Below are 68,788 nucleotides of genomic sequence, written 5' to 3'. Positions count from 1 at the left end.
TTTCTTTTCTTCTTTGTACAGTAATTTGAAGAAAACGAGAAGCACGGCTCAGGATTAGCGACAATAATGAGCTTGTTCAACCTCCTGGACACAAAACTGGCAGACAGGCAGGCACTGGGTTTACTGGGAGGTTATGGGCGTCTTTCCTGTGAAAATAATGTCAGAATTATCGGTCTCGCTCCAGTTATCTCTTGGAAAAGCAAACCCCCCTTTACGGTAAGAGTTGGCTATATCAATTATGTGGGTTTTTTTCCTCTCCTTTTTCTGACCCATATGTTGGAAAACAGTATTCCTCCTGCCATTAGGAAGCTGCAGATTCTTCTTAAGCGATGACGCACATCCTCATGTTCGGCTGAAGATGACTAAAAGATATATTTTGAGAATTTAATAGGTAGGTCTAGCCAGAAAATAAATCAAAAATAAGCCCACATTTAATTTTAGAAAAGCAGAGAAAGGGCAAGCACATCACCCTTTCCTGTGACTTTGTGATACATTTCTTCTCTTTCTGGCAATAATAATCTTACTTCTGAAAAGGCCAAACATTACCACAGTATCTGTTATTAAACATGTCAGTATTATAAGATTTAAAGATGCTTTAAAAGACTGCATTGGTATTTTTTTGCATGTTTTAGTACAAATCACACTCATGCAATTATCGCTGTTTCGTAATGTGGCTAAAAACCTTTTTCGTCAGTATTAGTTTGAGTTTATAATCTTAACTCAAAGTCCACTTATTAGGCTTCTGCTGAGCTTTCAGACACATCTCTTCTTCATATATGAGTCTACAGATTACAGTGAAGATGGATGGGCTATACTGGGCAAATATTGACTTCCCAAAAACACTTCTTCATGGCCCCAGCCAGTGACGGACTGTTCCCCCCCCACTTCCCCATGAACCCCTATGGGCCACTACTGATAATTGGTCTTTGGTTAATTTTGATAAGTTTTGCATGCATGCAGCCACAAATATTCAAGATTGTACTGTAAAGATACACTCAGAAGGCAAAGTTACTAATTTCCAAGCTAGGATGTTGACAAAAATAGGGCCGGTGTGTTGCAAATGCCAGGGCCTTTTTTTTGTCACTGGCCCCAGCTAAAGCTGTTTGACATGCTGTACTTAAGCCTCTTCCGAATCAACAAAAGGTAAATGAAAACACAAAAACAAAAAGGTATTACAGCTGAATGTTAGACAGGCCAGCAGACAGAAAAACTGCGCCTCTGACGGGCAGAGCAGCAGGGGAAAAAAGCCAGCCGGGCTGGCAAGCAGACAGCTGAGCAGATCTCAGAAAGGCCGGCAGGCAGGATGTGTGAGGTGGCCGGCTGCAACGAGAGCAGACAGCTGGAATGTTAAACTATCACACCAGCGTACATGACATGTCAACCTCACTTACAACAGCTCAGAGGCCCGAGTCTGTGCAGAGTCGAGTTAGACTGCGGCCCCCAGTGTTATCTGTCTGGTTCCACCAATGTTCTACTCAGATGGAGATAACAATCTGCCGCGTGTGGTGGTGATATTTTTATTTTATTTCATATGTGATCAGGCAGTCCTCCGACAGCAGACAATACCTGCGGAAATCAGTCTGGGAAACTGTTTTCATTGTTGTTTTTTTGCTCATTTGCATCACGAGATAAGGATCATTTTGAATTCTTCTTATTAACAGAGCCTTCTCTAAGCCTTTGCTCCTCTTCGTAACTGTTGCTGCACCTTTTTCTTCTCACAAAGCAAACACAGAAGGTTAGATAGATGATTGCATCAATGAGCAGAACTGTTTTACATCCAATGACATCTTTAAGTGTCAGTAGTCTATATCCACGATGTTCCACTTCCGGGATTGTTCAGGTGCCGCCGGAAGTTCCGCCGGATGTCTTTCATTTCGGCCAGATGTCCGTCACCTTCATCTTTCTTTGATTTGGCGTTCTAAACTCCGGTGGATTTATGAGGACTGCAGGGTAAATCCAGACAGCTAGCTAGACTATCTGTCCAATCTAAGTTTTCTGTTGCACGACTAAAACTTTTGAACGTACACACGTTCCACCAAAACAAGTTCCTTCCTGAGGCTATCTTGCAGAGGCGCTGTTGCGCCATGCGGCGCTTAAGCCACCTACACATGATAGGCGGCAAAACCGCTTCGCGCCGGCGGTTCCATTGAATTCCTATGGGAAGCGCAGTGGAGCCCAACTAGTCAATGCGCTACCCCTGGCGTCACGCACCGCTCGATTTTCCGCTTTGCGCTGCGCTCGAAAGTGCAATCAATGAGATAACAGCTTGACGTTACCTAGCAACGGGAAATGAATTCCTTGCCACCCTTGTTGACGAATACCTGTGCTGCGTTTTGCTCTCTGCGTCCTACCTAGCGGCGTGCAGAGAGCAAATCACTTATTGTGTGTAGGCGGCTTTACCGTAGCCACTGACGATTGTGATTAGTTTAAAGAAATGCCAATTAACCAGAGCATGTTTTTCCCCCCCATCCCAGAATGCTAAATGCCAGCCCTGAATAATTTCTCAAAAGCCACAAATCTTTTAGGCCTACTTTACTGTCTTTCAGACAGCTGTAGCGAACTTTGTTTAAAAGCTAAAAAGAAGATATTGGTTTCATATGAAACTAAACGATCTAACGAATTCATTAATACCAACCATGCTAGTCATGCTAGCTTTTTGGGAAGGGTGGGAAATTTTGCTAAAAGTTTAGCCAAAAGTTAGCCACAGTTTGCTAAATTTTGGGGAACAAATGGAAAAACTTGCATGCCATATTTAAAGGCCTATCTATGATCAAGTAGCTTTAAAAATAGGGCTAAATAGCTGTAAATGGGAAAAAAAAATCTCCCTGGAATATTCTGGTCTGGGCTGAGCCCTGAATGTTTCCGACATTTGGCTCCGCCCCTGCCCTACGCGGACTTTGATCAGAAACGTATTCTTTCATACGTCAAAAACAAATGTAATCCCCTTGAAACAAAATTGAGAATGCAGTTTAGTTGGATGGGAACGTCATTTTTAGGAGACAGGCTTGCTGTCTCAGACAGACTCCCCAACAACCAATCCTGACTTAAAAAAAAAAAATCAAAACATCTTTTCCCAACATTAACCAAGATGTTTCAGTTGCCTAACCCTTCCCACATATTGAGAGGACATCCTTTGAAAATGTTTAAAACGGCTTTAAAGGTTTCAACAACATCATCGCTGCACATAATTTGGGCTTTTTGCAGAATTAGTCTAGATACAATTGACTTGTCTGAGCATTGACAGCAAAACATTTCTTCAATCCAAAACTTTATCAAAACTCAAATGTAACTACTGAAAAATACTTGTGATGCTTCCCTAAAACATCATTAAGATTAACATTAAGATAACTTATGTCAAATCTTATTCATCTTTTATAGTAAATGAAAAAAAAAAACATTTTAGGCGTGTCTTATTATTGCGTTATTGTACCAGTTTCGCTTTGGGAGAAATGTAGAACTGCCAGTTTTGTGCACGTCAGAGAGACTGTAATAAACTCTCGGTCCAACGTGAAACAAGGAAATGTTCATTGAGTGTTTTAAAATTATTTCTGTGCATTAGTAGATACAGTATATGAGGTATTTTTTTTCACAGTTATAAGTAACACATACGGACGGAGAGGCCACACAATCAGGAATTAGTTGAGCTTTTACAGCATCAATGTTGGTCGAGGAAAAGTGAAGGAAAACAGATTTTTACCATAAACACAGACACACACACACACACACACACAGACACTGTAGATGCTTCCAGTTGTTAGGATACAAAGTTTACATTTAATAAACATCTGTATACTGCTTGAATATAGCAAAACTGAGTGTCACACAGAATGTCCTGCAGGTTCACTGATTATTATTTTTTAAGGCTAAAGTATTAGAGGTTGCTATCGGAGGCTGCTTTGTTCTGTTGTAAAACGTATTGTATGTAGAGGAACTTAAACACACTAACACAAAGGTAAAGATTTACATTTTATTCTAAATATACTTTATCGGGTGATGCTGTGTGCTTAACCACACATTTGAGATTTCCTTTCTTTTTTTCTTGTCAGTATTTTATTAAAATTGCTATCTACCTTGTTTATTATTCCCCAGGTGACAGACTGCTATATGTTGTATGAATTGTGAACAGAATTATGAAGTTAGAAATCTGTTTTTATTTTGAAGAAATCCAGCATTTTGATTGTTGATTGTCGTCGTCGTTATGTCTTTCCTGCTGAACTTGGATCACAGTTTTGCTGAAATGCTTTCACACAAACCTGGAGTTACGTATTGATGGCTTTCGCATTTTAAACGTCACCCAGGAAGCCGTCCGAGAGTCCCTTAGTGATTCTTTTTTTATTCAACCTTCTCAAAATCAGTGAACATAAATGATACATTTCTGTGCTGGTTTTGACTGGAAACGCTCCATTCCTGTCACTGATACTTAAGATTTGCATAATGTCATGTTATAGTGATTTATTCAGCTAAACAACACTGTCTTATTGTAAACACAAACATTTTCACACCGTCTTACATTAGGGAAATGTAGAGCTTGCATGCTGTTAATCTCCCATGCAAAATAAGATCTCACGATGACGCACAGACTGTAGAAAAACATGAATGGAGCATCTGGGACTACACTTGCTTACATTTGCAGGATGAAGTCCTAGAAATTCTATTCAGCTAATTGGTAAAAACAGAAACAAATGCCATAGATGTGACCCATACATGAGCTTGCAATACCCTAAAGGACAGATTTATCTACAGTTTGCAAGCAACATTTGTGAAATATGATGCTGTCAACATTTGCGGTTCATGCTCGCAACTCGCTTTTCATCAAAAGTGACGCCAATAGTCCTGACCCAGCGCGTTCAGATAAAGTGCGTTTAGATCTGACCCAAAAGGAGACTTTTAGCGGCGATAACAACGCCAAAGGCACCCGACCAAGCGTCGGTATTTAACGGGATGGGAGTGAGCATCTGTTGCACATTTCCATCCACAACTGTTGCGCGAATATTAGGAGAAAAGGGAACATGTGATGCAAATATGGCATTTATATTTGTTTTGTGTATTCATTTGAGGAAGGTTACAGTCTCCTTTAGTGGATGAAAACCTTCAGAGACTACAAAGTGTATCATGAATTTAGTTTTTATCAATACAAAAAGTTTTCCACTTGAGCGAATAGTAAAGACTTTTTTTCCAAAGGTTTTTAATTATGCACAAATGTGAAAATGTGCATAGAACCAGGTGGATGGAACAACCTGATATCACAGAACTCCGATAAATGAACACGGCCCCTTAATTCCGCAGTTTCACGGAATCGGAAAAAAATCTGTAGTGGGCCCACGGAAGAATGCCATGAAATGAACACGGCCCCTTAAGTTAAGGAACAGGTCGTGGGTGGGCTTACGTTTCCATGTAACGCAGGACAACAACGGGATGGTTGGGTTTAGGAAAAGAAGAACGGGACGGTTGCGGTTGGGTTTAGAAAACGTGACACGTGGGACACGATCTCTCCTGGGTGAAAGTCCTGTGTTGTTTGACCCATCCACCCCCCCAACCAACTTCCTTACGCGAATTTTCGGGCTTTCATACTAATCGCTACCGTAGTCACTCCTAATGCTACGTCATCTTCTCATTGACTTTACATTGGCATTGTTTTCCGTGGTGGCCACACGGAATTTTCACACATTCCGTGTCACCACCACGCAATGCGTTGTTAACAGTTCGTGATCATTTCACGGAATTCTGTGAGACCAGGCTGGGATGGAAACACTTTCTGATTGCATTTAGACTGAAGCCTTCTCACAGTCTCCATTTTGCACTGCAGCTCAAAACATGACATCCTGTTGGAGGGACTAAATCACTTGGTCCTGGAGAAAAATAGTGAGCACACTTTACATTTCGGACCTGTGGTTTGTTTTTGGACGTGCATGCTCTTTAACACACTGACTAAAACACAGTATTTGAAAAAGTTGATTTCTTTTTTTATTTGCTAATATGATTAAACTATTTATTTTTGGTATGTGTAATTACTTTTTAACTACAGTAGATCTCCCGTAGACCGCCATGATAGTGCCAATTGTGGAGGCAAATCATGCCCGTTTGGCAGATTGTAGAGGACATTGCCATCATTCATAGAAATGGGACACGTGCAGGGACTCATCCACCTAGGATACACTAAATGGCCATAAAAAGGGAAAAAGTTGACCTCCATGTCCAGTTTCAGTGATGTAAATGTCCTCTTTTGGTTTTTCAAATCAACAGATGTGTAAAACTGGCACCAATGACAACACACGCACTGTGTAGATCAGTTTAAATGTTCACGTTTTGTTCCAAAGTGAGGTGATAAAAAAAAAAACATAATTTCTGAATGGAAAAATTAAGTGAGAATTGTGAGTCTTTTTTTCACAATAATGCATCATTATGGAATCAAACTCTCTGTCACAAGCTTTGTTAACCCTCTGAGGACGAAAGACGCACCGCCACGTCCAAACAATGTTTGACAAAAAGCGATATTACAAAATCTCATTTCTCATTTGATTTACTATTTTTATTATCATATATATAACACTACTTTGTGAACCTAAAGACTAAACTCATTTCAAGCACCGTAACAATTCGTATAGCACATAAGTTAAGGTCAGTTTTCAAAAGAGATTTTCAAAAAAGCAAACATCAAAGTTTCAGCTTTAGTGCCAAATTATCGCTTTACACTTGCTTTGGTTCCCACTACACGGAAGCTGAGTTCGTTCTGAGCATTTTGATGTGAAACACATGGGGAGACATTTTATGCAAATACCCTAAAAAGGTGAAATTCAGAAGATGTGTGAAAATGCCCTTAGACCTCAGAGGGTTTAATGTACTGTCTTTATAAATATGTATTTTCTTGGACTAACAAGATTCATCTCTCACTGACTTTGACTCATGTTTGGTTTAGCCACCTCTTCCATTACAAACCCAATGTGTTGCTTCTTATCATCAAGTATATGTGCTTTTGAGGATTTGGACACTGAATGACGTTTTTTTTTTTTTTTAAATGCTTGAAATATTTATTTCATTTTCATAACACTGTTTTTTGATTGTATAGTTAACAGTATAGGCGCTGTAGGGGAGACCAAAACTCAATTGTGAAGTTATTATGGAAAGCCGCTATATTATAGGAGCAAAAAAAAACTGCTCAGTTAGCAGGTGTTAAATGTGTATCATGTCATCAAAGACAATTTGCTGAAATGCATCATGTAAAACGAGCAAAAATAAATATGGACACACGTAGATTTTCTTATATTTCTCTGATTGTGTCTGAAGCCTTGTCTCAACACTGTCTTTTCACACCAGAAACGTGTCTGACATGGCACTGCTGCTGCTAGCCTCGTCTGTACACATGGATGTTTCCCACTGATAAAATGAAATAAGCAGTAGTATACTTCATGTTAAACATAAATATATACTGATTTGATTACAGCAAAGACAACATCTGCAGTATTGACGGCAAAATAGGCTACAGAATATTTTGTTCTGTATTGACAGGAGCAATATTTAAAAATTGATAATTTTATTTTTTTTTACATTTATATCTGCACTTATGTCAAAACCTAGAGACTTTCAGACATCAACATGTAATTTATTAATATGTATTTGTGTCAAAATGACATATAAACGTCTTTTCCTATTCTATTTTGCCTGGAAACGCTTCCAACACGCTTGCGTGTCGCGTGGAGAATAGGCGTCGGCTCTATTTCTAGCATGCGACGTGCGTGTCACGCAGGCGGTGTGCAAGCTCCAAATAAAAACGGACACGCCACGCAGCTGATACGCTCACGCCATGCAGCCAGTGTGCAGCCGGCCTAACAATCTGGAGTGCAGCTGCAGTGACTCAGTAATCAAGACTCTGACCGGTTTCCTGAGACCCTGTTTACACGTCCATGGTTATTTTTACAAACGGAGACATTTCCCTTCGTTTGTGCCCTTCGTTTACACGCAAACGGAGAAATCGCCTCTGAAAGCGAGTCTTTCTAAAAACTCTGGCCAGAGTGGAGATTTTTGAAATCTTGTTTGTATGCAAAGTTTGCATGTAAACTGAGACAAACGGAGGTTTAGGCAGCCGAGAGAGAGAAAGAGGACGTGATTGGTTGCTGTTGTTGCTATTTCCAGGATTCTGATTAGCTAACGTGGGCTTGAGCTTCTCGTTACACTGCCACCTACAGGTCTGGCGTGCTCTTGACTGCATTGACGGCATATATACACGGGTACATATAAACAAACACTTTTCTGTCCGTTTATGAAAATGGCCGGCCACGTGTAAACGTAGCATGAGTGAGGCAGAGTCAAAGACAACCTGAAAAGGAACACACGGTTGCTTAAACGGCCTCCTCGACTCCTCCACTTGCCTCCCTTCCTGGCGTCTTGGCCCCCCCCCCCCCCCCAGCCCCCCAAAAAAAAAAAAAAAAAAAAAAAAAAAAAGGAAATGGGTTGGGGGGGGGGGGGGGCCCCCCCCCCCCCCCCCCCCCTACTCTCTGAGCGTACATGAATTTGTCAGCTGTTTGGGCGGAGTTAGCAACTCCTTCAGCTGCACAGCTTCCAGGAAGGCTGCTCTTGTGTATCCTCGCCTATAGGTCCTTGGTGATCCCTCCTCGATGATCCCTCCTCGGTGATCCCTCCTCGGTCCTCGGGGCAGAAATAAGAGCTTTGAGACGGCCTTCACCGGAGAGGGACAGATCAACTTCCGGTTCAGCCGAGGACCGAGGAGAAAAATTGGTTCTAGAGAGAGTTTCCCAGCAAGGAAGACTTGATCGTGTGGTTGCTGTGTTTGTTTGTTTACCTAGTTCTATTTCTTTGCTTTGCCTTTAATTGTAGAAGAGCAAAATCTACAATCATTAATAAAAACAACATTATTTAATGGCAGATGGTTAAGAGGGTGCACAAAAACATTTGGCTTTAAATATTCAGACTCTGCTTCAGGCTTGTTGCTTTTAATTATTTTAGGGACATCACTCAAAAACATCAACAGTAATTGCTTGTGAATGCGTTCAACACGAACATTTCATCTTTACGTTGGTAAAAATGTATTCCAGGCAGCAATTGCGCATCCTCAAAACATATTCGGTAAATAAGTGTGTGTTCGTATCTCGCTGGAGACAGGGGTTGTATGTGTATATCCTCATACATCAAACAGATTTTAAATGTCCTTCTGTGTCCCCATAACAGCACTGCTCTAATTGTTCTATCTTGTAAAAGAAAAATATATACAAAGAAAGACACTAATGGCCTCACACATTTCTGCAAAGATTTATTGACTCACAAAAAAATGCATTTTGGTGATTGTATTCTACCACAGCAGACATCCTCAGTTGAGTCTCTTAAGTGCCTGAAATGCCACTGAAACATTTACTCCGAAAACGTTTTCAAACTGTGATTGAGTCAGGCTGCTCGCTCCTCCTGTGATTACATCATACACCTCTGCTTTGTCAGACATGCAACAGGCCGTTGGTACATTGTTAAAATGATTGCCCACAGTCTGATATTTAACAACAGAAAAAAAAATCCTCTCCAATTGAAACAAATTACTGAGCAATCTCTTCAGCCTATGATCTCCAGAGTGCAACACATAAAATAAAACTATTATCTACAGTCTTTGTACAGCACCTGACTGACTGTTGTGTATTTTACACTGGAGTGATGCTTGTATGTACTACAACTCAAACATGTGTCGCTGTACTTCCTGTCAATTACACCGTCATGCATGTCACATTAGAAAACATTAACAAAACACGTGATCCTTCTAAAAGATCCAAACAACCTCAAACCATATTTGTTCAGTGTTTAAAATGAATACAACTCCCACATTTAGCAGATGATCTGCTCCTATTGCAACACAATTATTATTATTATTTTTTCCACTGACTTTAAATTTTGAAACTAGATGTCATTCGAAAAACATTCAGAAACACCTCTGAAAAGAAATCTTTTAAACTTTTTTTTATATATATATATATATATTTTTTTTTTTTTACTTTTACAAAGTCAAGATTCAAAAGTAGTTTTATAACATTTACTCTGGAACTGCAGCTACTGCCGCATGTTCCGTGTTTTCCTTCAGGGTTTACACGTAACCGAAACCTGGTTTTAAATCCCCTGAATCCTCCTTAGAAATCCTTTGGTAACACTTTACTTGAAGGTATCTACATAAGAGTGACATGACACTGTCATGAACACATGACACTGTCATGAACACATGACACTGTCATGAACACATGACACTGTCATGGACACAGTCATGACACATGAACCCTAACTCTAACCAGTGCTTAATTTGTAAAGAATTACACTGCCTACGTAGCTTCTCTGACTGAAAAAAACTAAACAAAGCTGTGTGTACATCAGGGCAATGTTTATTTTACAAGCAGCGATTTCCCATGTGGGTCATCATCATCATCATCATCATCCCTGTTAACGACAGGTGCATTAGCGTTAATGCTAGGCGTACTACTGCTGTGTCCACTGTGGTCTCCACATTCTTGATCGGCGGAAACGATTTTTGCTTCTTTGGGATCCGACTGGTCAGCGTATTGGAAAAAGTTAAGCACCCTTTGTTGTCTTTTTGACATTTTTCCCGAGGCTAACAGCAATCTTAACCAGCACAAGCGCATGTGACACAATTCACCTCAAAACGCATCGAAAATGCAAACACATGATTTTTGTGGAACTTCAATGGGGAATGAAGACTAACAAGAAAGATAACAACATTGAACACTACACAAACAGTAAGTTTTTTTTTTTCATTTAGGTGCCGGATCTAATAAAAAAAGGTTCCGGAACACACTGGAACATGTCCGGGCTCAAATTAAGCCCTGACCCTAACCCTAACTTGTCATGACAAAACCCAAATGACACTTACTAAAAGAAGCGTTATGTCATAAACGTTCATGACTTGTTTATAATGTTCATGACACATTCATGACAGTGTCATGTCACTCTTATGTAGATACTTTCAAGTAAAGTGTAACCAATCCTTTAAACAAGAGCCATAAACGGTTTGATACGAGGCACACAAGCTGGTTTCTCTCTTTTTACAGCGGCTCAGTTAAGGGAAGAACAGAGTTGATATGAGTTGTTTCCCTCTATAAAGCACGCTGGTTTCACATCAACTACATTGTGTTCCACTGCAAACCCCTACTGCTCAAATCCAGCTATTTATTAGATCATATTTTATTGTTGCACTTTATTTAACACTGTGAACACTGTGTCATGTTTCTAAATTGACCCTCACGCTCAGAAGAGCAAATAGCAAAAAAGAAGACCGCCCTCCCCTGAAAAACGACCGCATAGGTTGTTTGTTCAACTCATATTAACGTTTCAAGCGACTGCGCCCTCCAGTGGCCGTAGTATTTATGGCGGGAGCAAAGCAGGAAGTAAGGTGACAAAGTGTAAGAGTGCCAAAACTCAACCAACGTAGGGATTTGAACCGAAACCACAATCATTTTCGAAACTGAACAAAGTAGTTTTGGCGCCTTAACGTAACCAAACTGTCACCGTTACACAGCGTTAAAACCGCGCCGGTTAAGTTTAGATATGAGGACGGAAAACGCTCCTGTGGGTCGTATTAGAGGGGAGGAATAAACGACAATATCGTCGTATGGTTTGGAGGACTTGTTGCCAAAAAGTCACGTCTGTACTTTGTATGCTAATGTTGCATGAAACTAAATATAGACTGGTTTTGTTTGTATGTAAACGACTTTTTGTAGTTGTCAATGTACAATATGAACATTTAAATGTTTTAAAAACTGCATTGTTTACATCAGCTTGCAGTGTTCTCCGCTTTTATTGCTGCATTTTCACACCTAACCGCCACCAACAGTTGATAATGGGAATTATGTTAAATTAAGAGACATTGCAGCATTTCAATTTTTTTTTTTTTTCAGTGATGTGACAGGTAAGCCTAGCTAGCTCCTGAAGAGTTCTGTTTTGCATGTCCGAAAAAGTTAACTTTACAGCTAGAAAAAGGATTTAAAGTGTATTTGTGTTGTATGTCCTGCTCCTGGAAACATTCCTCTACAGCACCACTAGTGGTAAAAAAAAAAAAACAGGAATCCTTTAACGGCCGGATAGTCAGGTTGGTTGAATGGAAAGCAGTCTGTGTTGACTTAAAGAGCATTAGACTGGGTTGTAATTGTAATAAAATATGTCTTATTATAAACACAGAGAAGGTACAGATCGACAAATATAACATGGTCTCTGTTTAACCGGTAAGCGGAACTTAAACTACTGAAAAACTGCAGAGAAACATACTGATAAGTACATTTTTTTGTTGCTTCAAGTGTAGACACTGTTTCCTTTAGAAACTGCCAGGCAGGGGAATAAATGACTTGTTTCACTGCCTCACACAGACATATGTGCCTATATTAAGAACATGTAATCAAACATGGATATTATGAGTCCTACAAAATGTATTGTATACCGTCTCGTCAGATTAGATTAGATCTAAAAACATATTCGCAGCACACAGTTGCAGCTGTTTGGTGTAATTAGTGTCTGTTCATATCGTCTACAGCTGACGTCTCAGCAGGGACGTGCACAGACATTTTGGGGGGCAGGGGCTCAAGTGAAAAAGGGCACTTCTTATAATTATTTATTTAAAAAAACTTTTTCCTTCTTTTTTTTTTTTTTAAACAAAACGTTAAATGTACACAACTCTGACTTCCTTTCCAATTTATTTCAACAAAGTCTAAACTCCCGACCGGATATTAAGATTTTTTTAATTCAATAAATACATTTGTTTGATAGGAAAGCTGTGTGCAAACAGGAATATATATATTAATAATAAAAAAAAAAAAAAGCCTCCCCTTTGATGTCTGTGTGTGCACATGCCTGCGTCTCAGGGCCTCCAGACAGCAGAGCAGACACCTACTGCTGCATCGCCCCACTGGAATAGGATTCTTTTTTTTTTTTAAGTCCTGAAAAACACCCGAACGCCAGGTGAATTTAAAATGCCGCTCCAACAACCACATCCACTCGGCAGGTTGCTTCTGGAAATGGTTATCGGATCTCATTTTGGCCCCTGAAACATGAGGCCTCTTCCCACTTCCATTTTTTTCCGGCCTGTTGACCTAAACCCTGCAGGGCGACAGAGAGCGGCCCAGGGATAGCTTGACCTCATTTCACACTTGGACTCATTAACCCCGAGTTTACTCCGAGCCTCAGGTTAAACATATTCACGCTCAAAAATCAGTATGCTAACAGCAAACAGCTAGCTGAGACTGCTTTGGCTCTGGCTCGGATTCACACCAGTGATTTTAAAGGTGCTTTCGGAGTGAACTCAAAGCGATATCTTCTCGCTTTACTGTGCAATTAGTTGCCACAAATATCCGTTTGACAAACTCCACAGAGGCTAGCTGTTGCTGCTAGCTTGGTAGCAACATAACCATAACAGGAACTCCAGTTCTCTGTTAAGGTTAGTTCCCAGTTTACATTGTTTTCGTCTTGTGTCTGCAGTGGAGTCATACAGCTGCAGGATGGATGCAATTTATTTTGCTTGAATGGAAGCATTTTTAGATGTTTGCACGACCTAGTTTTTAATCTGCAACTGCTTGTATCAACTCACATCTTTCCTTTGACTTTGGATGCATTTGCATGGCCTCTGAAATTAGCTTTGGGTTCAGTCTGAACACACCTTAAGACTTTTTGGGGGATAACCCAGAAAAAGTTGAGGATACACATGCAATACAATGAGGATTAGTAAGTCGTGGGATAAACATTATTGCCACACCTCTAACATCAGTGTACAGTTCAAGAACTGCTCTGAGTCAGTCCACAAGGTGTTCAACTGCAGGTAACCACTGTGAGTGCCTTACACTGCACAACATTGAGGAATTCAAATGACAGCTTAGGAACTGTAAATTTGAATAAACTGGTAGCCTTGGGCCAACACTACAGCAGGCTAAAGTGGGTCTTATCCCAGGATTAAAATGTTTTTGGTTCTCTGTAGTCAAGGTTTTCATTCAGTAAGACAACAGCAAATTGCCGATAATGCTCAGCGACAGTTTTGCAGCGACAACAAGTCAGCCTTGTCGGTATAAGGTACAAAACCAGAGCGAGTGAGGTAACTGAAAATATGACAATGTGCATCAGGCTTTTTGTTAAATCAGCTGATGATTAACATGGCATGTATCCACTGTAGCAGACATCACATCGTCTCATTAGTTGGTCACATCAGAGTTGTCCTGTGCAGACTCCCCGTCTCTAAACAAAGCTAAAATAACTGGTATGTTCTGTGTCGAACTGCGACAGCTCAACTTTAAACCGTTTGGGATCCTATGTGATCACCTCATTTATAAGAACAAAGATTACTTTCGAGGTTTGGGAGATTTACATGGGAAACAGAGAGGCCAATTATTTACAAAAGAGAAATAACAGGGTTCAAGTATTAAACTATTGTTAGTATTTGATGAGGGGTCCAAATACTGTAAATTTTTACTTTATGCCCTTATTTTCACGACCAAGACTACTCCAACGTATGAGCACGTCAGTGTGTGGGGAATGAAAAACATCCAACAATTGCATTTAAGATGTCAAAGTATCTCTTTAAACTTAAAGCGTTGTGTCTTTCATTAAAATGCAGTTATACACATTGTAACATGTCCAAAAGTTACACGGGCTGAGATGAGCTCACCTTCCTCTTAACTCCTGCCTGATATCAGGTCATCTAAGAAGAAAATGCCTCATCATTGTTCATCACTCATCGACATTTAACATGTCGACGAGACTCCGGATCAGAGACAGGGAGTCTGCTTGGATCAAACATGGGAGCTCCCGGGATTTAACCTTTCAAACATTAGCACACTAATCTGTTGCAGATGCAGCAAAGCAGCGAAACACACCCGTTCTTGTTACGGTAGGCAGGATACAGGTGATTTAAAATTACTATTAAAAATAAAAGGGGACACAAACTGTTGATTATAGCTCTCGTATTGAAACAAAGCTTGACTCAAGTAATATTTAATCCCATTCAAATTCAATAAAAAAAAAGCTATTTAGTTTTACTCATTTCTTAATGATATTCTGATATATATTCCTATTTAATAGTTGACGCAAAATACTGTACCAGTTTCTACTTATTATTTGGTTTGTTTGTGCATTATCAGTTTTTTATTTAGTATTAAGTACCTTTTGAAACTAAAAAAAAACAGTGTTTCTCACTGTGCATAACTGTTTTGTCAGCACAAGTGCCTTAAAGTTTAAATGTGGGGTACCATAAAAAGTTTAAATTAAAATGGACTGCTAGAGTAAACTGCAAAAACAACATGCCAAAGGTGTGCACATTTATTTCAGCCTAAATTACAAAAATAAGCATTATTTACACATACTGAGTTAAGAATATTCACATAAAAGCTTCCGTGTTTGGATATTGGGTATCATTACGTTAAAGCTAAGGCACAAGCGAGGCACGGCAGCGTCGACTGGTGAAGCATCAGCTAAGCGAAAAAAGTATGAAATATCAACAGGAACCCCAGGAGCTCGACCACATCGAGACAAAAATAAATACATGAATAAATTAAAGACAAAATAGTTCTGTCCACTCTTATCTGTCTGTCTGTGGTATTTCCTCAGGATTTAAGGATCCCACAGATTCAGAGCGTCTCCCCTTGCTGGACTGGGAGATGCAGTGCTGTCAGAAGAAAGAGGTGAGGGATCAGGTTGTCCTATTGGCCCGACGCCCTCGCTGCTCTCTGCTGCAGCTCCAACATGGATTTGATAGCGGGAGACATCATGGCGGGGGACATGGCTGGTCGCAAGGGGTACTGTGCATTTTTACCAGGGATGTAAATGCACTGGAAGTATCTCTGGCCTGTGAACACAGCAATATGGCATGGGTAGATGAGTGGTTTAGTTTGGTTTAATCTAAAGCGATGCATCATATTTAAAATAAAACAGGGGTCTTCAACAGTTTTAAAGCCAAGGACCCCTTAGTCTATATCTATGACCTTCCACTTCCAGGATTGCTCCGTTGCCGCCAGAAATTACGCTGGATGTTCTTTTTTTCGACCGGATTTTTGTTACCTAACGCTTCCTTTGTGTTGGAATTTTAAACACCGGCGAATTTCTGAGGACTGCTCCTCAGATAATTGCACATACTGTAAATATTGAAATTGCATGTCTGTTGAGGTGATCCTTGTGTAGGTGCTGTATTTGTATTTTATCTGTATTTTATATTGTGAATGAACTTATTAGTAGGAATGCTCATCATCCACTGTATATACCTGCTGTCACTTTGCCTCTGCCCAGGGACTACAGATGAAAATTAGCTTGTAGCTATGTCTGGTCTGTGCAACACATTTGTTGTGCAATGTCCCTGTCAAATAAATAAATAAAGATCTCTGCAGGGTAAATCCAGACAGCTAGCTAGACTATCTGTCCAATCTGAGTTTTCTGTTGCACAACTAAAACAACTTTTGAACGTGCACATGTTCCACCAAAACTAGTTCATTCCCGAGGCTATTTTCCAGCGGCAACGGGACTCTGTGCAGCGTTTAGCGCCGCCCATGGCGATTGTGATTGGTTTAAAGAAATGCCAATAAACCAGAGCACGTTTTTCTCCCATCCCGGAAGGTTGTGTGGACTAGCCAGACCTTCCTCCGCAACGTTGTGGAGGAAGGTCTGGCAAAGCGAGACCAAGAACCCCTTAACTGAAGAGGCGGAGCAGGGACCCCGCTATGTTCAGAAGATTGTGGCGTCTGGCGACCCTTATTTATTTGATACGTTCATCAGAAAGTCACTTCCCTTACATTTAGAAAAATGTTTTAGAAAAAAAAATGTCAGCAACTCTTACCTGTTTTCTTCTTTTCTGTCGTATTGTCATCAGTCTGGGTCTCTTCTGCAAGAAATGGGATCAAATATATAGTTATATACAGTTGGTATGTGGGTATGAGTCTGAGAGGGAAAGAAGACCAAGGATGACATGCATGTAAGTGGGTAAAGGATGAAAAACAGCCTGGAAAGAGAAAGAAAAAAAAAAGTTTCATTCAAAAAGGTTGTGAGGTTCTTTCTCTCCTGTTAAATGTCCCGCTGAAATTTAAATCTAATTTTGTTCCAGAAATCAACATATATCGCCTTGATATTTGTTCTGACTTAAGTACTTACTTACAGAAAACATTGAAATGTAATTAGTCTGCAATGACGGAGTCCTATATTTTGATGTTTTCCCGTTGCAGTGAAGGTTGACGTTTACCAGTGGCACTCAGCAGACGTTGAAATAATCAGCATGAAGAGAAACAAACTACTAGGATTCAGTGCTCACATAACATTAGCAACCTTGGCTAGCTTCCACTTCCCAAATGGGGGAAAAAAAGCACAACGTGTCTGCAAAATGTTGACTGTGGAAAGGGAGAGACATATTAACCCTTGTGTTGTCCTTGGGTCAAATTTGACCTGTTTTCAATTTTTTTTTTTTTATATCAGAAACATGGGTTTCTTTCAACCAAATTGCCCCCAAAACAACATGGGGAAAAGCAGGGAAATTCAATGATTACTTTCATAGAATTTAGAAATTGTGGGTGTTTTATTCGATTTCATAGCATTTGCAAAAAAAATATTTTAAATAGTTTCAAAACAGCATCCTTACTAAACTTTGACATATACCAGTCTGTCATCCACTCAACATCCTCTGAGCTTAACTATTAGTAAAAATAATTCATAGTTTCTGCTTTTTAGAAAAAAAAAACAAATAGGTATAATATCATAATATCATATTTGCTAGGTTTATTGACCATTTAAAAAAAAAAAATGTTGAAAAAACGGACAAAAACATTTTTTTTAAAAAGAATCAAAAGCATCGAAGAAAACGGTAAACACGTTGGGGAAAAAAAAACGCAAAAAAAGTTTTCAAAAAATACGTTTTCAATTCATGGTCGACGGGAAGACAACACAAGGGTAAATTGCAGATGGTAGATACATGTCTTATCAACATTTATTAGCTAGATGGCATTCTCACAAGAGCTATATAATTACCAATTCATATTTCCTCACACAAATTATGAGATTTCCAATTTCAGTTTGACTTTAACTATGGTTTATGCAGGAATTCATTTTTCAAAGACTCTGCATGGGACCTTTTCTGTTAACCTTTAATGGTCATTTTCTCTCAAAAATTTAAATGTAAGTTGGTTTCATTGATGGGATTTCATCTCACACATAAAACAGACCATTTGACTATTGGTTGGCAGTGTCCATAAAGTGGTGACATCTCAAAAAGAAAGCCCATCTTAACAGATCCATGTATGTTTGTCTTGCTTGCTTTGAGCATCGGAAAAAAACCCAAATCCAAAAACTCGCGGCAAATTTATATAACTTTGCACCAAAGCAATCAAGCCATTTTTGATCACACGCTAAGAAACATTGTCAGACGTTAATATCAGGAAAATGTGGAGTCACTCTGGGCCAGTGGGGGAGTGTTGATACGCCACTGGATGACTCAATAAGAACAGAACACTAATACCCCAATTTAATAGGTTTTGCTTCATGGATTTAATCAATCCAGCTAAGTATTATTGTTGCTAAATTCATCAAAGGCCGTAATCTCTTCCGATGACTCGAGGCGGCTCAAAAGACCGGTAATCTCGCCTCAATCAGCTCGTCTCATTAAATTCTAATCCCTTATGTTCCTAATGTCATTAAAGCATATTCGTATTGAGTCAACCAGTAAAGAGATGGTGGAAATTAACTGAATACCTTAAGCTTTACAGGAAGATCTTTTTCCATTCTCTATGAACAACAAGCATATGGTGTAAAAACATGTAAACAAACTCGACTTTCTATCTGCGTCTTAGTCCTCCAGGTGAATAAGAAGTACTAGAAGTAATTTCTCTGTTCATCCAAGAAGCTTCATCGGTTCTATTGACTGGTTGAAATTAGGGATGCACCGAATGCAGTATTCGGCTTCGGATTCGGCCGAATATTGGGCTTTTTGACGGAGTTGGGTTTCTGCCAAACCTTAGAATTTTTTTCCACCGACCCGAACCCTACGCTTGCACTACGCACGCTACGCTGGTCGACGTAATGGCGCCGCCGTTGATTACGGGAAGGTGTTTACGTAGGTGGACCGTTCAATGCAGTAGGCTGTGAGGAAGTGAAAATGGAACTCATGAGCAGAAAAAGTGTCGTTTGGCAGTACTTTCAGTCAGAAGAAGGCCATTCAAGTCGAGCTACATGTTCCATTTGCAATGGCCATTTGTCTCGTGGTGGTTAGGACCCTAAACAATACACAACATCGCTGCTGTTAAAACATTTGCGTATGAAACATACGAAAGAATACGAGTTGCAGTTGCAGTTTTCAGTGCATGAAGGAATCTACAGACAGCAGCCAGTTAAAATGAAATAAAATGAAAAATACACTGTTGTGGACGTTGTTTACTTCATTAATGTGTGTACTGTGTTAATGGACTGAGGATGGGAGTAGGATTCTGTATTCGGTATTCGGTTTCGCCAGAATGTTAACCAGTGGATTTGGTATTCGGCTGAACCCCAAAAATCTGGATTTGGTGCATCACTAGTTGAAATATAGCCAGCCAATCACCACCCTCCTGCCTTGCAGTAACACCCTTTTCCCACCTTTCCCATCACCTGACCTTCCCTGCTCAGCTGTTTCCCATTTCCCTCATCAACCTTGCAGTATAAATACCAGCTCATTTTCACTCATTCCCTTTCAGATTGTCTCGTTGTCTTAGCTTCTCCATGCCTGACCCCTTTTCGGACAAGTTTGCCTGGTTTTGACCCTTGTTTTTTGACTGTCGCGGCACAGTCGTTTCTATCGGTTGGGTGTGGCTTACCTGCGTCACAGTGCTGTAGGAGTTTACAAAAGCGGAGGTTAAGGGGAGTCGGAGTTTAGGAGGAGACATGTTTTTCTGAATGCCGTGACAAAGTTTTTCCTTTTCCCCCATCAAGTTGTGTTAATGTTTTGCCGATTTCAATCCAGCTATGTCATCGTTTGAGTCCGAGCTCCGTGCGTTAAAATCAGCAAAGCCCTTTTGAGTCGTGCTTCTGTCATTTTCTGAGCCCTTACAGTGTAGTACGTTGTGTACAAATCGTTCTTGATTTACATCTCCCAAACTGTTCTATTAGTGCTGTTGCACTTGTCAGAGCGGGACAACATAGCCCGTTATTATTGTTATTAGTACACTGAGGCCCACTCTGTGGCACACTAACTTCCACTGGCGGCAAGACGGCAAGCGATGATTGGTCGGGAACCAACATGTGTTGTAGTAGTAGTAGCAAGGGGGTAAGCCTCTCCCCCGGAACACGTAGCTCCTATGGCGCCATTTTGATGCTACCAAGCCATCACCTCCCGTTAGCATCCCACTGACTGCCATTCATTTTGGCGCCACTTTGACAGCGAATAACTTTACATCTGAAGCGTTTAAAGACTCTATTTGTCCATTGTTTATTTCTAAAGAAATACGACAATGTATAAAAGGCTCCATTACCTTGTATCTCAAGTTATGGCTCCGTAGTAGACATTTTTGTAAAAATAGGCTAACGATTGTGTCATAACCACAAGACTTACTGTCACATAGTAGAGAAATTACCGTATAGTACAGGAGAAGCTCGCAGGCAGTTTGGACTCACATTAGCTGTTTAAGTTTAATTACTAATGTTAACTAGCATTTTAGTTAGCAATAATTAGCCTGTGCCTATGTTATCTCCTTACATATACCTACGCTCTCCGTCTCTGCAAGATTGGGAATGATTGAGATTTCTCTTGGCACAGCTACCAGAAGACTTCACACTTTCAGACACATTGCTCACGTCATGTCTACGTCTTCAAGTTCAGTTGGAGGCTGCTCAGTAACGCTCAGCGCTCACCGGAAAAGTGCTTCTAATATCCTTCACTGGTCTCCATCCAGAGACACGGGATCTGTTGGTCCAGTTTATATACTATCTATGAGTAGTAGTCATGTCTCTCGGCTGAGTAACGGCAAGAATTTATGTTTCTATAAACGCCTGATCGGACACAATTTGTTTTCCAACAATATTTGTTGTGCCATCCTAAGTACAACTTCTGGATAAATAACACCATTAACATTTGATTTCAAAGAAGTGTTAGTAAATAGTCATAATGGTGACTGGATATATATATATATATATATATATATATATATATATATATATATATGGCTTTCATACTCACTAGCTTGTGATGGTTGTTTCTCTTTATCTAAAACGTGAGGGGGAGAAAAAGGAGAGAATCTAAACAATGTCAAACTTCCTCAGCACACATTAGACCCACTTTCTAATTGTGAATCCATACCTTGAGCCTCTTTGACAGATTTCGTTTCAGCCTTCTCGTCTTTGCCTGCGAAAAGGAGAGACGGCCTTATTACATCCTGCCAAATAACTCTCTCCATAATTGTGGTGTACGTTCAATATGCTGGCCATGTTATTCTCCTCTCAGCGTAATACAGCTTGACATGTCCCTAATTGGAACGTTATCGTGCATAAAACAAATTTAATCTCATGATCTGCAACTATGTTTGCAAGAAGTGATCTGTTCTGAGATGTCGGTAGAGATTTAACGTCAACGCGTCCCTAATATACGCGAGGCTGTTTGTTTTGCCCGCTCTTCCACTGTTTGACATTAATTCCTCCGTTCAGCTTCTTAGAACGTCTCGCAGAGCAGAGCAGAGCGTTTATAAAAACTGGCTCGCATGCTGACGAGCATTTCTCTTCAACGTGACCAGAACATTTCTTTAATGTCTCAAAAGTCTAAATGTTGTTCATGTGTATCCTCTAATCATAAGAAGATTCGGGAGCAACTCTGTGTTGCAGACACGTTTACTCTTATCTTCATTTAATATATGCTTCCTTCAAATGTATCTCATGAGTTTCTATTTTCAGTGCAGGAAGTTAAATAGACTGAATTATTGGAACGTGACTGGCGATAAAAAGGTAGACTTGGTAGCCTTTCAAAATAAAAGGGTGCCCGGATAGCTCAGTTGGTAGAGGGGACGCCCATATATAGAGGTTTACTCCACAACGCAGCGGGCAAGGGTTCAACTCCGACCTGCTGCCCTTTGCTGCATGTCATTCCCCCCCTCTCTCTCCCCTTTCATGTCATCAGTTGTCCTGTCAAAATAAAGCTCAATGGTGTTTTTTGCCCCCAACTGCTCCTTGCAGGCAGCGCTGCGACCGCTGCCTTCAAGGCACCTAACCTTAACCCTAACCCTAACCAGTGCCTCCCAACGGTGCCTCCCAACGGTGCCTTCCAGGCAGCGCTGCGGTTAGACCAGGGGTGTCAAACTCAATTTCACTAAGGGCCACACTAGAAAATGAGAATCCCATTAAGGGCCAGACGTGTTTAGTTTATTGACATGCTTTTATTTAATTGAAAGTCAAAAAATGTTGACTGTATTGTTGCATGTCTCTGCTTTGTCACTAACAGTTTGGTTGACAAAAGTCAGCAAAAAAGTTCCTTCACAGAGTTTTGGCAAATTTCTGAATGTCAAAGGAAGCAAAGTTTTGAGTGTCGCGTAATTACAGTTTGAAAACAGTTTCTGTCTTTTTGGTTTCGGCGCACATATAGGCGGGCCAAAATTTGTTGTGAACCTAAACTGATATGTGGGCCGAATGAAAACTGGCAAGGGGCCGGATTTGGCCCGCGGGCCTCGAGTTTGACACGTGTGTGTTAGACGTTAACCAACAAATAAAAGCATACATGCATATGTTCAAATGTACACTTACTTTTCTTGTCGGGCAACGATTTTGACCGTGTTTTGGCTGAAAATAAAAAAGAAAGTGAAATGAAAAACTGCAGCTTTCAGCACAACAGTCCCACTCTGCTCCCCAGGCCGGTGAAACCCTAAATGCCTCAAGGTGCTGTAAGAGCGTTGGTGTCTCACGTTCGAGGGTGTAACTTTGGTTTGAGAAGTGGGGCAAGGGCCCAAAAGAGGGGGTCCCTCCGCCAAAAAACTAAGTTTTCCATTTGAATGCCATTTCCTGCATTTCTACATAAGCTTAGGCACTATGGTGATCCAAAAGCCCGGAACTAATTAAGTTGATCATAATGATAAATTCTTCCAGAAACAATAGTACTACTAATAACACTTTCTTTGTTGTTTAAAATGGGGGCCTATCACAGTGTGTGTGTGTGTGTGTGTGTGTTTGTTTTTTTTTTTGTGTTTTTTTGTGTGTGTGTGTGTGTGTGTGTGTGTGTGTGTGTGTGTGTGTGTGTGTGTGTGTGTATGTATACGTATATATAATAAAGACAAATAAAATAATATGATAAAAATCTGAAATGTGGGGGGGGACACAAAATGGATTTTGAAAGAGGAAGTGACGCCCTAGCTCCCATTAGAGAGAGTAAGCAGTAAGCAGTGTTACCTGGTTCAGAGGAAGACCTGGCAGGCTTCTCCTCCTTTGCGTGAGAGGTCACGTTCTCCCTCTTCACAGCTTCTAGTCTCGTTCTCAGTCTGATCGGCTGTGGACGGGCTTCTGGATCCGAATCTGTTCAAGATCAACTCGATTTTAAATTTATATCGCTTGAACCAAAATCCGGTTTAGCATCTGCATAAGCAGAAAAGACAGTGCAAATGGGAAATAAACTAAATTGGATGATCAAAATCAAATCATAAAAGTACAAAACATCCGTTTTTAAAGAGTTTTACCTTTCTTGGCTGTAGAAGCCTTGGCTTTGCTCCTAACGGGTGACACTTCTAAGAGGAGCAAAATCTATTAGTTTTCAATTGTGTGTTTGTGTGTGTGTGTGTGTGTGTGTGTGTGTGTGTGTGTGTGTGTGTGTGTGTGTGTGTGTCTGACTGTGTGTGTACCTGTCTTGTCAGAGGCTGATTTCCTCTTCTGTCGGACTGTAGCTGCAGGCTCTAACATAACATAACATACAACTTAATGAGGAACGAGTCGTGATCAGTGGCCTGAATCATTTGTTTTCTTGGTAAAGTTTTAGCCCATCCTTTACATGACAATTACAATTCTGATAACACCCTCTGGCCTAAATCAAAGGCTTTTACCTTTCTTAGCAGCTGCTGCAGGTTTGGTTTTCTCTGTTACAGCTGGCTCTGTAAAAACCAAACAAATGGTGATTTCTTATTCCAAAGAAGTGTGGGTTTTTTTTTTCAACTTTTGGGGGGGCCACATAATAACGGCGGGGGGTCGTCCCCATAAAATCAAAAAAGTTTGGGCGTCAAACACTTAATTTCCAGGTGCCTGGTTAGCACACCTTGTAGAACGCGCGCCCATATACAGTGCCTTGCGAAAGTATTCGGCCCCCTTGAACTTTTCGACCTTTTGCCACATTTCAGGCCTCAAACATAAAGATATAAAACTGTAATTTTTTGTGAAGAATCAACAACAAGTGGGACACAATCATGAAGTGGAACGAAATTTATTGGATATTTCAAACCTTTTAAACAAAGAAAAAACTGAAATATTGGGCGTGCAAAATTATTCAGCCCCCTTAAGTTAATACTTTGTAGCGCCACCTTTTGCTGCGATTACAGCTGTAAGTGCGCGGGGTATGTCTCTATCAGTTTTGCACATCGAGACTGACATTTTTGCCCATTCCTCCTTGCAAAACAGCTCGAGCTCAGTGAGGTTGGATGGAGAGCGTTTGTGAACAGCAGTTTTCAGTTCTTTCCACAGATTCTCGATTGGATTCAGGTCTGGACTTTGACTTGGCCATTCTAACACCTGGATATGTTTATTTGTGAACCATTCCATTGTAGATTTTGCTTTATGTTTTGGATCATTGTCTTGTTGGAAGACAAATCTCCGTCCCAGTCTCAGGTCTTTTGCAGACTCCATCAGGTTTTCTTCCAGAATGGTCCTGTATTTGGCTCCATCCATCTTCCCATCAATTTTAACCATCTTCCCTGTCCCTGCTGAAGAAAAGCAGGCCCAAACCATGATGCTGCCACCACCATGTTTGACAGTGGGGATGGTGTGTTCAGGGTGATGAGCTGTGTTGCTTTTACGCCAAACATAACGTTTTGCATTGTTGCCAAAAAGTTCGATTTTGGTTTCATCTGACCACAGCACCTTCTTCCACATGTTTGGTGTGTCTCCCAGGTGGCTTTTGGCAAACTTTAAATGATACTTTTTATGGATATCTTTAAGAAATGGCTTTCTTCTTGCCACTCTTCCATAAAGGCCAGATTTGTGCAGTATACGACTGATTGTTGTCCTATGGACAGAGTCTCCCACCTCAGCTGTAGATCTCTGCAGTTCATCCAGAGTGATCATGGGCCTCTTGGCTGCATCTCTGATCAGTCTTCTCATTGTATGAGCTGAAAGTTTAGAGGGCGGCGGGCGGTCGTTAGATTTGTAGTGGTCTGATACTCCTTCCATTTCAATATTATCGCTTGCACAGTGCTCTTGCGATGTTTAAAGCTTGGGAAATCTTTTTGTATCCAAATCCGGCTTTAAACTTCTCCACAACAGTATCTCGGACCTGCCTGGTGTGTTCCTTGTTCTTCATGATGCTCTCTGCGCTTTAACGGACCTCTGAGACTATCACAGAGCAGGTGCATTTATACGGAGACTTGATTACACACAGCTGGATTCTATTTATCATCATTAGTCATTTAGGTCAACATTGGATCATTCAGAGATCCTCACTGAACTTCTGAGAGAGTGTTTGCTGCACTGAAAGTAAGGGGGCTGAATAATTTTGCACGCCCACTTTTTCAGTTTTTTATTTGTTAAAAAAGTTTGAAATAGCCAATGAATTTCGTTCCACTTCATAATTGGGACCCACTGGTTGTTGATTCTTCACAAAAAATTACAGTTTTATATCTTTATGTTTGAGGCCTGAAATGTGGCAAAAGGTCGAAACGTTCAAGGGGGCCGAATACTTTTGCAAGGCACTGTATAGAGGTTTACTCCTCGACACAGTGGCCACGGGTTCGACTACGACCTGCAGCCCTTTGCTGCATGTCATTCCCCCCTCTCTCTCTCCCCTTTCGTGTCTAAGCTATACTATAGAAAAAAAAGGCCTAAAATGCCCCAAAAATAATCTTAAAAAAAAAAACTTAATTTCCAGCACATAAAGGAAAAAGAATTCTCAAGGTTGGTTTACAAAAAGTCATAAAAAGGCTTTTAATAAATAGGGCAAGACATTAAAAATACACCATCGCGTGTCGGCTTGAGCCTTCCTTAGGGTGTTGTGTACGTAATGTGGTATATTTTTATTCAACAATTTATGCGCAATGGTGTTTTAAGCCCCCAGCACTGCCTGGAAGGAGGCATTGGGGGCTTAAAACACCAATAAACACAATTTATGTTGCAAATTTCTCTATTCATGTAAAGGAAAAAATGTAATATCTCCTGTATTGATCAAAACTTTCTGCATATTCAAAAAAATCACACGTGTTTCGGGATGTTTCAGGTACATCTCAACAACTAATCTGAGACTGAGAGTAAGACCTCGTTTAAGCCAGACGCTCCAAAGTTTAAATCTACTGGAAACTCTTTATTTTTCTTGCTCCTGTTGTTTTCTTTAACCCCCAACGTTGCAATGTAGACACAGTTCTTGTTTTCCGTATATGTTTTGAGCCCCCATGAACGATTATGTTTACCTCTTATGGGGAGTGGGTTGTCTTTCAAATTTGGTTGAGGAAGACAAAATCTACCTCTTCTAGGAAAGGGGTGGCAGATTTATATATTTATGTATAGCACATGTCAGCAACAGGGCAATTCAAAGTGCTTTACATAGAACATTAAAGAGTAGTTAAAAAACAATAACAAATATAAAAACAGATAAAATGCGACAATAAAAGTTACACTGTAGTATATAATACACTATATATATACTATATATAATACTTTTCTTCTTTTCTATCTTATTTTATCACGCCAGTATGGGACAATGTAATCAACCAGCAATCATAAAGCAGGTGGGATCCTAATCCCTCTAAATATTGGGGGGGGGACATATCCCCTGCATCTCTACCCCTCTCCCCCAAAAAAAAACATATGCCTACTGTATGTCTCATTCCACAACATTGTCATTTTCTTGGAAACTTTGTTTATATTCTACCAAAATGTCCATTACCTTTCTTAGCAGCTGCAGCAGGTTTGGTTTTCTCTTTTACAGCTGGCTCTGTTAAAAACAAATGCAAATGACTCAAAGATATCAAATATAAATGAACACATTAAAGCCATTTTCACATTAGTTATGTAAAGTAGAAACTGTATATTCTACCAAAATGTCCTTTACCTTTCTTCTCCACTGCAGGACTTTTGGTTTTCTCTTTTCTCACGGTTGGCTCTGGAACAAAAGCCAATGAATAAGTGCGGTGTATGTTAAATTAAAATGATATCCACAGTTGGTTATGGTGTTAAATTCACCTTTCTTTGCAGCGCCAGCTTTGGCTTTCTCTTTCGAAGCAGCAGCATCTAGATTTGGACGATTAGTGTTGAATTATGTTATTCATATTGTAGAATAATGTTCTTACTATTTGCAGATAATATAATAAGAATATAAAAGGTTTCCATAAGAGACCAAGTGTGTTTTGGTATATGCTTATTGCACAGAAGGTTTAGCTCAAGCCATAACTATAGAGTAGTTAAAGGTCATGAGTCGCCAGCTAAGTACATTGAGTAATAATAACAAATGAAACAGGAACAGAATGTGCCGCTTTGCATGAGAGCAAATGAGGACGAGACATAATACAATGGCCCCCACCCTGGCGTATGTTGTGTGAAGATAACAGAGAAGAAGCTTGGGCCCAAGAAAGAAAGTATAGTGTAAGAGTTTAGGGAAAGGATAGAACAGGGCTCCCAAAGGCTCCCGGATAGCTCAGTTGGTAGAGCAGGTGCCCATATATAGAGGTTTACTCCTTGACGCAGTGGGCCTGGGTTCGACTCTGACCTGCAGGCCTTTGCTGCATGTAATTCCCCCCTCTCTCTCCCCTTTCATGTTTTCTGCTGTCCTGCAACACGGTGTCACGACAGTTCGTGAAATTGCCATGTTAGTTTTAATCTATTGATTCGTGTACAACAACACGTTTATCTCGCTTTTTGTCGTGGTGGCCAGCATGAAATGGGAACCATCTATACGGAGGTTGGGTTTAGGAAAAAAACTACGGGGAAAGGACGCCTCACACGCCGGGGACCTGAATTCTGTCCTGAATTGTTTGACCCGTCCACCAACCCAACCAACCTCCTTACACGGATTTTCGGCATTTCAAACTACTCGCTACCAAAGTCGTGCTGTAATCACGACATATGCTTCCCATTGAAATACATTAGTTAACATTTTCGTGCTGGCCACTACGAAAAAAATTTGAAAAACGTCCACGTGAACACAAATCAATAGATTAAATAACGTGACCATGTCACATACTGCCGTGTCCTAAATAAAGGCTGAGAATGCCCAAAAAATTATATTTAAAAAAAGATTGGAGCTCACAAGGTCAGACAGTCTAGAGATATGTGGACCGGCTCCGGCTTTTTGTCTGATGCTAGGGAAACTCTGCGTGCTTTGTGGTTGAGTGTACATAAGGTACCTTTTAGTCATCTGTAGCTTGCCTGGACATCTTTGTCAGACTACAACGAGGACCACAATGGAAATAAGTTTGTAACTTTCTTGTGTTATCCTCGACAGTTCTGATAAATGTACAATGTCACTGTGTTGGCATTTTGTTATGCATTTATTTCTGTTACTGTCTAATAAATCAATCAATCAATTGTGATCCAACAGATCTGCGTATTGAAACTCTGATGCTTGAATGATTAAATTAATGTTTTTGACTTCATCTTATCGTCTTATTTGGCTCTTGCTCAGGTTTTAACGAATGCACGGGGATGTATAGGTCTTTTTATTGGAGTCAGACACACTGTCCTAAAAGAGGGGACACAGAGGAGGTAAATCCCCAACAATATCTTACTGAAGTGTGTAATGTCTGTCTGTATATTTACAGGAAAGTACGGCTCAAATTGCTGTCTGTATCATTTGTAAAAACACTCAAGTGCAAAGCCAATCACTTAGCCGTAAACATAAATTACCTTTCTTTGTTTTCTCTCTGGCTGCTGCCGGCTCTGAGGGGATAATTGGAGGGAAATGGCCGAGCAGAGTTAATTTTCCATAATGAACGCATCCTTGCAGCCTATGTGTCATTGTACATCATGTTAAGTGTTGCAGCTGTATTTATTAACGGGGAATCCTCCAGTTTACAGACTAAAATTAAGCTTTTTTAACGGATCTGGAGAAGCATGCGGTACCTTTTTCTGTATCGGCAGCCTTGCTTTTCTTCTTTGCAGCTGGAAACAATCACATGTTTATTATTTTTCACAGTATTAATTAAAAGAAAAATAATTAAGTGTGTGATTTTAACTGCAAATTAAATGGTTTGTACCTTTCTCAGTGGAGGCAGCCAACACTTCCTCCTCAACAGTCTCTGGTTCTTTAAGAGAAAAAGAGTTTAAAGGGTAACTGTGGATTTTTTTCAACCTGGACCCTATTTTCCTATGTTTTTGTGTCTAAGTGACTGATGGGAACAACAATCTCTGACATTGGTCCAGTATTAAACAAGATTGCTGCAGTCGGCAGCGGCAAAACAAGCTACAATGTAAGTTAATAGGGCAATTGTCCAGCTTGTATTTCTGTTTAACCAGAAACAGCTCCAAAGTCGCTAGCTTTAAACCCACCAGACTCCATTTAAAAAAGCAATACCTTTAGCGTGTATAGAGCCAACATATTTTGTTTATTTACATGGAGTCTAGTGGGTTTAGCGAATGCAATTTCACGGATGTTTTTATGTTTAAAAAAAGGATCTTACTCTTTAACAGAAAGGTCGACCTCCTTAGAAATCCTTTGCATAACGTTGTCAGACACTTAAAATATTAATGTGAGCCTTTCAGTGGCAAAATGAGCACTTATGTGAAGGTAAATACAAGCTGAACAATCACCCTTTGTAAAGTATGTCGCAACAGTACTTTATTACACTTTGATGAAGCCTCTTTATTCTAAATTAAACTTTTTTTAATTTATTTTTTCCATCAAAAAATATTGAGTGGCAGCTAAACAGCAGCACATTCTGACTCTATAAAGTAGAAAAGAGAGGTTTAATGATGGTGGGTATTTCTTCCTAAACCTATTTCATACGTGGAGACGATTCAAAGGGATTTCTATAGCGCATTACGGTTTATAAAAAAATAATTACATCGAAAACAAAATGTGAATTAAAAGAAGAGAAACAAATTAAAACAACATTATAAAGACAAAAGGTGAGACATAAATACCTCACAGGCCAAGATTTAGGATAAATAATGAGGGTTAGCCAAAGACAGCAGTGAAAATAAAAGTTTTTAACGTGGAGCTGCATCTTTCTGCAAGTTTGTTCTACCTCTGTGGTGAATAGCAATTTCATTTTTTTTTCAGTTTTCCTTTTTATTGGTGTGTGACATTCCGTTATCTCTGAAGCATGGTACATTTTTTTGAGAGTCATCTGTAAGTCTGCAGAGCTGTGCACAGAAGAACCAGCCTTACCTGGTCAAATCTGATAAAAGTTTGCATCTTACAGTAGGGGTTTCTTAAAAAAATGTATGTTCCAAGTATAAAATCATAAAGGTTATATATGCCTTTGAGTGACACAATATGTTACAGATTTTTAACTCAAAGACTGTATATGAGATAATAGTTCTGCCTTATTGACTATAAGGTTTTAATCTGCACATACTGTTTAAGAATATATCAACAAAAGAGTCTCAGTTGTGATTAAATCATCTCTTCTCACCCTGGACTGGAGCTACAGCTGGCTGAGCTTCAGCAGCTGGAATCGGGATCTCAGGCTGAACCGGAGCCTCTGGTTCTGTGGCTTCTGGCTGGACTGGTTCAGCTGGCTGTACTGGGTCAGCTGGCTGGACTGGTTCAGCTGGCTGGGTTGGGTCAACTGGCTGGACTGGATCCGGTTGAGGCTGCATCACCGGCTGCATTGGTGGATATGGGTGATATGGGTGATATGGGTGATACTGTGCGTAGAACGGGTGCATCGGCTGCGGTGGCTGCTGCTGATAAAGAGGCGGTGGAGCTCCGGGGTTGACGGGGTGAGCGGTCAGAACAGGAGCAGAGGGAGCTGAAATATAAAAATGTGTTTTTATATTTAAAAAATATCCCCTTAGCTGAAAGAGACACAGAGTAGGGCCCCCTACTACAAATTCTGTATAAAATTTAGCTGCAAATTAAACTGGGCCGACTGGACGAAAATTAATGGATATTAATATATAATTTATGCATCCATGTTTTAATGTTAAACATACCTGTGGAAGGCACAGTGAATCCTTAAGCTAAACTGTTTGGCCACCATAGTGGCTAACTTACCTATAGTAAGCTTATCTTCAATGTGTAAATTAATTTTAAAAAATTACAAATACTGTAGGGCAATTTATCGTTGCTATTAAAATGTTGGATTCATATTAAAGTATATATTCAGACATGTTTAAAATTTTGAAAAAAGAAACTTTCAAAACAAATATTTGACCCTTCCTGCACTAACTCTGAGGACCCACTAGGGGTCACGGACCCTCTGTTGAAGATTTGTTTTAAGGGACAGTTTGGATATTTTCAAGTGGGGTTGTATCTGCTATATTTAGAATATTTTTAGCGCTTTACGACGTGAACTGAAGCTGTTGTCTCTGCTCTATTCAAAGCCACCAGACTCCTCTGACAAACAGTAATTTTACCTCGCAGAACACGGGAGTTGCTGGTCTACCGCTGCCTCCATCGGCTAGTTTGTTTGAGTTAATGTGTGACTTTGGTGATTGGTGTGGAAAGGGCTGTCTGACGGCAAGTAAAGTGTTGAAAATATTCTAAATATATCGTCCACTTAAACTGATACTAATAGTTTTAGGTTGTCTAAAATACTTTGCTTGGCTTCCGTGTCGGTACTCATAGACAGTATATAAGAATGGACCAACAGATCCCGTGTCTCTGGACGGAGACCAGTGAAGGATATTAGAAGCACTTTTCCGGTGAGCGCTGAGCGTTACAGAGCAGCCTCCAACTGAGAGAGACGACGTAGATGTGACATGAGCAACCTGTCTGAAAGTTGGAAGTCTTCCGGTAGCTGTGCCAAGAGAAATCTCAATCATTCCCAATCTTACAGAGACGGAGAGCGTAGGTATATGTAAGGAGATAACATAGGCTCAGGCTAATTATTGCTAACTAAAATGCTAGTTAACATTAGTAATTAAACTCAAACAGATAATGTAAGTCGAAGCTGCCTGCAAGCTTCTCCTGTACTATAAGGTAATTCCTCTACTATGCGACAGTAAGTTGCGTGGTTATGACACAATCGTTAGCCTATTTTTACAAAAACGTCTGCTACGGAGCCATAACGTGAGGTACAAGGTAATGGAGCCTTTTATACATTGTCGGGTTTTTTTTAGAAATAAACAATGGACAAAAAAATCTTTAAACGCTTCAGATGTGAACTTATTTGCTGTCAAAGTGACGTCAAAATGAATGGGAGTCAATGGAATGCTAACGTCGGGTGATCATTTGGTAGTATCATAATGGTGCTATAGGAGGTTTGAGTTCTGAAGCAAAGCTTACCCCCTTGGTCGGTACTCCTGCTGTCACGATATTGGGTTTCAGTTGTAGTTTTTCCTGTTTCATTTTGTAGTCTCTCTCTCTCTCTCTCTCTCTCTCTCTCTCTCTCCCGTTATGTCTTGTTTTACTTCCTGCCTTGTGTTTTCTCGCCTCTCTGATTGTCTGCCCCCCACGATGTGTTTCACCTGTTCCTGAGCCCTTGTGTCACCTGTCCCTTGTTTCACCTTCGTTACCTTGTGTATTTAGTATCTGTGCTGTCTGTCTCGTGTCGGTTCATTGTCTTCCCTTCCTGGTTTTCCTGCGTCGCTCCTTCCTGGTTGTTTTTCCCCTGTCATGTCTTCTGGTTTATCTTCTTTTTTGCCTGCCTGCCTGCCTGCCTGCCTGCCTGCCTTCCTCAAGTGCATTTTTGGGTCCAATCCTCGCTCCAAACTGGAGGCGTGCCGACCGCCATCTACTGTAGCTAACACACTGACTATGGAGAAGTAGCTCATACAACCACACTATAAAAGATCTGAACTATCCCTTTAAAGGAACAGTCTTTTACTGATATTATATCACTCATAGTTGACAGGACAACAGTGTAAGTACCTGACATGGTCGGAGGAGGGTACGGGTTGTCCGTGACGACATGATGAACTGGAAGAAAAATAGATTTTTGAAGCAGGTTGTCATCTCCAGAGTAATAAAACTGACGTGTATTTTCCCCTGTATGCTAACTTTGTAACTTACCGTACCAGCCAGGCGGGGACGGGCAGTAGACTGGTGCAGGTCTGCAAGGACCCACTGAAACAGATGCGGGTTGTTGGTTGTTACAATAAACATGTCCCTCCAGATTACTGCATGAAAGATATTCTACTAATTATATATATTGCATATTTACTTTTGAATAGGTACTTTAAATACATCGTGAAAATAATAGGTGTTATACCTTCTTGTTCAGATTCTGAGACCTCTTCTTCTTTTTTGGTCTCTGGCTCTGTCAAAAAAATGACAGAATGAAAAAAAATTGGTTTTTTTAAATAAAAAAATAAATAAATAAATATATCATATCATATTTTACATATTTTACCTTTTTTAACAGCTATTATTTCTTAATGTGAAGTATTTGTGTGTGTTTGTTTGAGCAAAGTGAATGAGAACTGTTTTCTTTTATGACAGACTTGCATTGCAAATTGCATTGTATGTGAATATGCAATGACAATAAAGTAATTTATTCATTCAGTCATTCATTCATTTATTCATCACCCAGGCTTCTCTGTGCTGGACTATCGGCCATCCTGGGACCTCTCTCTCTCTCTCTCTCTCTCTCTCTCTCTCTCTCTCTCTCTCTCTCCCGGATCTTCATCCTGCAAGAGATTCAGCCTCTCTCTCTCTCTCTCTCTCTCTGTTTCGGATCTTCATCCTGCAAGAGATTCAGCCTCTCTCTCCCCTGTGTGTTTGTTTCTTTCTCCTGTCCATGTGAATGATGTGCTGTTGTGTGTCTTGTGTGTTTGTGCAGTCTGACCTCTTCCAGGTCTCCATTGTGGAGACAAAACGTTTTGTCATCCTGATTGTCTATGCTGTAATGTTACTACAGTATGTGCGTCTATTCTGTACACACAACACACTGTATATATCTGCATCGAGGGTCTGAGGACTGTACAGATTGTAAAGCACCTTGAGGTTTGTGATTTGTGATATTGGGCTATATAAATAAAATCTGACTTGACAACAGACGTCTTCACAAATTCATAGGTTAATATCTCCAGTACAATAGTAATGGCTCTCATCACAGAATGAGTGGGAAGGTGACTTATTAGAGGCTAATTCATTTACTTACCTTTTTTGGGAGTCTTGGTGGAAGTCTTCTCCACTCTCCTTGCTTTTGTTATTGTAATTTAAAAAAATAGAGACATCTCATTAATTTAAGTTATGACAACACTGACATAAATTGTGAAAATGTGTCATTAGAAAGGTAATGTTGCATTTATTCATATGATCTTATTGTAGCTTTCTTTCAGTTTAAGCTTAATTTAATGGAATACGTCAAACATTTTTGTGAAATGCCCTTCCTGCTGGAGAGATAGATGAGAAGATTGATACCACTCTCGTTTCTGTACGATAAATATGAAGCTACAGCCGGTTAGCTTATCTTAGCTTAGCATAGCGACTGGAAATGGGGAAAAGCCTGGCTCTCTCCAGACTACAGGTACGTTACAAAAACTGCATCTCTACAGCTCACTAATTAACATGTTACATTTCATTAGGTTGTTCTTTCTGCTGGCTGTAGCATCATATTTAATGGACAGATAAGTAAACAAGGGTATTTCCCAAAATGTTTTTTCCTTTAAACTCACTCCTAACCTACTGATTTACAGTAAGACCATTTCAGTCATAGATTTAACCACTTATTACAACAAATGTATATACAGTAATGCTGGGAGCTGAGTGCCCTGCTACGCCCTGCTATGCCCTGCAGTGCCCTGCTATGCCATGAACTACTACAACTACTATTTCTAGTCATACAGTAGTTCCATTATCTTTATTGAGACTATTATTGCCACTGTTCATCACACCCCCAACCGACACCATCAGACACTGTCTACCAAGAGCCTGGGTCTGTCCGAGGTTTTTTCCTAAAAGGGAGTTTTTCCTCGCCACCGTCGCACTAAATGCTTGCTCTTCGGGGAATTACTGGAATTGTTGGGTCTTTGTAAATTATTGACTGTGGTCTAGACCTACTCTATCTGTAAAGTGTCTTGAGATAACTCTTGTTATGATTTGATACTATAAATAAAACTGAATTGAATTTAACTGAATTGATGGCTCCGCTCTTGATAATGCTCCTTGGACCAGCCAAGCAGCATGCTAAGCTGAAACAGGGAGCACCATGCAGAAACCAGGGCAGTAGTACTTGAGTCCGGACTCATACTCAAGACGCTTTTTTATTGTCTCGGACTCGTCTCGGACTCGTTGGAGTTTGGACTCAGACTTGTCTCAGACTCGGGCATTGGACTCGCCAAATATTCTAGTTGGTCTCGACCGAGTCCAGCACTAAATGCTTTTGTTCTAAAGTATCTTCCTCCTTCAAAAAAACAAAAACATTGATGAAGCGCGCTCATTCATAAAACAGGTATTAGTTTAATTCAAAATCAACCTATAAGAGGCATCGAGTTTGGTCGCCTGCTATACGCCGGACTGCGTCATATACCTCAATCATCAGGTATCAGTTTCATTCATCAGGTATCAGGAATCAAAATATTCAAAATTTCATTTTGGCCACAGACACAATGTCAGCGAGCACCTGGTACTATGAATTCTTCAGGACAAGTCGTAAGTTCAAGAATGGGAACAGTTCCATTTTATATTTTAAGTAAATCATTTGGCCTAATTTGATCCTATAGCGTGTTACTCTGCACTTGCTTTTTGATTATTACAAATAATAAAGCAAAATGATAATCGTAAAGTAAAGTTTCTCACATCACATAAAGTATGAAATGAAATGCAAATTTTTTTAAACTGTGATCACGAAAGACGCTTCCCATTGAAATACATTAGTTTAAAAAACGTGCTGAAAAAAAACAAACAGATAAACGTGTCCGTGTAGACGAATCAGTAGATTAAATTACATTTCACGAACTGCCGTGAGACTGGGCTGAGTATGAGTGGTCTTTTCTGTCTTGACTTGACTGTCTCTCATTTGGACTCCTGACTTGGAGTCAAACTTTTTGACTTGGATTTGAACCTCTTTGGACTCGGCCTCGACTAGTCCTGGTCTTGGACTCGACAAAGGTGGACTTGACTACAACCCTGGCAGAAACCCCCCTGGGTAAAAAAAAGAGTGAGCCAAAACGTTGCCAGCAGCAGCAGTGAGTAAAGCAGCGTCCGTGTAGCAGGGATCAGTGAGGAGGGACGCATATTTAAAAGGACCGCCTTGATGTGATCTGATAGGAATGATAATTCAATCAGCGGGCATATGACTTCCGTATCCTGCATGAACTGACGCTAAGCTTAATTATATGCCCGTAGTAATTGTGAGTATACCTCTGAAAGGAGCAGGAAGTTTCCTGATCCGCGTGGTTTGTGGCTGCAGTTTTACAATTCTGGGCAGACCTGGATGCACCACAACACACACACACACACACACACACACACACACACACACACACACACACACACACACACACACACAATTTAATTGATTTCATCACAATGAGAAACAGGATAACATATTACACTTATTACGTTTTCAAGACAAACAGGGTATGAAGATGGTATGTTTCAGTGTTCAGTGTTTACCTTTCTTCATTGGCTTTTCATCAGTCTTTTCACCTTCACGCTCTTAAAATAAAAAAAAATTATTAAAATCACAAACAATACAAATGCGAACTTTACTTGGCTATGCTTCACATTGCGCCATAATAGTTATCACTAGCTTTATGTTATAGTCAGTCAAGGTGATTCTGAGGGGAGATGCCATCCCCTGTGTTAGCAAAATGACCAAAACGCATTCCCTTGTTAACCTGCCATCGCCCTGATTTCACATTTTAGAGATTTCCTAAATTCCGCCTCTAATGTTGTATTTCCTCGCAATCTGGCCTCCAATCTGCTCCGTCAATCAATGTTTAGTTTTAGCTTATAGAATAACACTAAACATCATCTTTGTTATCATACATTAGCTTTATAGGTATTTGGATGTAAAGAGCTCAGAAGTGAGAAGTTTTGTGTGGTGACTTTAATGGGAATCTCTTAAGTCAAAACTTTAAATTGTTGTCTGTACCTTTTTTCCTTCTTATAGCTGAAACTCTTCTTGGAGCATCTGGAGACACAAACATGAGATAACGATCACTTAAAGCTGGAAGACTGGAAGATTAAACAGAAGTACATCTGCAGCGGCAGCTGGAGTGGATTTGTGTTCTACTACCGCGGCAGTAGCATACGAATCTGCATTCATCACAGCAAATGTAGTAAATATTCTGGCAGACAGGAAACTTTAGGGCAAGAACTCAAACAAAGAAGCATATGAGACTAAAGTTTGCCTACTTCTTTGAAACTAAATGCCAGTTGTTTTTGTGAAGACGATAAATGAACATAGTGGAGTATCTCCAACCTTTTTTCTCTGCAGTCTCGGTGGCCGACTCTGTGGCCTTTGCAGAGTGCATACAGGGACACGCTGAAACCACAAAGCATACAGGTGAAGTTCCAGTGTAACCTTACATTTAAATGTGTTTAATACGACTGCTGTAGTAATCCCCACTCTCTGACCTGTGGGTTCAGCCTTTGGTGCTTCTTCCGCGGGTTCAGGCACAGGCTTGATCACATCCACCGTCGCCTTCTCGTCGTCGTCTTCGTCGTACTCCTCCTCTTTTTTATCTTCAGGCTCGTCTACAGTTTTCTTCAGTTCAGCTGTCGGCGCTTCATCTTCCCCCTCATCATCCTCTTCCTCTTCAAGAGCAGCAGGCTGACTGGTGACTGAGGAGGAAAGCAGCACCATTTAGGTTTTCATTTGTATTTTGACTGATTACACTCTTGTGTATTTGTAATGGAATTAGTGTAATGGTTTCTTTTTTGTGTCCTTTTCCACCCCCAACTGGTGATTGTAAGTAGCTGCACTAAAGTGGAAGTGAGGTAACAGTTAATGAGAATAGGAGGAGGAAGACGTAGACGTGACTTGAGCAACCTGTCTGAAAGTTGGAAGTCTTCTGGTAGCTGTGCCAAGAGAAATCTCAATCATTCCCAATATTGCAGAGACGGAGAGCGTAGGTATATGTAAGGAGATAACATAGGCACAGGCTAATTATTGCTAACTAAAATGCTAGTTAACATAATGTGAGTCGAAACTGCTTGCGAGCTTCTCTTGACTATACCGTAATTCCTCTACTGTGCGACAGTAAGTCGCGTGGTTATGACACAATCGTTAGCCTGTTTTTATAATGTGAGATACGATGTAATGGAGCCTTTTATACATTGTTGTGTTTCTTTAGAAATAAACAATGGACAAAAAGAGTCTTTAAACGCTTCACATAAAGTTATTCGCTGTCAAAGTGGTGCCAAAATGAATGGCAGTCAATGGAATGCTAACGGGAGGTGATGGCTTGGTAGCATCAAAATGGCGCCATAGAAGCTACGCGTTCCGGGGAGAGGCTTACCCCCTTGACCATAGAGGGAGCATCACAGTGTACGAATCTGCTTAATACTGTACCTTAAAGTCCACCAACCGGCCTCATATGTAAGTTATCCAATATTTACAGTTATATTAACATGTTTATGTTAATATTTATTTGGTTTTAGTACAGTATGTTTGAGGATGTTTAGTTTATTGTCAGCTACATATGGATGTATTCAATCTTTGGTACAGATTACAATACATAATTTGAAGCACCTGTTTATGTTGATTTATATCAATTACTCTACTAATGTATGAGAGATATTTGGTACTTGCAAAGATACTTACTGTGTTTGTATTTTTGTGTTCTTTTTTTTACAAAAAAGTGATATTTTATATAAGAAATTGTGTCAATTGTACTATTATTAGTAGCTTCATATTTCCTTTAAAAACACTGAATATTTAATGTACACACTTAACTTCAGCTAAAATGATGCACTGCCTATAGTTTTTAACAGTTATTGAAAAAGAGAAACAGTTTTATGACGTGACAAATGAGTTCTGATAAGCTGGTGATGTTGAACAGTGTGTAAAACACAGCAGGTATAATGGATGTGTGACACCCACCAATTGTTTCTGCTTCTTCAGCCTCTTCAGTCTTATCTTCATCAGCAGCCTGTTTGATGTCCTCGTCCTCGTCGGTGTCTGCCTCAGCCTTTACTGCCTCCTCCTGGACGGAGAACGCTGCTGCAGTGGCAGCTGCAAACACACAGTGTAGTGTAATCACACAGCCAGTGTACAAAAAATGCCTTTTATATTAATTGAGATATACTGGGCAACATTTTGGGATAGGAACGTTAGAGACCTAGAGTGATGTTACAAGGAAAAGACAACTAAATCAAAAGATTTAAATGCACCACAGCAATAAAATGTATTTCTTTCTTTAGAAGTCAGATTTATCCTGAAGAAATAGTTATTATGAGTTACTATTACTAGCATTATAATGTTATTGCTGATGTATTTCCATCTGTTGTCCTTGTCCAAATGTTAAAAAAGGCACCATAAAATAGAAGAAAAAGACATATATATCTTATAAAATTGATACATAATAAATGTGTACAAAATAGTACACCAATCATCCACATCTACTTTTCTCCTTTTCATATTTTTTGCTTTGATATATTATGAATATAAGTATAATTCAACTGCTGACATTATCTTTAAAAAGTCTTTTTTTTTAACATCCAGGCCAGGGGACTGCAAATGAAAAATAGCTTTTTGGCTAATTCTGGCATTTGTAACCCATACATAATCATGCATTTTATTAATTTGCACTGTCCCCTTCTTATATACAGTAAACTGAATGGAATTGAATTGACATTATCTTTGTTTGTTGTCCATAAAGTTAGTTTGAATGCACATCTGCTGCCAGACCAATCAGAAACAAGCATTTTTCTCTAGCTGTGGAGTCCTGTAAAATAAGAATGAAAATGAAAGTTGTCAATAATGCTTGACTATACCTGCTAGCAAGATGTCGTCAACATCATCATCATCCTCTTCTTTATCTTCATCATCTTCATCATCATCATCATCGTCTTCTTCATCCTCACTAGGTAAGGACTCAGATGTGACTTCATCATCATCTTTTTCAGCGTCAACAACTGTTTCTTTTTCTTCTTCCTGATCGAAGATGAACTCAAACGAGCTGGTGTCAATAACGCCATCATCTTCATCGTCGTCATCGTCGTTTGAGGCATAGGAGATGTCACTGCTGAAGACCGTCTCTTCATCAGTTTCAAGAGCACTGTCGTCATCATCTTCATCGCCTAAGACGCCGCTGTCCGTACTCTCAAAGGGAGAAGCGTCGACTTCCTCCTCCTCCACTTTATCGTCGTCGTCATGGATGTCTTCTTCAGTGACATCATCGGGTTTGTCATCATCATCATCATCATCATCATCATCGTCGAGGTCTGCGAGGACGTCTTGGTCGAGTTTGAGTTCTTCGTCTTTCAGGTCACCGTCGTCCTCATCGTCTTTATCGTCTTCATCGTCTGCAAAGTGATCAGAGGAGGCGACGGAGATGTCCTCGTCTGATTGGTCCAGACCATCATCATCATCATCATCCTCCTCATCAGTCTCTTCGGCAACTTTGACGTCTTCGTCCAGGTGTTCATCGTCGTCATCCTCGACGAAAGGTAAAGCAGAAAGATCTTCCTCCTCAGCAAGTTTGTGATCTTCCTCCTCTTCGTCGTCCTCGCTGGCAGCAGGAAGAGGAGGAAGGTCAAGCTCCAGGTCGTCGTCGCTGTCTTCTGGAAGCACGCCGTCGCTGTCGGACGTCTCGGCGCCTTCCGCTAATCTGTCGTCTTCATCGTCGTCATCGTCCTTCTCCTCCTCCTCCTCCTCCTCCTCCTCGCTGGAAAGGAGTGCAGATTCACTGACTTCTGAGGAGTCAGTGACAGCGTCGCTACTGTCGTCTTTTTCGTCGTCTTCTTCGTCGTCTTCGTCGTCTTCGTCGTCTCCATCGTCACTGTCTAGGACGTCAACAGGTGCGTCAGACTCAGAATCAGGAGACACCGCCGACTCTTCATCCTCAGAAGTGGAAATAGGTTCAGGAGAAACTTCATCATCCTCAGCCTCTTCATCCTCGGGCTCAGACTCTACTGCATCATCTTCGTCAGCAGCGTCTGCCTTCTCTTCATCATCATCATCCTCGGCATCCGCGGCTGCAGGTTCAGTCTCTTCTACATCATCTTCATCAGCAGCATCTGCCTTCTCTTCTTCTTCCTCCTCATCATCATCATCATCATCCTCGGCATCAGCGGTTGCAGGCTCAGACTCTTCTACATCATCTTCATCAGCAGCATCTGCCTCCTCTTCTTCCTCCTCATCATCATCATCTTCTGCTGCTGCTTCCTCTTTCACTTCGTCTTCCTCATGAGCTTCATCAATCTCAGCTGCAGCTGTTTCAGGTTCCTTCTCCTCTTCTTCATCTTCATCCTCATCTCGTGCCACCTCTGCAGCTACCTTCACCTCCTCATCCTCCTCTTCATCAGCAGCTGCTTCAAGTCCCTCTCCCTCTTGCTCTTCCTCTCTTTGCCCTTCTTCCTCTCCCTTCTCCTCCTCCGCTGCCACAGCTTCTGCCCCCTTCTCTTCTTCCTCCTCTTCTTCCTCCACCTCCTTATCTGCAGTTTCTGCCCCCTCTTCTTCTTTCTCCTCTTCTTCCTCCTCTTCCGCTGCCACAGTTTCTGCCCCCTCCTCCTTTTCTTCTTCCTCCTCCTCCTCATCCACAGTTTCTGCCCCTCCTCCTCTTCTTCTTCCTCCTCTTCCTCCTCATCCACAGTTTCTGCCCCCTCCTCCTCTTCTTCTTCCTCCTTCTCCTCCTCATCCACAGCTTCTGCCCCCTCCTCCTCTTCTTCTTCCTCTTCCTCCTCATCCACAGCTTCTGCCCCCTCCTCCTCTTCTTCTTCCTCCTCCTCCTCATCCACAGCTTCTGACCCCTCCCCCTCTTCTTCCTCCTCCTCCTCCTCCTCATCCGCAGCTTCTGCCCCCTCCTCTTCATCCTCCTCCTCTTTCTCCTCTTCATCCACGGCTTCTGCTCCCTCCTCCTCTCCTTCTTCTTCTTCTTCCTCCTCTTCCACTCCTTCCAACTCCTCTCCTTCAGCTTCCTCCTCCTCCTCATAATATTTTTCATATGCCTCATTGTACTCCTCTTCATAATCCTCTTCATACTCCTCTTCATACTCTTCCTCTTCCTCTTCCTCCTCTAGTTCTTCATCCTCCTCTTCCTCACCAGCAGCCTCCACTTCATCTCCCTCCTCCTCTCCCACTTCTTCTCCCTCCTCCTCTCCTACCTCTTCTTCTCCCTCCTCCACAACTTCAATCACTGGTGGTATCGCCTTTGCTTGCATCCCTATAACTGTATGAAACATGTTCATGTTATTCTAATTATCTGTGTAATAATGTTCTTTTATAACATAAACATCAAACAAATCAATACAACTGTCACACACACTTTCTTGGGGTTCATACAACCCTGAGAGATACTTCACTTTTACTCTCACCTGTACTACAAATGACCCTGAAGTAAAGGGACATGAATGAGCACCTTAAATGTTACACATCAATATGTATAGTGCTGTAAGCAATTAATGAATAATTACTGAACTAATAAATATGCAACAGTTGTGGACTAACTCCAACCAAAAGTACAGCATGAGGCTATGAGGGGCCATTTAGGTCATATATCAAGAATGCATGCACATACTCCACTTTTTCTCGCACACATAATAAAAAGCATGCACATACAGCACTTTCACCTCACACATACACTACTTTTTCTCGCACACAAACATAAAAAGCATGCACATACACCACCTTCAACTCACACACATTACTTTTTGTGTGCAAGCTATGAAGATGTCTGTGTGAACTAAAAAAATGTGTGCGAGCTGAACTGTGCTATTTCCTCATTGTTCCCCATGCCAACAGAAAATGAGGACATTTATAAGCCTTCCGAGAACATATAATTCTCTAGCATTGGGAGTATGCTGGAGCCAGAGATGTTCACAAGTCATTTTTTGGAAGTCCAAGTCGAGTCTCAAGTCTTTGAGCTCGAGTCCAAGTCTAGTCTCAAGTCTTTGAGGGGCAAGTTCAAGTCAAGTCTCAAGTCTTTTGCCACGAGTCCAAGTCAAGTCTCAAGTCTCTGGCCATCTGATCTGTCCCATAAATCTTATGAATTCAAAGCATGTCCAGACAGTACAGTATTAAAATCAGTTGTGGGATAACTTGGGTCTACTTAATACATCCCTCTAGCCCTCGGACCTGGTGAAATATTAACATAAGTCTTTCACATAATTTGGATACAACTATAAAGATACAATGTGTTCCCAGAATTAGCACAACACTTTGAGATGGTTAGCTTGTTACCTGTGATGATATATGCTAAATATACCGTCTCTTTCATTCAAAAAAATGTCTAATGTCAAAGTGGAAATCAAGAGAGTAGTGGCAGCGCCACACCAGTTACAGAACAACATGCATCTCACCGTCAGTCCAAATTACGCACAATAAGCCGTTTGAACTCACTGATGTAATGCAATTTATTTAGTACGCTCAGTGAAACTGAGTTCAGTGCGAGGGAGGTCCGACTCAGAGGAGGAGAGGTTAGTGAGGCCAGCGTCTCCACGGCAGGTGACAGTGTGCACGGATCCGCTGCGCCACGCATGGATGAAATAATGAAATAGTAAATAGGACTACAGTAACAGAACTATGTGCAGAATTAAGACAGTCAAGACGGCCCAGTGTTTGGTGGACCAGGGTACACCTTGTACACTTATTAGCCTACAAATCATCCACGGGATCAATTACGCATCACATGAGTTTGCCCACCCAACACAGTGTTTGTTCCTGGGGGGATGGATCCGTGCATCCCGCCCATGGATGTCTGAGGCTCAGCAACTACTAACTATAAAGATATAATTTGCCTGTTCCTAGCATTAGCACAACACTTTGCGATGGTAAGCTTGTTACTTGTGACGATATCTGCTAAATGTAACGTTTCTTTCACATTAGCATGTGAGTAACTGACCTATTTAGGTGTGTTTTGAGATGCCTGATGAAGTCCGACGTTGTTGATCCGGCATCATTTATCTTGGTGCCTCACCTTGCATGTAGCTGTTGGCTTACTGCCACTGTTTACCAAGTTTTAAAATCAGTTGTGGGATAACTTGGGTCTACTTAATACATCCCTCTAGCCCTCGGACCTGGTGAAATATTAACATAAGTCTTTCACATAATTTGGATACAACTATAAAGATACAATGTGTTCCCAGAATTAGCACAACACTTTGAGATGGTTAGCTTGTTACCTGTGATGATATATGCTAAATATACCGTCTCTTTCATTCAAAAAAATGTCTAATGTCAAAGTGGAAATCAAGAGAGTAGTGGCAGCGCCACACCAGTTACAGAACAACATGCATCTCACCGTCAGTCCAAATTACGCACAATAAGCCGTTTGAACTCACTGATGTAATGCAATTTATTTAGTACGCTCAGTGAAACTGAGTTCAGTGCGAGGGAGGTCCGACTCAGAGGAGGAGAGGTTAGTGAGGCCAGCGTCTCCACGGCAGGTGACAGTGTGCACGGATCCGCTGCGCCACGCATGGATGAAATAATGAAATAGTAAATAGGACTACAGTAACAGAACTATGTGCAGAATTAAGACAGTCAAGACGGCCCAGTGTTTGGTGGACCAGGGTACACCTTGTACACTTATTAGCCTACAAATCATCCACGGGATCAATTACGCGTCACATGAGTTTGCCCACCCAACACAGTGTTTGTTCCTGGGGGGATGGATCCGTGCATCCCGCCCATGGATGTCTGAGGCTCAGCAACTACTAACTATAAAGATATAATTTGCCTGTTCCTAGCATTAGCACAACACTTTGCGATGGTAAGCTTGTTACTTGTGACGATATCTGCTAAATGTAACGTTTCTTTCACATTAGCATGTGAGTAACTGACCTATTTAGGTGTGTTTTGAGATGCCTGATGAAGTCCGACGTTGTTGATCCGGCATCATTTATCTTGGTGCCTCACCTTGCATGTAGCTGTTGGCTTACTGCCACTGTTTACCAAGTTATTGAAAACAAAACCAATGACAAAAGGCAAGTTAACTCCGTGAGGACTTGGTGTCGCCATCGTCAATGTATTTTTTTTATAGTGCGCGCACATAAGACATAGCGCATGGGTTACGTCATACGTTTCCCCAACGTATATGCGCCAATAAAAGAAAATAGAAATACATGAATAAATTTAAAAAGCAATAATTGCATGAAAACATGTTGTTGACGAGTCTCAAAGCTCGAGTCTGAAGTCTTTTGGGTCGAGTCACAAGTCAAGTCTGAAGTATTTTGGGTCGAGTCAGAGTCAAGTCTGAAGTCAGCTGTTTGTGCGACTTAAGTCTCAGACTTGAGTCCCCATCTCTTGCTGGAGCATGACCAATATTACCCTGTTCAGGTTCTCATTTGACATAATTGTATATTCAAGGGGTTGAATGTCAAGGTATTGTTGGTGTCTGTACAAAGTATGACAGCTTATGCCAAGGCGTGATGCCATTCTTTGTCAGTTCATGCCAATAGCCAGACAGTGACTGATCTGTTGTGCAGTGATTCTGTACTGTGGGGCGGCCTCTACTCTCAGTCATAACTGTAGTCATAACTGTAGGTTATGACTGAGCATAAACCAACAGGAAATAATAATAAAATAATAATTAATAAATAATAATGTAGATAAAAATTGAAAATAATCTATTAGCCTACATTACACTTAGTTGATGCTTTATCTAAAGCAACTCTCATTCACACACACACACGTATAGGGGCAGTGTCAGGAGCAATTTAGGGTTCAGTGTCTTTCCTAAGGACAATTTGAAATGTAGATTACAGGGGGGGTGGGAGTGAACCACCTTCATTTGCATATTAGCTTGCACACACTTCTTTTTTGGGAGAAAAAGTAGTGAGTGCGAGGGGAAAGTGGTGTATGTGCATGTTTTTTATGCGTATGTGAGAAAAAGTGGTGTATGTTCATGCTTTTTGTGTGTGTGTGAGAAAAAGTGGTGTATGTGAATGCTTTTTATGTGCGTGTGTAAGGTCTAAGTGGAGTATGTGCCTGCATTCTTGATAAATGGCCTAAACGGCCCCTCATAATTGTTTGCCTGGCGTATACACCAAAAAGTTTCTAAGCTTCTGGGTTTACTTTTGTGAGATGCGGCCCACTGAATATGCACAGTAGTTTTTTCACAATTGCTTAACATGGGTGCCGAAAAGGAGTCAGGCATCACTTGTCCGGTGTATCCCAGTCAATCTGTCTTTCATGCAATCAGCAGCCAGTGTAAACCCGAGTGATGAGATGAAAACTCATTATAAAGCTCTGTAAAGCCAAGGGGAGCTGCAGATTCTGGTGAAGTAATCTCCAAAGTGTAATAGCTTAGTTTGTGAAGTTAGCTTTGAAAAGAAAATGAGCATCCGATCTACCTATTACAGGTAAAAAAAAAACAAGCTACATACCTTTACTTCGGGAGGGTAGAAATTCTCCTAGAACACAGAAACGGAAATCAGCAACATAACTACAAATTAAACTGGATCAAACATGTCACTGTTTGGATGCCAATACACATAAAGTAAAGGTCAGTTTTAGTAGAAGATTAGTAGCTCCGTGGAAGCAGTTATCATATGAAGTTAGTGAAAAACAGGCAAGCTTCTTTTAAGAAAAGTTATCGTGGCAGCAAAATAATAATTAACACATACCTTTGACTAGTGATTTACTGCATCCATTACTGTTAAAAGGGTGGGGGACAGGATTGATTATATCTATCTAGAGTTAATCCACACGTTCGTAGAAAAATAGTAATCATAAAATACCTTTTGCTTTTTTAATCTTCACCTCCACTTTATCTTTCTCCTCCTCCTCCAACCATCCTGAATCTTTAAGATGGTTTAATACATAAAGTCAGCTTGAAACTCCATAATAACAATCCTTTCAGTCCCAAGTTTGATTTATTTTTATTGCTATGAAAGTAGAACGTTCCTGCAGTAGCATCATTATCCATCTTAAAGGTCCCACGTCATGCTCATTTTCAGGTTCATACTTGTGTTTTGGGTTTCTACAACAATATGTGTATATTCTTTAATGTTCACGAAACTTAATAATTATATACTTATTTTTCTTATACTGTCTGTCTAAATATACCTGTATTCACCCTCTGTCTGAAACGCTCCATTTTAGTGTCTGTCTCTTTAAGACCCCCTCCCGAAAAAGACCAGTTTCCTCTGATTGGTCAGCATTTCCGGGTCTTTCGCATCTGTGCTCTCTGCGTCTTTGCACCGTCATTGCAGCCGGGGAATGACTGTAACAGCACTGTAGCGGCTTTCTAACTATATATAGAATAGTTGTAACATCACAAATGTACGGATGTCCTTACGGCTCATTTAAAGGCACAGTTTCTGAATACGGACTGTGCGCATTTTTCTGTGGATTGAGCGGTTTGATGCTTTCACAGTATTTATGTAGCACCTCGACATGCTTCATAATAGAAAAAACAGGAAATCTCACTTTCTATAATATGGGACCTTTAAGAATGTTCTAGGGATGCACAATGATATCGGCACGACATCGGTATCGGCCGATAAAAGCTTAAAATGGTCATCATCGGCAGATATGAATATTTCTGCCGATGAGCCATGCCGATAGGGTGTCTTGTTTACTATGCGCACATGACGACCATGAACGTAGCATGAGCGCCAGCAACTTAAACTTCCAACATGTCGGCTGTGTGGAGGTATTTCGAATGTAAAACAGATAACAAACTTGCTATATGCAGTACTTGTAAAGCACAAGTGATGCGAGGAGGCGTGTTCCACACTACAAATATGATTACGCATCTCAAGAGCCTTCATCCTGAGCAGCACCGAGAAAAGTAAGAAGAAAAAACGCCGGCAAAAACCCATCAGCAGCCTCTACTTCAGTCCTTTGACAAAGCTAGAAAATACAGCAGCGACCACCCAAAGGTAAAAGTTGAATTTTGAATGTATTGCTCTTGATAACCAGCCGTTGAGCGTGGTGGAGCCGCGGTATGCTATGCCCAGGCTATGCCTAGCCGGCGCTACTTTTCTGATGTGCCGTTATCTGATCTCCAGAGTGTTGTCGCCAGTCACATTGAAAAGCTCCTCGCGGCGCTAGTCACATTAGCTTTACCACGGACAGCGGACATTTGGACATAAAGCGTGAGTCCTGTTAGCATGTTGAGCCTCACTGCCCAGTGGACAGACGAAGACTTCACCCTTAAAAAAGCTATCCGACCTACACTCACAGGAATTCTCCGGTTCTCACACAGCAGCTGCAATTGCATCTGCATTTGATAATACGTTTGTGAAATGGAAAATAGAGAACGAAGTGTATGTCGCGTGTTGCCGTGAAGGGCGCGTTTAGGGTAGCGCTCCTCTGATGTAAGGCATTTGGCAGACCTGTTCAAGTAGGAGATGAGTTACATTTTTTATTTGAAAATTTATTTTTATTTATTTTACTCCTAAGGACTGAAGTTTGAAGTCTGAACTTAAAAATAAAATGTGGCACTGGCATATAATTTATTCTCCTCCAAGTTAAATAATTTAACTATTTTTCAGGGGTGAATGTCTGTCTACATTTGTAAAATGATACATTTATGGTAGAATCAAATGTTGTTGGTCTTGTGTATTGCCTTATCTACAACACATGACTGTAATAAGGTAAAGGTAGTACAGGAGAGATACTCGGATTTCTCTTCAGTAGAATTAAAGTGAACAGTCTATCAGGGGAAAAATGTGTATATACACATCGGTATCGGTATCGGCATCGGCCAAAATGAGTTTGAAAATATCGGCATATCGAATATCGGCCAAAATCCAATATCGTGCATCCCTAGAATGTTCATCCATTAATTGAATGTACAAATAAACTAAACTAAATTTAAAGGAGCAGTGTGTAGGATTTAGTGGTATCTAGCAATGAGGTTGCAGATTGCAACCAGCTGAATATCTCTCTCCTTTCCAAGCGTGTAAGAGAACCTACGGTGGCCTTCAGGTAATGTGAATACGCAAAAGAGCCAGTGTATGGTTGGTCTGCTCTGGGCTCCGCTCTGTAGAAAGATGGCGGCGCAACATAGTGGCGTTATTATGAATTTGGCAAGACCCGACCTGCTTAGCAACTTAGTGGTTGGGTAGATGGTTGAGTTTAGGCATGGACTTTGAGTGATTCGGGTTAGGATAGTCCATTGGTCAGGGGACAGGACCTGAACGTGCCAGCATAGGTGCCTTGCCAATCCTAACCCTTAAATGCTGCGCAGGGCGTGTCTTGCCAAGGAAAGCAGTGGGATTCATAACAAAGCAACATGGCGGGGTCTGTAGTAGAAGACCCCCTCCCTATGTAGATATGAAGGACTCATTCTAAGCTAACAAAAGTAACAATGCTTATTTTCAGGTGATTATACACTACTAAAAACACAATTCTTAATTATGAATATTATATTCCATTTCTGCCAATCAATCCCCCTAAATCCTACACACTGGTCCTTTAAAACAGCAGTATGGCTTCATGAGCTGTTTTTATGCGTATAAAGAACAGCACGTGTAATGCATTGCAGCATGAAGAAGACATTCATAGCAGCTAGCAAGGCTTTTTCATCTCCTTATCTGCAGCAGAAAGATAACTGCAACAGGAAATACATCAAAAACTGCGTCAATACAAACCTTTTTTTCTCACTGCAGATAGAGTTACTAGGAGAGAGGAGAGGAGAATGAGTAAAAGAACTGTAATGTCATCATTTAATCAAACCATGTAATAGCTCAGCTTTTTGTAGCTTTATTGGATGTTTGTTGTTGAGATTGACTGTACCTTCGTCGTCTTCAGGAGCAACCAGGTTGGCAACAAAGCTTAAAATCGCACTCATCACGTTTGTCGATTCGTCCACGACATCGTTCACCACCTTCATGGGGTCTGAGCCGATCTTGGTGAGGCCTCCTGGTGGAGCAGGGACATAGATACACTCATTCAGTTACTCAATCTAGTCTGATTGAAGTTGTTTTCCTTGTTCTTTTTGACCAAGCCAAACATATCCAGTTTCAGTAAGAGTTTCTGAACTTTTACCAATACATTTCCTCAATGCAGATATCCCTCTGCATTGAGGAAATGTCAGAAAACATAGAGCGAACGGTTAAACTGTGGTGGGGCTACAGGAGCTGAACTTCTGGATTTCAGGAATTGATCAATTTTCTGTTTGCACCAGGCATCACCCATCGTCCAGTTTAACCACATCAAAAGGCCTTCTACATTATTGCTATGCAAAAAGCATTTCAAAAAATCACATTGATCCTCTTTCATCAACTTTTTACTCATGGGTTCTAATCATGCTTTTAGATTTATGAGAATATTGGTTTCTCTCATCACATTTAAGTTTTAATGTCACTTCTACAGTGGAGATTTTTGCTTCAAGTTAAACAGACTGAGTCTCCCAGTAGTTGAATATGAACTTGTTTCCAAGACAGTTTGATGAAGGAGGACCGGGGTTTCAAGTGCAAACACTTTTGAAACATGGTTCATTTTGAATCGGGACAGTTGAAGAGCATTCTAATGCATTTGTTCAATAATGAACCTAAACTGGGTTGTCCACATATCATAATTTAGCATGTTTCACGATTTACCAAGCCTTGAATGCAACAAGATCTACACAAAAAGCAATCACAGAAAAATATAGAAAAAAATACTTATCGTTCTTTTACTGGTCAGCTGAAGAACTGGCTTATTGATAACCAGATATGTGCATATTAGACTGCTGACTGCCTGCTGAATTTGATTTGTTTTGTCATGTTGCTTGCTGTATGATGATGCAACATGACATCATGACTTTGCGTAAACATACACGCCACTTTCCTAAAGCCAAGTGGCGTGTTATCTGTACGCATTTTGAGCTATCCACGTGTATGTGTACGCTGTATACAGCGGACGGCAGTCTGCAACGTCACAGCGTCAACATACACGGCACTTTCTAAAGCCACGTGGCGTGTAATCGCGAGGCTACGTGTTATCGCGAGGCTACGGTTGGGTTTAGGAAACGTCACACGCAGGTTGGGTTTAGGAAAAGAAGAACAGGGTTGGGTTTAGGAAAAGAACAAACGTGGAAACAAAACGTTGACACGCGGGACACAAAGGTAACGTGACATGCGGGACACGATCCCCGGTCTCCTGGGTGAAGGTCCTGTGTTTGACCTATCCTCCCCCCCGACCAACCTCCCTAAGCGGATTTTCGCCCTTTCATACTACTCGCTACGGCGTCAATTCACACGCAATCGCAAGGTAATGTAAGTCAATTGAGGCCAAACGGCATTGATAAACACGCTAAAAAGCGATTATGCGTCTTGATAACAAGCCAACAATGATATACGAATTGGCGGGTCATACACACGCCACTTCATGAGATCAGTCTGTGTCGTGTTCGTTACTTGTTGTGTTGTTGCATCGTGCCTTTTTGAATGTTGGTCTGTGTGTGTTGCTTTAATGTGTTGAATGTATTGTCATTTTATTGTATTTAATTCTTTTTTTAGGTTACTATTTTCAAACCAGGGCCAGGGACAACAGATGAAAATGAGCCTGCTGATCTAAATCTGGCTCATTTACAGTTGCTTTGCTGATGATTAATGAGCATTGTCCCTATTAAATAAATACATGAAATGAAGTGAAAGAACAACAACAATACCATAGAATAAAATATAGCAGTAAGATGCATTTTAAAGACTTCAGATGAGATCGATTTACTTCATTTTTCCGACAAGACATGTTCATGGACGGCTTTGGTAAGTCAAGCTCACCTGAAGCAAACATTCTAAATGTTTTTGTTTATTTCCTGGTTGGAATCAAAATGTAGATTTTTCACATATTTAAACCTTTTTTTTCTCTTAACACACAATATATGCAACATACAAAAGAGGAGACAAACATGCTAAAGACAAAATACACATCAGAAATATTTCTATTACACAAAATAAACTCCATTCATCACGTTACTGTATAGCTGATTAAAATACTCAGTCAGAATCAGACAGAGATGCAGAAATAAAGCCGCTGGTACTGTACTCTGTGAAGGAGCTTCTAACATTGATAGCTAATATTAGCAGTCAATGTTAGGTAATTAGTAGTTTTTAGAAAAAAAGCTTCTGGTCTGAGGTGTTAGTAGCAGATAAGGTGCCTTGCCTCTACGGCCTGAATCCTTTAAAACCTTCCTGACGAGAGGAGGTGGGCGACCTGGTTGGATGAGAGACAAAGCGGAAATAAGCAAAGAACTTTAGCACAGAGTGGTGAAGCAGAAAGAGGAGAGGGGCAGAGGGAGGGAAATGAAAGTGTTTCTGTGACGGCATGATGACTATTAACCCTTGTGTTGTCCTCGGGTCAAATGTGACCCATTTTAAACTTTATTTATATCAGATATGTAGGTTTTTTTCAACCAAATTGCCCAAAAATGATGCATGGATGTACGTTGTATGGAACCCATACAATGTTCTTCACAGGTAAAATAAATGGTTACTTTCATTGCATATTGGGTGTTTTATTCAATTTATAGCATTTGAAAAAAAATTAAAAAAAAAAAAAAACTGATTTTGGCTATTAGTCAGAATAATTAATAATTTCTTCTTTTTTTACTAAAAAAAATAAGGTATAATGTCATATTCATTAGGTTTATTGACCATGAATTAAAAAAAATAAATAAATAAATAAAATTTCAATTTTGATCCGGAAAGACAACAAGTTCATGGTCAACAGGAAGACAACACAAGGGTTAAGATGAAACATATGAGACTACTGCCTGTGACATTATAACCAAACATGAAATGTAATTAATGTCAGAAAGAACAAAAGAAGTTTTTTTTGGGGGGGGGGGTTTATCATCATTGCAATATAAATGAATAGTTTTGAATAAATAGTTTTATTTCGAACAAGACACAAAGTATTTCAATAAAAAAAAAAAAAATATTCTTAAATAAATACTCTTGTCTGAGAAGCAACATGCTTTTCTGGTCCTATGCCCTTTTTGAAATGTCCATACCCTTCTCAAAGTGTTTTCAATATATTGTTTTAAATAAACAACCATACACCCCTTTAACTGAAAACCTCATTAAAATAAAAAAATAAAAAGTTTGCAGATCAATTAATCGGTCAAGTTACTAATCCATAATTTTCTTAATTAAATAATTTGTTCATGTACCATCCTTAAGCTACTGTCCATCCGGTATATTTATCAAGCACAATTAGCTTCTAAATAGATCAGAACAGAACTGAAACAAGTTCGTACATAATGATACACTACCCGTCAATAATTTCACCATCTCTACTCATGAGTTACAACCTCCGTTCTCTTTACTGTACCTTTCTACAATTGCTTTTTTGTATTTCATTTTCAACTGTGTGACATTTTTACTCAATTTGATTTCGTCCTCCAAACTATTCCAGAGAAACAATATCAACTGGCGCAATAACTGAGAAATGATTTCCTTTCATTTGTTCTAAATTCAACAAGCAATGTGTTCAGTTTAGCAGAATACTGAAAGCAGCAGAACCGAGTACACTTTAATATCTGTTTTTCGCGATATTCTACAATGTTATCGCATATCGCATATTTTCCTCATATCGTGCAGCCCTAATTTTTATTAATATCAATCGATTTGTCCTCATGTTCTATTTTCCTTTGTTTCAAGATGAAATTGTGAATATGAATGCTATCTTATTGCAATATTATAGTCTAGGGGAAACGTATGCACTTCCAGTTTCTTGCATGATTTTTTTATAGATTTACAGTGAGAATCACATGTAATAGTTTAGGAAATGAAGGAGGAATTAAGAAAGATGTTGAAGTTAGGGTTAGAAAATTTAGTTGAGTTTAACACAACCAAAATTAATTTTTGGAAGCATTGTTTGTTTTAATGTTGTGAGGAGAAATGTATCCAATGCTTGCAACTACGTAATGTCACTGCTACAGGGAAACATGGGAAAATTAGTACATTTTATACCAGTTAAATGTGTTGTGCAAATAAAATATTAAGATAAAAAATCATGCTAACACATGGAAAAGGAAAGATACAAAACAACATTTGAATGACATGTGCAGGCAAAATAGTCATTTATCCAATTTCTAGAAACTGAACATTTATTGATAATTTGTTACATTGCTGATCTTATGAACACCTTCTCAGTAGACTACCTTCTTGGCACTATGTTATTCTTCACATCTATCTTTGAAAAATAACCTACCCTCCATGCTGAAACATTGCAAGTCCAATGTTTGACATTATCCACATTAACCCCGTCTTATACTTTAGCATTCATAGCTGAGGTTGATAACAGTGCAAGAAGACTACAAGAAGAGTTGCTGACAGAGTGTACAAGATTTCCACTTAAACCCTTAAAGAGAGAAGAGATAATGTGGGAAATGTGCAAAGGTTATACTAACTCTATACCACAGCTATTTGCTGTATGTGTGTGTATATTACACACAAACACACACACACACACACACATACCCACCCACCCACTTCTGAAACCAAATCTACATCTGCAAGTCCAGTCAAAAGCCCTTTGAACTCAATAATGCATTATATTGCTTCAATAATTTGCACTTGACTGTAGAAAAGTGAGCTACTTAAAATCTCTAACCAAATTATATCTCTACAACAATAAATCACACCATGTGCACAGCATATTGGTAGCCTGGATTAAAAAAAGAAATTGACACAAATGTTGAGCTGTTGAGGCAAATCATCCCCAAAACTGCTTTGAATGCCACTAACTAGAGTCTCATTTTAATTTTCACCCAAGTTCTAACCCTTAAAACCGAGCCAATCTGACAAACATATATGAGCCAGAGTAGGTCCACATTTGGCGCCAGAACAGAGTTAAGTGTGCCAACACTTAGCCACAATCTGCCTGACTTGGCTGGCTGAGTAAAAGCAGGTATGAGAAAATATATTTATAATGTTTGTACATTTGCATACAAATTTTCCACAATACATCTGTTTCTGAGGGCACCATAAAGAGATGCGCAATAAACAGCAAACCTCTGCTTACCTGAAACGGTCTTGTAGTCCATCAGATCAAACATGATGACAAAAACACAAGACCATGTAATGATGAGAGCCAGAACCAAGATCCAGGCTAGTGGGGAGCTGAAGGTAGAGTGGAGGTCATCTGAAAAAGTTTTCTTGTGTCCTCGTGAAGACGCCGACCCGGCGTCTACATGCTTACCGTCGATGACCATGGTGGTGGTCGACGACCGCGCTGAGGAGCAAAGAAACTGTGGTCAGATACAGTGCATAAAATATGGCCTTCCGTTTTCTTATTTCTCTATCCCTAATATTCTACTACTCAACACACTATTTCGTATCAATACATTTTCCACAAATTAACATTGGGAACTGCCCTGTGCAAATACAGGGAAGTGACATTAGGTTATTTACAATGTATCACCTGATGGTTAAATATCAACATTTAAATATTACTCCATTAATGTTATTATCAACATGATTATCGTTATTAATATTAGAAGTAGAGTAGTAGTTGTCAGAGAGCTGTTGTAAATTGACAGATTTAACTAATGCAGCCTAATACAACAGTCCTGCAATAAATACTCCCTTTATGGAAGTTATAATGTTGTCAGCTGCTTATTTATATTAATAACAGTAGACTAAATTTGAACACAATACAATTACAACAGCACCACAAAATAGATCCTCCAAATGACCACAAAGTTAAATCAAACTGACAACCTTCTCATGTTTTCTTTTATGCTTTAGTTTTCCCGACATTATAATTCTATGAACATTAAGAGAGCCTTTGTGATATTGAGCTGTGAAAAATAGTTTGACGTCACAATCAGGGCTCTCTAATGATCACAAGAAAGCAACAAGAAATTGATCTTTACCAACAGACTCAACGGTACAACTGATAAAATAAAATACAATAAATCAGCAGGTAGCAATTAAAAAAAATTATTTAAGAGAGAGAAGGAGCATAGGTCGGCAGGGGATCGATAAGGTCAAACTGGAGAATAAAGCAATAAAACAATTAGAGACACTGCCTTGTTAAATCATTTTTTAATACTTTAATGCCTTTTTCATGGAAGACATGTTGACATGTCATAGTAGGAGAAGCACAGGTGTATTCCAAACTATTAATGATGGCTGCATTCCACTTAGGAGAGACCCTGGTATTAAACCATTACTGATGGCTGCACTCCACTTAGGAGAGACCCTGGTATTAAACCATTACTGATGGCTGCACTCCACTTAGGAGAGACCCTGGTATTAAACCATTACTGATGGCTGCATTCCACTTAGGAGAGACCCTGGTATTAAACCATTACTGATGGCTGCATTCCACTTAGGAGAGGCCCTGGTATTGGGCATGCTGACTCACTGAAATAGCTTACTGGGACACTTGATGGAACTGAGCCATCGTTAAGGTTATCAATTTCAGCTGTGCTTTTCCTACTATGACAAGTCAAAATGTCTGCTGTGAAAAAGGTCCATTGTAGCAGACCAGGATTATCCAATTACGGCCATAATGTTTACCCCAAAGAGAGTAACTTCAAAAAGTAATTGATTTCTTATTAGCTGTTAATAAGGTGTAAATGTTCTTCCAATAAACTGGGGTTAATGTTTTCTGGTCACTGACTTATTTATTCATGTATACTGCCAGATACATATACTGTATTAACCTATGTTTAGCTCTTGCAGAGTGGTGAGGATATTGTTTCTTGTAGCATTTTGTGGTATTTTTTTAAAGAATTCACAATCAGAAGGACTTAATTATCAAACACAAATCAATGGAATAACATGGCTTAGCCTAAAAAAACTAATTATAGAAAATGGTTGTATAAATGGTGAAACAGACAGTGAGCGCTATGCTAACGTATAGCAAAACAGATGCCTCCTGTACTTAGGGCTACATATTTATTAGACACAGACAGGGCATGAAATTAACACCCGCCCACCCGCCAAATGCGGGTGAATTTTGCAATTGGCGGGTAACACTGTCAATCTACCTGCACTTTGGCGGGTAGCCAATGAGAATTGAGTGATTCAGATGAATAACTATCGGTAAGCAGGGTACGCGGTTGCTTACGGGCCTGGTCCAATCAGGGGCCCGCATCACTGGAAGACATTGATTGACAGCCGGGGCTCCATATCGCGCAGCAACTGACCAAGCGGCAGGGAGAACCATGGGAGAACGGGTCAAATTATTTTCCTTGTTTATGTTATGAAGACGAGACGTGTGAGACTCGAACATCTCACATTACCAACAAAACGTACAGCGAATTGACCGTGCAACACATTTCAGACCGTCCTGCCAACATGTAGACATTGTAACATCAATGTACGCTGGAACCATTTTTTACTCTTAAGTCTCTGAACGTTGCTGCTGTTTCATCTTGTCAGCTGTCTGCAGCGGGCGGGCCTGTTGCTCCGTTTCCCCCGCGACTAGCGCACACACACTCACACACAATCACACACACACACACACACACACACACACACACACACACACACACACACACACACACAATCACACACGGTGGATGCAGGAAAAAACGCAGATGAGACCTACAGGATGACCTAAATTGTGGACAGCTACTTAATTGTAAGTGCAATGATAAGTTAAAGTCCAATATGAAACCGTATGAATGTGAGTCCCAGCCCAGGATAGGAAATTAACTTACAATGTAAAGATCAACAAGCCACTGACACATATGTTCGTATTTGATTCATTCAATAAATTATTATTTTGTGTCTTAAATCCACCAGCCATTTTCATATTATACCAACATCATCATCCTGAGCCTTTTTGGTAAGGTTCCTAGAAAATCTCAGCCCAGAGTAATTAATTAATAGTACTAATTATTATTCTCCCCAAAACAAGTTTCCTTTTGATTTATTTTTTTTATTTTTAAGAACTATACAAAAAAAGTTGCAACTTCTTTGCAACAACTCATGTGTTATGGTCCACATTCCCCAGTGGTTTTTTGTTGTTGTGGTGCGCGTAGGCTACTCCTGATTTTGTCAGTCCTCTTATCTCTTATATGCAGTGGTGTAACGAGCCAACACGGACCCCTATGCAGTATTATCAAGGCTGGACCCCCTACTACAGCACGTGTGCAATGTCCATGAGTAGGCTACCATGAATAGGACAGGACAGGATCATCGTGTCACAGCAAGTCCTGTTTTTCACCTTTTATGAGGCAAAAAAAAAGTGGCTGGTAAAAAGTCACTTTGGCAGGTGGATTTAAAAATCCACCTCCCAAAGTGGCTGGTGGTCAAAAAAGTTAACTTCATGCCCTGGACACAGACCAACATTAACATTACTTTGGCGTCATGTTGCTGGCTACTTGAGAATTGTAAGTCCAATATATATGTCATTTTAGCTCTATATTTGTCTCCACCAACTCCTGAGCAAAATGTCTGGCTCTTTAGCTTAGCTGCTAACGTTACATGCTCCATTTTCTTCTCAATCTAGCTTAGTTGCTAACTGTATTTGTCTCCCGTTTGGTACTGGGCAGGTAGGGTACTGTGAGTTTATTAGAGCCGTTTTTGCTGTAAATGGCTGCCTACATTACTTACAATTACGTTTCCTGTGTTCTTTCAGTTATATTACAGTTTAGTTTTTACTAGTGGCTCTAACATGAAATTAGCCAAACCCCTAGGAACAAGTGGGGTCATCAAATATACACATACTGTCCGTCATATGTCGTTCAATCTAGCTAAATTCTATAAAGAAAATGTAATTGTTTATGGACATCAAGCTAGGCTATATGCTAGCGCCATATGCTACGTGCTTAATTTATGTTACTCACCCTCGTAGTTGTGGACCTAACTTGATATGTCCCACTTCAAAGCTTTCTCCCCTTTCATGATGGGTGAAGGTGAGCAGTGACTATTTGAGTGTGAGAGCAAGGTTTTGAGGGAAATTATTACAAAATCTGAACGTAATATCAGTGAGAAATGCTCTCAAATTGAAAGAATGCGCTCTTGAATAAAGATAGGAATATAACTCCATACAGGGTAACACATTTTAAAGGGAGAAAGTGTCTACCTGAAAATTTGTGGAAAGTGGGTCAAGTACCATTTATGGTCTGGTCAAATGTTTCAGTGCAATCTGTTTTGTTTTCACTTACTTTACAATGAGATATAAGGTTCACATTAATACAATTTAGTAAGACACAACAAGTTTTGTGCCTGTAAACACTGATGCAAGATAATGGTTTGGTTTGTCAGGTAACATCAGGAACACTGTAGTTGCTAAAATCACTGTGGGTGTGTTAGGGAAGCTCAGGCCACCTGTTGACTCTCTTCAGCTCACTGTTGGCAGCTACAGTAGGTTTGCTCCATTACTGCTGACTCAAACAGCTTGGCAGCACTCTAAACATGCACATACATACACACACACACACACACACACACACACCCCCACACACACACTCTCTCTCTCTCTCTCTCTCTCTCTCTCTCTCTCTCTCTCTGCCTAACCCCATTACTCTTACTCCAACAGGTCAGTTCAAAATATGAGTGACGGCATTACAAAACCTGCCGGTGACTACTGTGGGATGATTGTCATGGCAGTGGATGGCTGGTTTGAGTAAGTAAATGTGTTTTTTTTCAAGGATATATAGTTAGAAAGAGTACAAAACACCCTTCTCAGAGACAAATCATTGAAGAAAAAAAATCCCTGAATGGCCTCTCTGCTGTATGAATTTTTGTTCTTTTAACCACTTGCACTATGGCTTTAGCATGCTGATGTCCGCCTTTCCGCCTGTCCTGAACAAGATATTTTGACAACTACCGACCACACTGCAATGAAGTTTATTAAAAAATATTCCATCACCAAGACCTTTCCCACCTGACCAACACTGAGGTTTGCTTGAAACAAAAACAACAACAAATATTGCTGGATATTCGTATACTTTGTGTAACCTAATACATAAGACATCAGCAGTTCTCATAACAGCATAAAGCAATGCACAGACATATTTGGAAGGGAGAAAAAGCTATTGAATAACATTCACTGTTGTTAGTTTTTTATGTGATCATAATTAAAGCTTTAGCGCGTAACTTTTTGATATTAATGAGCGTCCGTTTCATTCAAGCTATTGCCAAATGAGTTGATACAAAGCTAATTAAGACTATCAGCTCCACACAACTCTCTCTGGATTTCTCAGTATGACTATGTTCAGAAGATTGTGGCGTCTGGTGACTTGTATCATATGGACGCGCCAACAGTTTTGTTGTCATTGATTAGAATTCCTCATGTGGGCAGCAGAAACTACACGCTATAGCTTTAAAGTTAATGAGTTACTTAAACATAACTTTATAACGAAGTCAAAAGTGGATACAGACGTGAGGAATCAGCAGAGAGAATGGCAAGTCTTTCCTGACACTAAGCTGACGCTATGTCCGACGTTGCATTTGCAGCAAGCGTTACGTGACTAAGTCAAATATCCAAATGTTAGTTTTAGGCTAACCATATGTCTGTAAGTTAAAGACACGTAACATCGGGCATATTAGGTTAGTGTGATGATGCTGTGGGATCCCAAAGTCTCCCCATTCTCTCTGCTGATTCCTCATGTCTGTATTGACTTTTGTCTTCCTAGCTGTCGGCAGCTGGGGGGCGGGACTTAAATGTGCTCTGTCTCTATGAAGAGGTTGTGAAGTTCCACAAACTACTGAATACTTACAGATTACAGTCCCATTACTTCTAAACATGTAGCCTACTCATTAACAACTAGACTACAACTCAAATGTAGTTCAAACAACAGACCCCAGTCTGATTGGAGGCTTCCAAGTTCAACTACAGTATTCACTGAGGTCTTGCTGTGGTTATACACCCTGTTACACTGGGAACTACCCAGTACAACCATGCACAGTCTACGGTTGTCTAGCTGTCTTTACTGGAGTAAACAGAGGGTAATCGTTCACACAGGACAGATTAGTAGTAGTTGAGTAGAGAGAGTTTTGCTTCCTCTTCCAGGCTTTTATGGATAGGTTTGACCACGTAATGTTGCAACCCAGTCATCCTTTGTATCCACTTCTCCTAACCTGCTGCTGTATCATTTTATGAAACCTGCCATCAGACCAAAACCACACATTTTGCCTAAGAATGCTACCTGGTCCATCCAAGACTTTGGTCATCACAACATATCTTGATCAGATTTCCATAAAATTCGTTATGAGTAGAATATGCAGTCCTTAATATTGCAGAGGCCCGCGTGACCTTTTATGTACTGTCAGGTCAAATGATTGCTCTGTGGCCATCTTGTGAAATATTGGGTTGTGGTTTTTATGTTCCTGCTTTTGTAATGTTGGGCTGCACTAAGGCAAAAATCCACTCACCGATTTCTCTTCTAATGATACAGCAGTAAACCACTGACTGACTTTTCCTCAGGTCCCAACATCAGGCCAAAAAAATCCACCCATACACAAGAACTATCAAACTCTAAATGTCTGATTGTTTACTCTTCATTTTGGTTTTGGATGATCTCTGGTGAGCACTTTTTGGACATAATCAGTGGGAATCAAAACATGAATAACTTGTAAACCCTTTTTTGGCTCTGTTGACCACCTCTAAATGGTTTGACCAGCCATCCGTGTACGATTCCTCCTTTTATGGCTGACCTGTCTCCACACTGTGGATGACATTTGTGTTGTTGCTCTCACTGGGTATCCATGACAGCTCCGCTCGGAGCAGTCATTAGGAGCTAGTGGTTGCCTGTTCAGTCAGATTACAGGGACGTGTTGTCATAATATTTCCTTAATGAGTGCACAGAGCTGAACTAAGCACGGCAGAGACCTTTACGATCCGGCTGGTTGAGCACGGTAGTGCTATTAATCAGATTAGGAGCTGGATTCAAACCACTGTTTCCATGTCTCCAGCTAGCATAGGTGCTGTGCATCTGCTGTAATGGCAGTGTTGACACTGCAAACTGTTCATTTAAAGTTTAGGGTGAAATAATGACTATGAGCCTGGTCTGGATGGCAGGAAGCGGAGACACCTTTATACAGAAAAAAGTCACAAATGCCACAGATTATTATTTGTCATCTATATTTGGAAAACAACCATTTTCCATTTCCATTTTGCAGTCACTAATTTATATTTGATCTGCTTACTGCCTCAAAGACATCAACTCACTTTCCCAAGTGTGGACCATTTTCATAGCAAAAGGATTGTAAACACTCATGACTGACATGTCATAACTCCCATGATTTACACACTTGCTGCCAAAAACTAAATAAGAAACTATGTATTCAAATGCCTTTTTTACGTGAATAGTCTTTTAAAGGCCCTGGACACCCACACAGGTGTTTTCAGTTATTCTAGGTGATTAGACCTCTGCCCAGGATAAAGGTGGGCATAGATGGGAATTTATTACTTCACAAATTGTATCTACCAATAAGAATGATAAAGATGTCATGTGTCCTGCCCTGACAGGTGCAACAGAGCTAACTGGAGGCTCAGGAAGATGTCAATCAATCAGTTTATACACACCAACAGAGTCCTGGGAAGAGGTCTAATCAGCCGGAATAACTGAAAACAAGAAGCGCCATAGTAACAGCAATATAATATTTCCACAGCAAACTCAGGCTATGAAACAAAACATGTTAATAATGTTCAAAAAGCCAAGTGCCATTCTCCAGTATACTCTTAACGTCTGTTATCATGAGATAACAAATCAATTATCTTGAGATCTCAAAATTTCTGATTATGTTATCTTGACTTAATTAATTGGACTTTATTACATCAAATCAGTTCTCATATTTATATTTTTCCAGCGTCCTGGCCGTCAGAGGGAGGATTTTAATAAAAATTAAAGAGGATAAACTACGTAAGCCTCTTACCATCATTTGTTTTTCTTGTTATAAGGAGATTAAAAGGTAATCATATGACAACAATTGGAAATCCTGAGACGATGAGACAATTACACGTTATATGAGAAAACTTTCCTAAGAAATAAACAAACACCATGAAAGCATAACTTGTGAGTGTGGAAGTTCATTCTTAGCTCATTCTCTCCCCTCACTAACTTTTTTCCCGGAGCTTTCAACCAAATGTCACAGTCTTCATCAGCGGCTGGAGTTTGTTAAGTTGTCATGTTGTTCTCAGTTGTCATTGTCTTACACAATGTGTTTGAAAACCTAGCAAGTGGATTTTGTAAAAACATCATGTTTGATGAGAAAACACAGTAATGACATGTAAATTGTGATCACAGGAAAACTTTTTCTTTGCTCAAGGATAATCTCTCGTTATCTTGATTAAAGCTGCAGTAGCTGGAAAGCAGAAATGTGCCAGGATTTGAATTAGAGTGAGACCTCTTCCTGCTCTCCATCGCAGAACACCTTATAGAAATGTTTTCTCTCTCTGAAATGATCTGTGATTGGTCAAAGTCTCCCGTCAGAGGCTGGATTTTCTAAAGCGTGAAAGCAAAGCCAAGAGATGCAGAAGTCTACTTTTCTTTCAGATCACTTGAATTACAATATGCTAAAAGATTGTAATGGAACTTCAGCCCATCGACACCAAAAACAAATTGCCTACCACAGCTTTAAAGGCCCTGACACACCAACCCGATAACAGGCCGTCGGACAGTATGGCGAGGTCAGTGACTAGAGTCTGTTCCGTGTGTTCCATGCCAAATGGCGTGGCCATAGCGGGATTCATAATTTTGCAATTGGTGAGCCTGACTAGCGCCTCTCAAAATCTGACGAAAATCTTTTCAACTGAACTTTGTCAATCTGAAATGAAGACAGATTCAGCTACACTGTAAAATATTACAGACCTATTTAGTTATGTCCACTTAGTTCTTATTTTTAACAGAACGAGCTTATACAAGTTGTCGATTTTGAACTCAACTTTATGAGTTTTTGAAAGTTAAACTTGCATTTATTCGTTGGGTTGAGCGTGAAAGCAAAGCCAAGAGATGCAGAAGTCTACTTTTCTTTCAGATCACTTGAATTACAATATGCTAAAAGATTGTAATGGAACTTCAGAAATGTGCCAGGATTTGAATTAGAGTGAGACCTCTTCCTGCTCTCCATCGCAGAACACCTTATAGAAATGTTTTCTCTCTCTGAAATGATCTGTGATTGGTCAAAGTCTCCCGTCAGAGGCTGGATTTTCTAAAGCGTGAAAGCAAAGCCAAGAGATGCAGAAGTCTACTTTTCTTTCAGATCACTTGAATTACAATATGCTAAAAGATTGTAATGGAACTTCAGCCCATCGACACCAAAAACAAATTGCCTACCACAGCTTTAAAGGCCCTGACACACCAACCCGATAACAGGCCGTCGGACAGTATGGCGAGGTCAGTGACTAGAGTCTGTTCCGTGTGTTCCATGCCAAATGGCGTGGCCATAGCGGGATTCATAATTTTGCAATTGGTGAGCCTGACTAGCGCCTCTCAAAATCTGACGAAAATCTTTTCAACTGAACTTTGTCAATCTGAAATGAAGACAGATTCAGCTACACTGTAAAATATTACAGACCTATTTAGTTATGTCCACTTAGTTCTTATTTTTAACAGAACGAGCTTATACAAGTTGTCGATTTTGAACTCAACTTTATGAGTTTTTGAAAGTTAAACTTGCATTTATTCGTTGGGTTGACTATTTAAAAAACTGTATGTGTTGATTCAACTTAGGTATGTAAGTTAAGTTATCAACCAATTGCAGTCAGGACTGCAACTGGTAGGCCAATTCCCATGATGCAAGGCGGTAAATAGAGTTTTGTTAAAATTTGCTGAAAAGTTTGCAGTTTGTTCGAAATACAAATGTAACTTTATGAATTCTGTTTATTAAACGTGTGTTTAGAATGTAGTGTTTTGTTGCCTGGTAATTGTCATTGTTGTGCTGGTTTACATTTGTAACCATGAGTTAAGTGACTGTTACGTTTGGTAAGAAGAGCAGGAGTATTACGGTGTTAGACATTGAGCAGTAATAGGCTACCTTCAGCCATTAATCTGCGGCGTGTCACTTCACTAGTGGCCATTTTATGTCAAGTGACACAAGATCAGCAGAGAGGCCGCTATTTTTCACGGGTCCCTGGGGTGGCCCCACCCAAGCACCCACGGTATCTCTGCTATAAATGTGGTTATGTTGTTTTAACTTGAAAGTGTGAGTTGAAATAAAGCAGAAAGGTATGTCTGTTATACTAGGCAAGGAAGGTTTCTGGCATTATTAAAGAAAATAAATGATTTGTTTTAACTTAAAGTATGAAGTTAAAGCAAGTAATACAAAGTTAAATCAACTAAAAGAACAACTTTAACAAAACTAGAATACTGTAGTTACATCAACCTCATTAACTTTAATTTCTAAGTTGAAACAAAGGCAGTCTTCAAGTTGAGTGAACTTCGATTTTCAAGGCAGCAAGGGAACTTGCATTTCCAAGTTAAACTAACATGAAATTTATTACAGTGTACTGCACGGCCTATTTCTCGCCTAAAATGTTTTCAGAAACACATTTCGGTGAACTGTCTTCGTAAAATATGAGATCGTATTCCGAACGAGCGACCATTATGCTCGGTTGTAAAATCCAGGAGCAGCCAGACCCACTTGACGTGTTTGTCCAATCAGCTGCCGGTTTTCATTTTTTGGGCGACAATACAGATTAGCGTCGCCTGCTGTTATGGAGACTTATTACGTCTCGCGCACATGCAGAACGTACGCTCAAGTCAGCGTCGCTTCGGTGTGTTCCGAGGCACTTTTTTGACGAACTCGGGGAGGCAGTCAGTCCGACTGCCGTTTCTGCCGAAGGTCGGCCGTCGGGTTGGTGTGTCAAAGCCTTATGGAGGCCTGCACACACACAGGTGTTTTTAGTCTTACTGGTTGATGAGCTCTCGTGTCAAGTCGAAGGTGGGCAGAGCTATGGTCACATCACCAAACTCCATTTACTTTTGAGAATATAGGGTTTTTCCAACTGTGACATGTCTTCCGTTAAAAAAAGACATCACACAGGTGATGGGGCTGCCAATCAAGTACAGTCTGCACATGCCCACTCTGTGACAAGACATTTAATCAACCAAAATAAGTGACAACTCCTTCACCTCCTGCATTATTAAACCACAACAAATGTAAAAAAAAATTATATATTTGTATAACTACAGTAGTTTTGATGTACATGTAACAAAAAGCAGTGTTGATGCTGATTGATCGTATACGACAGTATACAGTGTCACAGGGGGTCTTAAAGCTGCATTACAAATAGCCGATACATGATAGCGCCATATTTTTAGATACTTCCAATCATGAAATTCTTCCACACACTAAACAGCACAACATCAGAGTGCAAAAACAAAACATACAGAGCCCTGCAAGAGCTCCATATCTCCATTATGAAAAGCTCCCTTTATGTGATAAAGTGTTGGAATGGAATCCTTAATGTGATAATACTTTACCTTCAACTGTTTCAGTCATAGTTTCAAAGTAAAATTCCAACAGTAAATCCTTTGTGCAGATTAAGTTGCCATGAAAACAAATACTCTTGGTAGATCCTCAACTCCTCTGCGCGATTTAATCCCAGTGTTTAATTCCAACCTAGCAACGTCTCGTGTATGGCTGGTGCTGAGGATATGTGGAAAATCCGGACCCCCCCCCCCCTCTGGAAACTCTACACCTCTTTTTCCATTCTCAGTACTTTAATGTGCATTTTCCTTTCTTGTTCCAGAAGTCGAAAAAAAAAGTTTCATGGGTCCAATTGCGGGCTGGTCCAAAGAGAGTTGACTTCCGTCCCAGTGGATGAGGCAGGGGAGACAGACAGAGACCAAGTTAAGGTGGTCACTGGTTTGGAGCAATGGTTGTAGATAGAGCAGGCTGCCCCCTCCCTCTACCGGCTCTGACAGAATTAGATCAACGGCGGGGACTGACGGACGATGGAAGGGAAAGAGGGAATAGATATTCAAGGTAACTGTATCCCACCAGTCAGTGTTGCTGCTGGAGTAACGTGATTACAGTATATGGACAGTGGTTTCATGCTGCTAAAAAAACCTATTAGATCTAAATATATCAATCAATCATGCGTATTAGTTTTTGTTAGTCAAACTAAAGTCTGATTCTTAATATACTGTTACACACATGTTTCTGAGCCTCAGGCCCCGAGTTATTCTTAGAGCGGCTCGCTGCCGCTGGTATTCTGCTTTGCCTTTTTAGGCCAGAGGCGTGACCTTAACACCCCACCACCCCCCATGTTAACTAATCCCCCTCCTCCAGACCTCCACTGCTCAGTGCAGAGCTGTCATCAAGGGGAGAGAGAGAGGCTAGATCAGAATGGCTTAAGTGTTTAAGTTTTAAGTTGAGTCAAATTTGCAGTGTTGTTATGGCACTGCAAGTAAAGGACCAGTAAAGGTACAACGTAAACACAAAGTTGAAGCCTCTGTATGCTTCAAACTAACTAGATCGTACGACAGACATGTTATCCAACATCTAAAGGTGAAAGTGTTTATACCTGTTCCAAATGGCCACACTTGAAGGTGGGGCAAAAAGCCTGCCATCCTAGTCTTGGTCCTGATGGACCGCAGCCTCCTGCCAGAGGGGAGGGGTTCAGCAAGTTTGGACTATAAACCGAAACTGGTTTCTGACAAATAGGCAATGCAGTTGCTGACTCCTGCTTTGTTTAAAACTGTCTCTACAGAACCTAGTTTTAATATTTGCTTACGAAGCGAGACTGGTTCAGGGAGTTGAGGTGGCAGATAGTCTATATCCACGACGTTCCACTTCCAGAATTGCTCCAATGCTGCAGGAAATTCCGCTGGATGCATGTATTTTCCTATTCTTTCCTCTTTCTTTGTGTTAGAATTTTGAATTCGGTGGATTTATGAGGACTATGGTTGATACTCTGCAGAGTAAATCCAGACAGCTAGCTAGACTATCTCTCCAATCTGAGTTTTCTCAGATTCACGACTAATTTGCAGCGGCTCTGTGCGCAGTTTAGCGCTGCCCGTGATGATTCTGATTGGTTTAAAGAAATGCCATTAAAACCAGAACACGTTTTCCTCCCATCCCCAAATGCTATGTGGAGTAGCCAGACCCTCCTTCAGCGCGCTTTGGAGGAGGGTCTGGCAAAGCGAGACTAGGTGGCAGGTGACATTATCCAAAATGTTTGCTTATTAATCTGGGCTGATTACATTTTCAAGTGGATGTTTCCAGACCTAAATCTGGCAGCAAATACTGAACTGAGAAGGTGTAATCTTGTAAACAATTGTATTATATTGTTTGAAGGGCATCTTTACAAGGCTGTGCAAAACGTGTAGCTCATCTGGACACACTGCAGAGACCAAATGTATTGTTGCCTCTTAGAACATATCAATAATTCAACACTAAGCCATTAAACTTTTGTGTATTGTAAATGGACTGTATTTATATAGCACTTTCCTAGTCTTAACAGGAACAATTCACCATTCGCACACTGTGGTCGAGGCTGCCACGGAAATAAGAATACATCACATTTGTTTGTCAGCAATGAGACAAGGTACACAAGTCAGTTATGATCACTTTGATTCATTCTTTATGATGGAAAAACTTTGATATTTTAATGAGAAAAGCAAAGCAGCAGCAATCATA

At 40.3% G+C, this 68,788-nt stretch overlaps 1 protein-coding gene across 1 annotated transcript; it reads right to left on the bottom strand.

The window, feature by feature from the left end:
- Positions 1-11,860: 11,860 nt before the first annotated feature.
- On the bottom strand, positions 11,861-67,252 carry LOC120546480 (trichohyalin-like). Its single transcript, XM_039781412.1, has 35 exons — positions 66,628-67,252; positions 55,263-55,472; positions 52,398-52,448; positions 50,046-50,171; positions 49,901-49,927; positions 47,039-47,101; positions 46,685-46,711; positions 41,951-42,528; positions 40,133-41,885; positions 39,240-39,371; positions 37,772-37,978; positions 37,617-37,679; positions 37,287-37,325; positions 36,806-36,847; positions 36,551-36,619; positions 34,347-34,388; positions 33,456-33,503; positions 33,257-33,310; positions 33,116-33,163; positions 30,714-31,052; positions 29,334-29,381; positions 29,200-29,238; positions 28,984-29,016; positions 27,325-27,372; positions 27,194-27,244; positions 27,029-27,076; positions 23,988-24,035; positions 23,790-23,840; positions 23,628-23,675; positions 23,344-23,466; positions 22,705-22,740; positions 21,275-21,319; positions 21,155-21,181; positions 16,802-16,846; positions 11,861-15,820 (listed from the first exon to the last, which is right to left on the bottom strand). Exons 1-35 carry the CDS (start codon positions 66,644-66,646, stop codon positions 15,675-15,677), a joined length of 4,773 nt encoding a protein of 1,590 aa, XP_039637346.1. The 5' UTR covers positions 66,647-67,252; the 3' UTR covers positions 11,861-15,674.
- Between the last annotated feature and the right edge of the window lie 1,536 nt (positions 67,253-68,788).

This window comes from Perca fluviatilis, chromosome 18, assembly GCF_010015445.1.
Source record: "Perca fluviatilis chromosome 18, GENO_Pfluv_1.0, whole genome shotgun sequence".
Lineage (NCBI taxonomy): Eukaryota > Metazoa > Chordata > Actinopteri > Perciformes > Percidae > Perca > Perca fluviatilis.
The sequence above is the reverse complement of the archived record's forward strand: the minus strand, read 5'-3'. Positions and strand labels throughout refer to the sequence as shown.

Coding starts and splice junctions, on each gene's coding strand:
- LOC120546480 (XM_039781412.1), bottom strand. Junction 47,102..49,900: donor ATCTGCAGTGAGAAAAAAAG/GTTTGTATTGAC, acceptor ACCATCTTAAAG/ATTCAGGATGGTTGGAGGAG. Junction 33,164..33,256: donor GTCCCCGCCTGGCTGGTACG/GTAAGTTACAAA, acceptor TTTTTCTTCCAG/TTCATCATGTCGTCACGGAC.